This window comes from Notothenia rossii, assembly GCF_949606895.1.
Source record: "Notothenia rossii genome assembly, chromosome: 5".
Lineage (NCBI taxonomy): Eukaryota > Metazoa > Chordata > Actinopteri > Perciformes > Nototheniidae > Notothenia > Notothenia rossii.
The window spans coordinates 92,483,403-92,546,365 of record NC_136903.1 but is presented as its reverse complement, the minus strand read 5'-3'; the positions used below and the strand labels follow the sequence as shown (position 1 = coordinate 92,546,365).

The 62,963-nt window shown below is 46.0% G+C and overlaps 4 protein-coding genes across 6 annotated transcripts in view; all 4 read left to right on the top strand.

The window, feature by feature from the left end:
* The window catches only part of LOC307039816 (RNA-binding protein 39-like), a 15,447-nt gene extending 14,585 nt beyond the window's left edge, over nucleotides 1-862 (top strand). For both annotated transcript variants that reach the window (XM_079682228.1, XM_079682227.1), the window contains exon 15: nucleotides 505-862. In XM_079682228.1, coding sequence (XP_079538354.1) covers nucleotides 505-608 — 104 coding nt within the window. In that variant the 3' untranslated portion in view covers nucleotides 609-862. The remainder of the gene's footprint in view (nucleotides 1-504) is intronic.
* A 3,942-nt stretch (nucleotides 863-4,804) lies between these two features.
* On the top strand, nucleotides 4,805-14,261 carry isy1 (ISY1 splicing factor homolog). The gene is made up of 11 exons (XM_079682230.1): nucleotides 4,805-5,040; nucleotides 5,725-5,747; nucleotides 5,836-5,887; nucleotides 6,188-6,253; nucleotides 6,424-6,466; nucleotides 6,652-6,764; nucleotides 7,520-7,637; nucleotides 9,228-9,350; nucleotides 9,421-9,533; nucleotides 11,580-11,669; nucleotides 13,884-14,261. Exons 1-11 carry the CDS (start codon nucleotides 5,038-5,040, stop codon nucleotides 13,989-13,991), a joined length of 852 nt encoding a protein of 283 aa, XP_079538356.1. The 5' UTR covers nucleotides 4,805-5,037; the 3' UTR covers nucleotides 13,992-14,261.
* Nucleotides 14,262-18,263: 4,002 nt separating this feature from the next.
* Nucleotides 18,264-29,605, top strand: LOC307039182 (haloacid dehalogenase-like hydrolase domain-containing 5). Its single transcript, XM_079681029.1, has 9 exons — nucleotides 18,264-20,378; nucleotides 23,294-23,485; nucleotides 23,841-23,953; nucleotides 24,136-24,229; nucleotides 24,335-24,368; nucleotides 25,368-25,542; nucleotides 26,959-27,135; nucleotides 27,213-27,372; nucleotides 29,096-29,605. Exons 1-9 carry the CDS (start codon nucleotides 20,331-20,333, stop codon nucleotides 29,231-29,233), a joined length of 1,131 nt encoding a protein of 376 aa, XP_079537155.1. The 5' UTR covers nucleotides 18,264-20,330; the 3' UTR covers nucleotides 29,234-29,605.
* An 11,895-nt stretch (nucleotides 29,606-41,500) lies between these two features.
* pcif1 (phosphorylated CTD interacting factor 1) lies at nucleotides 41,501-61,978 on the top strand. 2 transcript variants are annotated; one of them, XM_079682225.1, is made up of 16 exons: nucleotides 41,501-41,648; nucleotides 44,492-44,640; nucleotides 46,733-46,857; nucleotides 48,221-48,346; nucleotides 49,275-49,414; nucleotides 49,961-50,115; nucleotides 53,482-53,629; nucleotides 53,721-53,804; nucleotides 54,180-54,279; nucleotides 56,644-56,803; nucleotides 57,422-57,591; nucleotides 57,676-57,762; nucleotides 57,850-58,034; nucleotides 58,118-58,211; nucleotides 58,300-58,475; nucleotides 58,724-61,978. In XM_079682225.1, the coding sequence occupies exons 2-16, from the start codon at nucleotides 44,523-44,525 to the stop codon at nucleotides 59,034-59,036; spliced, it is 2,181 nt and encodes a 726-aa protein (XP_079538351.1). In that variant the 5' UTR covers nucleotides 41,501-41,648; nucleotides 44,492-44,522; the 3' UTR covers nucleotides 59,037-61,978. The 2 variants fall into 2 exon arrangements, with proteins under 2 accessions (XP_079538351.1, XP_079538352.1); XM_079682226.1 differs by having other exon boundaries at nucleotides 41,516-41,643.
* The last annotated feature ends 985 nt before the right edge of the window (nucleotides 61,979-62,963 follow it).

Here is a 62,963-nt window from a genome sequence, read left to right as displayed (position 1 = left end):
TGGCTAACGTTGGGCTATAAAGGAACTACAGCACGGTCACATGACTTCACGTCACCACCGCTAAGCTAAAGGTGGCTAACGTTGGGCTATAAATGAACTACAGCGCGGTCACATGACTTCACGTCACCACCGCTAAGCTAAAGGTGGCTAACGTTGGGCTATAAATGAACTACAGCACGGTCACATGACTTCACGTCACCACTGCTAAGCTAAAGGTGGCTAACGTTGGGCTATAAATGAACTACAGCACGGTCACATGACTTCACGTCACCACCGCTAAGCTAAAGGAGGCTAATGTTGGGCTATAAAGGAACTACAGCACGGTCACATGACTTCACGTCACCACTGCTAAGCTAAAGGAGGCTAATGTTGGGCTATAAAGGAACTACAGCACGGTCACATGACTTCACGTCACCACTGCTAAGCTAAAGGTGGCTAACGTTGGGCTATAAAGGAACTACAGCTCTGTATTATTGTGTTTGATGCTTGTTGTGTGTGTTTCAGGTCAGCTGATCACTGCCTCCTTCATCCCGCTCTCTGCGTACCATCAGCTGTTTCCAGAGTCGGCCTACGCCACACGCCTGCTAGCCCCGCCCCCCCGCCGCTGACCCTGCTCTCTGATTGGACTGTTTTATAACCTCCTCTCCTATTGGTGGACACGGAGAAAGCTGTTTGTTTATTTCCTTCCTGTTTACTTCCTGTTACTTCTCATTAGCATATGTGGGCGTGGTCACTCAGAGTGTGGTCCAATGATTGAGCTCTGTGAGCTGCGGCTGTGATGATCAGCTGATTATTTAAATGTTTTCTAATCAACCATTTCATTTTGTAAAATCCTTTTATTAAACTTTATTTTGAAGTCACAGCTGCCGTGTCCTTCTTCCTGAGAATACTGTGTTCTGATTGGCTGTATTTTATTCTGCTCAGTGACAAGGATTAAAAAGGTTTTCATGGATAGTTTTTTTTTTCTGACTACACTTATTTAATTTGTTATACAACTGACCAAGTGCCTCGTATCAACGTAGAAACAACTGTGAAACTATTTACATTTTTTTCTGGATGGGTTTAAAACGTCTCGGGGTCTTTTTCTCGAGTGAGGGAGCGATGGAGACTGAGATGGGCGGAAAACCGGAGCGGTGCTGCAGTCGCTTTACCTCCACGACCAGACTCTGATGAGCGGTAGAAGACGCAGGGGCCCTGAACAGCTGTTTACTCAGAATCATAATAATTACATTTTTAATAATAAAAACAATGAAAAGAGTGAAAATATAAGTTATTTTATTGATATTTTAACTGCAAACAAAATAATTTAACAACATGCACAAAAACAACAATATACATTATTACTAGAAGCACGGCTGCTTGATACGTTCTCTAAAAATAGAGACTGCAGAAAATCATAATCCAGCCTCAAATCAAACAAACCATTAATATAGAGAATAATGTGACAGCTCATCTCATATTTATTAAAGACTCCTGGTATTATTTATTTTTTATCTAAAACTGGAATTTATTTATTATCATCTCAACAACAGCTCCTCCCCACTGCATCCAATGCAATTTGGATTCAGGGCTAATCACTCAACAACAAGAAACAGCGACATGCTTCTTCGTAGAGAAAGCATCAATGGACGTTGTGGGGGCCGTGTTCCTTGATTTACGGAAAGCTTTCGACACTGTCGAACATCGTATTGCAAAAAAACCTCAATTTAAATGTTTCTATAGAATTCATCAACCTCTTTAAAAAGTATCTTTCATCCCGCTCCCAATGTGTTCAAATTGAGAACACAGTCTCGTGCGTTATGTCTGTCAGCTGGCGTACCGCAGGGCTCTGTATTGGGCCCAATCCTGTTTGGCATGTGCATCAATGATCTGCCTTCTGTGTGTGGACAATGTGATGTATTCATGTATGCTGATGATACAGTTGTTTTTACTCATGGCAGAAGAGGCTGCTACCAAGGTCACTGATGTGTTGGAGAATATTACATCCTGGCTTAACAATTGTTTGCAACCAAATATTTCAAAGATGTTATTCTCCAAGGGCCACAGCATTGTTGCAGAACAAGATGTTTTCTTTTCTGGAAGGATACTACAGGTTGTCTCAGAGTATTACATTACATTACTTGTTAGTCGCTTTTATCCAAAGCGACTTACATACTCAATACTGAGGGCAATCCCCACAGGAGCACTTTGGGGTGAAGTGTCTCAGGGACACAACGACATGCTGACTGCAGTGGGGTTTGAACCTGTGACCCCCTAATCCCAACACCAATGCACAGCCCACTGCGCCACAGACCACCTTTAATATATATGTACAAGTACTTAGGAGTACACATTGACACAAACATCAGTTTCAAAACCCACATCAAAAAGGTGTTCAATAAAGTGAAGTTCAATCTGTCAAATGTCAGATACGTTAGAAACTTCCTGTCATCTGCAGCAGCTAGTAGTCCAGCAGGAAGGGCCCTCAGATTGTGAGATACCCCTACCCGAGGTAGAACAAAACACAACAATGATTTATGACTTATCTTTAGGGTCTCACATTAATGAAATTGATTGTTGTCAAATTTTATTTTGGGGGAAAAAAAGTTTTTTTGGTTGTTCTTCAGAACTACCGCTTCTTAAAAAGCACAACCTCGATCCAGAGGTTTTAGCCAACTATAAGGCGCGTTCACACTTCACACCAAGTACTTTTCCCACAAAGGTTCCTGAGAACTCTTTAGTTCTCATGAACTAAGTACAGATCGCGTTCACACCAGACATTAGTTCCTGGGGGTGGATTAGGCAAATGAAGCCGCTGACGTCACTTCTTCTTCTTCTGCTTTGGGTTTACTGGCAGGCCGCAAACAACTTCCCGGCGTATACTGCCGCCCAAAATCCCCGGCCTGAAGTCCCCGGAGTTGGGGAAGGCTTCAATCGAAGCTGCTGGCCATGCCGTGCCGTTCCAATTCTCCAGATGAAAGGAAAGGAGGTTTCAAACTTCCTTTATAACCTCCTTTAGCTTAGGAACCACTGGACCTCCCCAGCGCCGTATAGACTGATTCTATCTATATGGCGCTGGCCATAACCAACCTGTAGTCTGACAGGCTGTAGACAGTAGAGGTTTCTCAATACTCAAATTTCCCCTCCTCGACTCCTATCCTCGACTCCTCTCCTTGAGACTAGGTGCCGCCCACAGGAGATGCGAGCGGAGGACTGAGGGGGGGAACCGAGGAGAGAGGAGTGGAAGCAGCAGGCGGCTAGAGTAATGAGAACTCCTCTCCTCTGAGCGGTCATTTGAAAGAGACGTCCATTAATGATGACAGGAGGCACAGCAGCCCTCTGTCTGATGGACAGATGTGTTCATGACCACTTATATTTACTTTGATTCATTCACAGTGCGGTACAATGAGACAATAACGCTACAGATGCGGACATAAACACACACATATATATTTATATAAATATATACAATTTCAGAATCAAACAAGTATGAGAGCACTCTCACAATCAGAGACTGGATATATCCCCCCCCTCTCTCTCTGGTCGCTGAAATGGGGAATTGAAATTACGGGCCAAAAGTTGTACAAGTATTAAAAGTAAGCATAGGACACCAAACCAACTGAGACCCGTCTGTCCGCCACATCTACGCACTGTACAACACACACCTACACACTGTACCACACACACCTACACACTGTACGACACACACACACCTACTCAATGTACCACACACACCTACACACTGTACCACACACACCTACACACTGTACCACACACACCTACACAATGTACCACACACACACCTACACAATGTACCACACACACCTACACACTGTACCACACACACCTACACACTGTACCACACACACCTACACACTGTACCACACACACACCTACACAATGTACCACACACACCTACACACTGTACCACACACACCTACACACTGTACCACACACACACCTACACACTGTACCACACACACCTACACACTGTACCACACACACACCTACACACTGTACCACACACACCTACACACTGTACCACACACACCTACACACTGTACCACACACACACCTACACACTGTACCACACACACACCTACACACTGTTCCACTGCCAACCCTCCCGATTTTCGCGGGAGACTCCCGAAGATTTGACTGCCCTCTCCCGGTTTCCTCCGGGGTCGTATTTCTCCCGCATTCCCCCCCGGTTTTGAAATGCTCCCGATTTCTGAGGTCTCAAACACCTACACACTGTACCACACACACCTACTGATCCTAAAGCATAATCAGACTACAGCCGTTGTGTATTTTATTATGTGAATCACTAAATGGTCTTAGAAAAATATCGACTCTTTGTTTGAAGATATCTACTAAACTAAAGCATACAAATACAGAAAGTAATGTAGTAGGCCTGTTATACTGAGTGATATATATTGTACACACTGCTCTGCTTTCTGCACAGACCTCACAGCTGTTCTCACTGTAAACATCGCGTTGCGATGAAAGCAGTTACTAATATAATATCCAGGGGATGCATGCAGAGCTGTCATTGGCTGAGATAAGTCCGGCCGTGCGTCCAGCGTCCACCGTTCCCAGAAATGCATCCGTGGAGGAGCCGTGGAGGACCCATCAGTGTCTCCTCGGTTAGAGCTCCTCCAGAGAGGCTCCTCGATGCTCGATGCTCGGTCCTCGAAGTGCATTTAGAGAAATGAGTTGTCCTTCAAAATGGCGCGCTGAAATTCATTTCCGGGTCACTACCGGAGGATCGAGGAGTCGAGTAGGGGAAATTTGAGTATTGAGAAGCCTCTGTCTGTAGAAAGGTGTGTGCGTGACGCACACACGTATCGAAGCTTCAGTGTCAAACTGCCATCACTACCGCTAGGTGGCAGCAGTTTCAAGCCAAAAACGTATGACGTGAGGACACCGGAAGCAAAAGTGAAACTTCCTGTTTGTTTTTTGGCGTGTTTGAATCGTCTCTTCAGTGTTCTCCTCAGGAAAACTTTCTATTATACACTTTATTTCCTTCTGGTATAACCCCAAAGAGCCGCAGCAGAGATGGTGAGCAGCAGGAATACACTTTATATGTTTTAAAGAATTCATAAAGAGCATAAACACATGTAGCGGCTAGTTAGCATGCTAACCTGTTAGCTAGCATGTTAGCTTCAACAGGCGGATCATTTAAAGTTAGAAAACATTCAGGGATTAAAGTGTAACAAACTCTGCACTATGAATAATAATGAGGGATTATATTAAAGACATGATGTGACGGGAGGCTCTTTTCAGGCCCGCTAAGTAACACATACCCAGAGATTTAAATACATAGAGATACATGTGAATACAGACCGTTATTTATTTTGTAAATAGGCCTAATGTGAATTAATGTGGGTAAAAGAGTGTGCTGTCGCCTCTAGGGACTAACCCTTTGCACAACAAAGACTTTCATTTCAATGTAATCATACTTACAATGTTATGTTATTTTCCTCACTTTGTTGTGTTCTTGTGTGTCCTTCCCTCATGCTGTAATATATATAAATATATTATTATAATATGTGTGTGTGAGCTGCAGTCCACCTTTTAACTATAATAGCAAGATTTAATTGAATTTGTAATAATATTGGTGTCATTCATTTGTCATATTGCTTTAATAATATTGCTATATCTTTATTGATTTAATAATAATAATAATAATTTAATGTTTTCTTTGATGTTATTTATGTATTGATTGTATTTTTTTTTCCACAGGCAAGAAACGCGGAGAAGGCCATGTGAGTTTATTCTATATATATGTCATTTCTCTTCTGTCTATTCACATTAAATCCCTGCTGATTCTAACCTGATCTCTGTGTGTCTCAGGACGGCTCTTGCTCGGTTCAGACAGGCTCAGCTGGAGGAGGGGAAAGTGAAGGTTCGGTTCCACTTCCTGTTCTTCCTCTTCTACTTCCTGTTCCCTAACATGAGGGGTCGTACACATGCAGCGTTTAATGCAAGCTCAATTTTGAGGCGCATTTTTAAAAGCACCAATGGTGGCCAGAGTTGAAATATAAGTCTACGCAAATATGGAGACGGATTTAAGTTTAGTGCAGATCTATCGTTACGCATGTGTACGGCCGCTTGTGGTTTTTATTATTTACCTGTCTGATCATGTCTAACTGTCTCACATGTCTCTCACCTGTCTGATGGTTATACCTGTCTGCCCTGTCTGCAGGAGAGGAGGCCCTTCCTGGCGTCAGAGTGCAATGAGCTTCCTAAAGCTGAGAAATGGAGACGACAGGTAAACATTATCCACTTCCTGCTCTGTCGGCCAATCAAACAGCTTTCTATGACAAATGCACACCACATCTCCCATGAGCCTCAGCTCCTGTTGCCTTAAAGAAGAGGATTGGCTGTTTGTTTATCAGAGAAAAGCTTTGTCCCACTACCAACTGTGTGTGTGTGTTTCAGATCATCAGTGAGATCTCTAAGAAAGTGGCTCAGATCCAGAACGGTGAGTGTGTGAATCAGCCTGTTGTTACCATGACCACTAACGGTCAACATGGAAACCATGTCTGCCTGTCTGTCCATCTCTCTGACCTGTCCGTCTGACCTACCTGTCCATCTCTCTGACCTGTCTGTCTCTCTGACCTGTCCGTCTGACCTACCTGTCTCTCTCTCTGACCTGTCTGTCTGCAGCTGGTCTCGGTGAGTTTAAGATTCGGGATCTGAACGATGAGATCAACAAGCTGCTGAGAGAGAAAGGTCACTGGGAGGTCAGGATCAAAGAGCTGGGAGGCCCGGACTACGCAGTGAGTACCATCCAGAACCAGTAGAACTACTAACCATCCAGAACCAGTAGAACTACTAACCATCCAGAACCAGTAGCCATCCAGAACCACTAACCATCCAGAACCAGTAGTCATCCAGAACCAGTAAACATCCAGAACCATCCAGAACTAGTAACCATCCAGAACCAGTAACCATCCAGAACCAGTAACCATCCAGAACCATCCAGAACCAGTAACCATCCAGAACCAGTAACCATCCAGAAACCATCCAGAACCAGTAACCATCCAGAAACCATCCAGAACCAGTAACCATCCAGAAACCATCCAGAACCAGTAACCATCCAGAACCATCCAGAACTAGTAACCATCCAGAACCAGTAACCATCCAGAACCAGTCGAACCACTAACCATCCAGAACCAGTAGAACCACTAACCATCCAGAACCAGTAACCATCCAGAACCAGTAGAACCACTAACCATCCAGAACCAGTAACCATCCAGAACCAGTAACCATCCAGAACCAGTAACCATCCAGAACCAGTAGAACCACTAACCATCCAGAACCAGTAACCATCCAGAACCAGTAACCATCCAGAACCAGTAGAACCACTAACCAACTTACTAAGTTTGCACTGGGAGCTTAAGACTCCTGTAAGTTAGGGAACATGTTTGTGAAGCACTCCATACGTGTTTCTGAGGTTCTGTGTTGCTCAAGGTGGGGCGGGGTGTCTCCAGAGGTAAGATGATGAGGTTTGAGGTGCGTCTCTGTGTTCCAGCGAGTCGGGCCCAGGATGCTGGATCACGAGGGGAAGGCGGTTCCAGGAAATCGAGGATATAAATACTTCGGAGCAGCCAGAGACCTGCCCGGAGTCCGAGAGCTGTTCGAGAAGGAGCGTACGTAAACTGTCTTTACTTCCTGTTATCATCCGTCGTCATCACTGTGCTGTCGTCTGATTGGCTCTCTGTTGGGAAAATCCTGAATGTCCTCTTCCAACATGAGCTCCACATGCTAACAGAGGTATCAACTGTAACTGTGAACATGACAGGATGTGTGATTACCTAGAAGAGCATCAGGACTGTTTGAGGCATGTGATAGCTATGTGATTAACATGATGATTCAGCCTCTATGGAGATACATGTGACAAGTAGGGGTGTAACGGTACACGTGCCCGTACCGAAATTATTCGGTACGGGCCCTTCGGTTCGGTACACGTGTGTACCGAAGTGTACGGAACAAATATAACGTTAAACGTAAAAAATTGAGAACGTGAACAACTTCTTGGAAGTTATCTCAGGTGCTGCGTCGCAGCATTCAGAGTAATTTGCTCACATTGGGTTCAACGCGTCATAGAGCGAGCAAGTCATTTCATTGGACGAGAGGCATACTATGAGAGCTGGTCACAGGGATGCGTTCAAATGTAGTCAGTAATTTAAGGAACTGTCGAAATGGTGAACGCAGATAAAGTTGAGCTCGAGAATCCTCCAGCATCATTGAGGTCTCCGGTTTGGGAACATTTTGGTTTCGCAGTTACGTACAAGGATGACGGACAAAGACAGGTGGACCGAACCAAAGCTGTTTGTCGGCATTGGTCAAATAAAACTGGTTACGCTGCTGGCAATACATCAAACTTTCACACTCATTTGAAAAGGCATCACCCGAACGTGAATATCACCGGTACCAAAAGAAAAAAGACTGAAGTGCAAACCCAGCTCCTGCTAGCATTTAAGCCTCCACCACTCGCAACAAGTTCAGACCGAGCCAAAGCTATTACAAACGCCAAATATCCTTATGTTGCCTTGTTAGCAAAGAGCTACCTGGCTGTATCTGCTACCTCTGTCCCTAGAGAGGGTGTTCTCCACAGCAGGAGACATTGTTAGTGCCAGTGGATCTGCCCTTTCAGCAAGCAATGTGGACAAGTTCATCTTTCTTTAAAAAAACATGAAAATACAATGAAAAGCAAGTCCTAATGTCAGACTGGCTGCTTAGGTACGAGTACAGTACAGTTCAGATACAGATGATCTCAGTTCATCAAAATGCTGCACCTTAATGTTCATTTTATTATATTTTGTATTTATTTGAGTGAATATTCACAGTTTAATAATAATTAAAAAAATATATACATGTTTTGTGAAAAAAAATTCTGCTGTACCGAAAACGTACCGTGACCAAAAAACCGAGGTACGTACCGAACCGAAATGTTTGTGAACCGTTACACCCCTAATGACAAGCATGCTCATTTCTGACGTGGAGCTAATCTGAAGTAAACATTGAATACTGCTTTCTATTCCTCCATCTTGGGACTGTGGAACTCCCTCTCTTGGATATCAGCATGTGAAGGACACTGTTCAGGAACTAGTTGATGCTCTGTATGTGATGACTCCTTCCATTCTGGAGAGGATCACAGATACATGGATCCTGAGGTTCAAGCTCAAACCGGAGACCAGGGAGACTTCTCTAACCCTCTCTGATCATGTGACCCTCAGCCGCTCCGGCGATGAGGAAGTCGAGGGCGGAGCTGATGAAGGAGGTCGACGCAGAATATTACGGATACAGAGACGAAGACGATGGAGTCCTGCTGCCTCTGGAGGCGCAGTACGAGAAGCAAGGTCTGAATACTATCACACGGTCAATCATCGGATGTTTGGGTTGTGTGTTTATATTGTTTGTGTTGTGCAGCTGTGCAGGAGGCGGTGCTGAAGTGGAGGAAGGAGAAGGAGTCCCGTCTCTCTGGAGACAAACAGCCGGAGGAAGAGGAGGAGGAGAGCATCTACAACGCTCATAAAGAGGAGGTGAAGGCCCAGCGTTACATAAAGATTACAATCAATGAAGTGTAGATGAGCATTCACAGGGTACACACACAGGTACACACACAGGTACACACACAGTCACACACACAGGTACACACACAGGTACACACACACAGGTACACACGCAGGTACACACGCAGGTACACACACAGGTACACACACAGGTACACACGCAGGTACACACACAGGTACACACGCAGGTACACACACGCAGGTACACACACAGGTACACACGCAGGTACACACACAGGTACACACACGCAGGTACACACACAGGTACACACGCAGGTACACACACGCAGGTACACACACAGGTACACACACGCAGGTACACACACGCAGGTACACACACGCAGGTACACACGCAGGTACACACGCAGGTACACACGCAGGTACACACACAGGTACACACACGCAGGTACACACACGCAGGTACACACACGCAGGTACACACGCAGGTACACACGCAGGTACACACACACAGGTACACACACACAGGTACACACACACAGGTACACACACAGGTACACACGCAGGTACACACACGCAGGTACACACACAGGTACACACGCAGGTACACACACGCAGGTACACACACAGGTACACACACGCAGGTACACACGCAGGTACACACACGCAGGTACACACACGCAGGTACACACGCAGGTACACACGCAGGTACACACACAGGTACACACACGCAGGTACACACACGCAGGTACACACACGCAGGTACACACACGCAGGTACACACACGCAGGTACACACACGCAGGTACACACGCAGGTACACACGCAGGTACACACACACAGGTACACACACACAGGTACACACACACAGGTACACACGCAGGTACACACACAGGTACACACACGCAGGTACACACGCAGGTACACACACGCAGGTACACACGCAGGTACACACGCAGGTACACACGCAGGTACACACACGCAGGTACACACGCAGGTACACACGCAGGTACACACGCAGGTACACACACGCAGGTACACACACGCAGGTACACACACGCAGGTACACACACGCAGGTACACACACGCAGGTACACACACACGCAGGTACACACACGCAGGTACACACACGCAGGTACACACGCAGGTACACACGCAGGTACACACGCAGGTACACACACGCAGGTACACACACGCAGGTACACACGCAGGTACACACGCAGGTACACACACGCAGGTACACACACGCAGGTACACACACGCAGGTACACACACGCAGGTAGACACACGCAGGTAGACACACGCAGGTACACACGCAGGTACACACACGCAGGTAGACACACGCAGGTACACACGCAGGTACACACGCAGGTACACACACGCAGGTAGACACACGCAGGTAGACACACGCAGGTACACACGCAGGTACACACGCAGGTACACACACACGCAGGTACACACACACGCAGGTACACACACGCAGGTACACGCGCAGGTACACACACGCAGGTACACACGCAGGTACACACACGCAGGTACACACACGCAGGTACACACGCAGGTACACACGCAGGTACACACGCAGGTACACACACGCAGGTACACACACGCAGGTACACACGCAGGTACACACGCAGGTACACACGCAGGTACACACACGCAGGTACACACGCGCAGGTACACACGCAGGTACACACGCAGGTACACACGCAGGTACACACGCAGGTACACACACAGGTACACACACGCAGGTACACACGCAGGTACACACGCAGGTACACACGCAGGTACACACACAGGTACACACACGCAGGTACACACGCAGGTACACACGCAGGTACACACACAGGTACACACACGCAGGTACACACACAGGTACACACACAGGTACACACGTGGCAGGGTTTATCAAAGTAGAATGTGTAATCAATATAATACATATATTGATTACATTTATTATCTTAAATATATAAATAAGTGTGTACCTGCTGAGTGTCGGTCTGTGGATACTTGAGGTTGTTGTTGTTGTTGAGGTGACTTCCTGTTTGTTTGTTTGCAGCCTGAAGAGGAGGAGAGCCAGGAGGAGATGGAGGGGGAGGAGGGGGGGGTCTCCTTCATGGCACACGTACCTGTTCCCTCCCAGAAAGAGGTGAGACAAATATATCAAAAGAGAACCAAAGTAAATACTTAGTTACTTTACACCACTAATAATGACCTGTCTGTCTGTCCCTCTCTCTGTCCCTCTCTCACCTGTCTCTCTCTCCCTGTCTCTCTCTCTCCTGTCTGTCCCTCTCTCTGTCCCTCTCTCACCTGTCTCTCTCTCCCTGTCTCTCTCTCTCCTTTCTGTCCCTCTCTCTGTCCCTCTCTCACCTGTCTCTCTCTCCCTGTCTGTCTCTCTCCTGTCTGTCTCTCTCTCTCCTGTCTGTCCCTCTCTCTGTCCCTCTCTCACCTGTCTCTCTCTCCCTGTCTGTCTCTCTCTCTCCTGTCTGTCCCTCTCTCTGTCCCTCTCTCACCTGTCTCTCTCTCCCTGTCTCTCTCTCTCCTGTCTGTCCCTCTCTCTGTCCCTCTCTCACCTGTCTCTCTCTCCCTGTCTCTCTCTCTCCTGTCTGTCCCTCTCTCTGTCCCTCTCTCACCTGTCTCTCTCTCCCTGTCTGTCTCTCTCCTGTCTGTCTCTCTCTCTCCCTGTCCCTCTCTCATCTGTCTCTCTCTCTCCCTGTATGTCTCTCACCTGTCTGTCTCTCTCTCTCCCTGTCCCTCTCTCACCTGTCTCTCTCTCCCTGTATGTCTCTCACCTGTCTGTCTCTCTCTCTCCCTGTCCCTCTCTCACCTGTCTCTCTCTCCCTGTCTGTCTCTCTCTCTCCCTGTATGTCTCTCTCCTGTCTGTCTCTCTCTCTCCCTGTCCCTCTCTCATCTGTCTCTCTCTCCCTGTCTGTCTCTCTCCTGTCTGTCTCTCTCTCTCCCTGTCCCTCTCTCATCTGTCTCTCTCTCCCTGTATGTCTCTCTCCTGTCTGTCTCTCTCTCTCCCTGTCCCTCTCTCATCTGTCTCTCTCTCCCTGTATGTCTCTCTCCTGTCTGTCTCTCTCTCTCCCTGTCCCTTTCTCACCTGTCTCTCTCTCCCTGTCTCTCTCTCCCTGTCTCTCTCTCCCTGTCTCTCTCTCTCCTGTCTGTCTCTCTCTCTCCCTGTCCCTCTCTCATCTGTCTCTCTCTCCCTGTATGTCTCTCACCTGTCTGTCTCTCTCTCTCCCTGTCCCTCTCTCATCTGTCTCTCTCTCCCTGTATGTCTCTCACCTGTCTGTCTCTTTCTCTGTCCCTCTCTCACCTGTCTCTCTCTCTCCCTGTCTGTCTCTCTCCTGTCTGTCTCTCTCTCTCCCTGTCCCTCTCTCATCTGTCTCTCTCTCCCTGTATGTCTGTCACCTGTCTGTCTCTCTCTCTGTCCCTCTCTCACCTGTCTCTCTCTCCCTGTCTGTCTCTCTCCTGTCTGTCTCTCTCTCATCTGTCTCTCTCTCCCTGTATGTCTCTCATCTGTCTCTCTCTCCCTGTATGTCTCTCACCTGTCTGTCTCTCTCTCTCCCTGTCCCTCTCTCACCTGTCTCTCTCTCCCTGTATGTCTCTCACCTGTCTGTCTCTCTCTCTCACCTGTCTCTCTCTCCCTGTCTGTCTCTCCTGTCTGTCTCTCTCTCTCCCTGTCCCTCTCTCATCTGTCTCTCTCTCCCTGTATGTCTCTCTCTCTCCCTGTCCCTCTCTCATCTGTCTCTCTCTCCCTGTCTGTCTCTCTCCTGTCTGTCTCTCTCTCTCCCTGTCCCTCTCTCACCTGTCTCTCTCTCTCCCTGTATGTCTCTCTCCTGTCTGTCTCTCTCTCTCCCTGTCCCTTTCTCATCTGTCTCTCTCTCCCTGCATGTCTCTCTCCCTGTATGTCTCTCTCCTGTCTGTCTCTCTCTCTCCCTGTCCCTCTCTCATCTGTCTCTCTCTCCCTGTATGTCTCTCTCCTGTATGTCTCTCTCCTGTCTGTCTCTCTCTCTCCCTGTCCCTCTCTCATCTGTCTCTCTCTCCCTGTATGTCTCTCACCTGTCTGTCTCTCTCTCTGTCCCTCTCTCACCTGTCTCTCTCTCCCTGTCTGTCTCTCTCCTGTCTGTCTCTCTCTCTGTCCCTCTCTCACCTGTCTCTCTCTCCCTGTCTGTCTCTCTCCTGTCTGTCTCTCTCTCTCCCTGTCCCTCTCTCATCTGTCTCTCTCTCCCTGTATGTCTCTCACCTGTCTGTCTCTCTCTCTGTCCCTCTCTCACCTGTCTCTCTCTCCCTGTCTGTCTCTCTCCCTGTCTGTCTCTCTCCTGTCTCTCTGTCTGTCTCTCACCTGTCTGTCTCTCAGGTGGAGGAGGCTCTGGTCAGGAGGAAGAAGATGGAGTTGTTGCAGCGTTACGCCAGCGAGACTCTTCAGGCTCAGAGTCAGACAGCCAGGACGCTGCTGGGCGTGTGACCCGTCTGTCTCTCTGTGACCCGTCTGTCTCTCTGTGACCCGTCTGTCTCTCTGTGACCCGTCTGTCTCTCTGTGACCCGTCTGTCTCTCTGTGACCCGTCTGTCTCTCTGACCCGTCTGTCTCTCTGTGACCCGTCTGTCTCTCATTGACCCGTCTGTCTCTCATTGACCCGTCTGTCTCTCTTCGACCCGTCTGTCTCTCTGTAGATGTAAATACCTGTTTTTTGTTTTTTTTGGTCCTATTTCTCATTAAAAGCGTTTTTCAGATCATGTCGTCTGGTCGATTTGTTCTGTGTTCTCCAGATTAGAAACTCAATCAAAACTCCCTCATGGAGCTGAGGCTCTGTTCCTCTCCTCACGTCTCGTATAACTCCCTCATGGAGCTGAGGCTCTGTTCCTCTCCTGACGTCTCGTATAACTCCCTCATGGAGCTGAGGCTCTGTTCCTCTCCTGACGTCTCGTATAACTCCCTCATGGAGCTGAGGCTCTGTTCCTCTCCTGACGTCTCGTATAACTCCCTCATGGAGCTGAGGCTCTGTTCCTCTCCTCACGTCTCGTATAACTCCCTCATGGAGCTGAGGCTCTGTTCCTCTCCTGACGTCTCGTATAACTCCCTCATGGAGCTGAGGCTCTGTTCCTCTCCTGACGTCTCGTATAACTCCCTCATGGAGCTGAGGCTCTGTTCCTCTCCTCACGTCTCGTATAACTCCCTCATGGAGCTGAGGCTCTGTTCCTCTCCTGACGTCTCGTATAACTCCCTCATGGAGCTGAGGCTCTGTTCCTCTCCTCACGTCTCGTATAACTCCCTCATGGAGCTGAGGCTCTGTTCCTCTCCTGACGTCTCGTATAACTCCCTCATGGAGCTGAGGCTCTGTTCCTCTCCTCACGTCTCGTATAACTCCCTCATGGAGCTGAGGCTCTGTTCCTCTCCTCACGTCTCGTATAACTCCCTCATGGAGCTGAGGCTCTGTTCCTCTCCTCACGTCTCGTATAACTCCCTCATGGAGCTGAGGCTCTGTTCCTCTCCTGACGTCTCGTATAACTCCCTCATGGAGCTGAGACTCTGTTCCTCTCCTCACGTCTCGTATAACTCCCTCATGGAGCTGAGGCTCTGTTCCTCTCCTCACGTCTCGTATAACTCCCTCATGGAGCTGAGGCTCTGTTCCTCTCCTCACGTCTCGTATAACTCCCTCATGGAGCTGAGGCTCTGTTCCTCTCCTCACGTCTCGTATCACTCCCTCATGGAGCTGAGGCTCTGTTCCTCTCCTCACGTCTCGTATCACTCCCTCATGGAGCTGAGGCTCTGTTCCTCTCCTCACGTCTCGTATAACTCCCTCATGAAGCTGAGGCTCTGTTCCTCTCCTGACGTCTCGTATAACTCCCTCATGGAGCTGAGGCTCTGTTCCTCTCCTGACGTCTCGTATAACTCCCTCATGGAGCTGAGGCTCTGTTCCTCTCCTCACGTCTCGTATAACTCCCTCATGGAGCTGAGGCTCTGTTCCTCTCCTCACGTCTCGTATAACTCCCTCATGGAGCTGAGGCTCTGTTCCTCTCCTCACGTCTCGTATAACTCCCTCATGGAGCTGAGGCTCTGTTCCTCTCCTGACGTCTCGTATAACTCCCTCATGGAGCTGAGGCTCTGTTCCTCTCATCACGTCTCGTATAACTCCCTCATGGAGCTGAGGCTCTGTTCCTCTCCTCACGTCTCGTATAACTCCCTCATGGAGCTGAGGCTCTGTTCCTCTCCTCACGTCTCGTATAACTCCCTCATGGAGCTGAGGCTCTGTTCCTCTCCTGACGTCTCGTATAACTCCCTCATGGAGCTGAGGCTCTGTTCCTCTCCTCACGTCTCGTATAACTCCCTCATGGAGCTGAGACTCTGTTCCTCTCCTGACGTCTCGTATAACTCCCTCATGGAGCTGAGGCTCTGTTCCTCTCCTCACGTCTCGTATAACTCCCTCATGGAGCTGAGACTCTGTTCCTCTCCTGACGTCTCGTATAACTCCCTCATGGAGCTGAGGCTCTGTTCCTCTCCTGACGTCTCGTATAACTCCCTCATGGAGCTGAGGCTCTGTTCCTCTCCTCACGTCTCGTATCACTCCCTCATGGAGCTGAGGCTCTGTTCCTCTCCTCACGTCTCGTATAACTCCCTCATGGAGCTGGGACTCTGTTCCTCTCCTGACGTCTCGTATAACTCCCTCATGGAGCTGAGGCTCTGTTCCTCTCCTGACGTCTCCTATAACTCCCTCATGGAGCTGAGGCTCTGTTCCTCTCCTCACGTCTCGTATAACTCCCTCATGAAGCTGAGGCTCTGTTCCTCTCCTGACGTCTCGTATAACTCCCTCATGGAGCTGAGGCTCTGTTCCTCTCCTCACGTCTCGTATAACTCCCTCATGGAGCTGAGGCTCTGTTCCTCTCCTGACGTCTCGTATAACTCCCTCATGGAGCTGAGGCTCTGTTCCTCTCCTCACGTCTCGTATCACTCCCTCATGGAGCTGAGGCTCTGTTCCTCTCCTCACGTCTCGTATAACTCCCTCATGGAGCTGAGGCTCTGTTCCTCTCCTCACGTCTCGTATAACTCCCTCATGGAGCTGAGGCTCTGTTCCTCTCCTCACGTCTCCTATAACTCCCTCATGGAGCTGAGGCTCTGTTCCTCTCCTCACGTCTCGTATAACTCCCTCATGGAGCTGAGGCTCTGTTCCTCTCCTCACGTCTCGTATAACTCCCTCATGGAGCTGAGGCTCTGTTCCTCTCCTGACGTCTCGTATAACTCCCTCATGGAGCTGAGGCTCTGTTCCTCTCCTGACGTCTCGTATAACTCCCTCATGGAGCTGAGGCTCTGTTCCTCTCCTCACGTCTCGTATAACTCCCTCATGGAGCTGAGGCTCTGTTCCTCTCCTGACGTCTCGTATAACTCCCTCATGGAGCTGAGGCTCTGTTCCTCTCCTCACGTCTCGTAAAACTCCCTCATGGAGCTGAGGCTCTGTTCCTCTCCTGACGTCTCGTATAACTCCCTCATGGAGCTGAGGCTCTGTTCCTCTCCTCACGTCTCGTATAACTCCCTCATGGAGCTGAGGCTCTGTTCCTCTCCTCACGTCTCGTATCACTCCCTCATGGAGCTGAGGCTCTGTTCCTCTCCTGACGTCTCGTATAACTCCCTCATGGAGCTGAGGCTCTGTTCCTCTCCTCACGTCTCGTATAACTCCCTCATGGAGCTGAGGCTCTGTTCCTCTCCTCACGTCTCGTATCACTCCCTCATGGAGCTGAGGCTCTGTTCCTCTCCTCACGTCTCGTATAACTCCCTCATGGAGCTGAGGCTCTGTTCCTCTCCTCACGTCTCGTATCACTCCCTCATGGAGCTGAGGCTCTGTTCCTCTCCTGACGTCTCGTATAACTCCCTCATGGAGCTGAGGCTCTGTTCCTCTCCTCACGTCTCGTATAACTCCCTCATGGAGCTGAGGCTCTGTTCCTCTCCTGACGTCTCGTATAACTCCCTCATGGAGCTGAGGCTCTGTTCCTCTCCTGACGTCTCGTATAACTCCCTCATGGAGCTGAGGCTCTGTTCCTCTCCTCACGTCTCGTATCACTCCCTCATGGAGCTGAGGCTCTGTTCCTCTCCTGACGTCTCGTATAGGTTTGTGTGAAATTATCTTAAGAGGTAAAATCCCAGTTTCCTGGAAAAATGTTTTTCAGAATTCTGAATTTGACATTTTTATCAAAAAAAATTCTTAGAAATAGAAATGTTTTTAAGAATCTGACTTTTATCAGTATATACACCATAGACCAGGGGTCTTCAACGTTTTTCAGGCCAGGGACCCCCAAACTGATGGAGAGCTGGAGCAGGGACCCCCCTACTATATGTATGGCATACAATTGTGTTTTACATTAAACGGGGCCTAGTGCCGTGTATAAACATAGCTACTCTGTTATTGTACATTCAATACTAAGCTATTCAAATAATACACAGGTTAATATATTCATGTTTTCATTTTAAACATGTTCCAGGTACAGGGTGGCCGTGCCACTGCCATTTATAAACATACATCTTGAACACAACACAGAGCTATTCAAATAATTCACAGATTCAAGTTTTAACTTTAAAGAGCAACTTGCAGGTTAAAGACACCAGTGAATAAATGTGTAGGAAAATGATGAATACACTAGATTTTCCCAAAAATATACAGAAATATACACAACAGTGACATCTGGTGTCGTTTTGGTAAGACATTTTCACTTCCGCATAAAAAAGCCTCCGCGTGTGACCTCCCGCGTGTTACGTAACACGGGGGAGAGCGGCCGGTCTAACGTATGAATAAACATGGTTCACAATGCTTTGACACAGAAGAGGTTGAAAATATATATTCAAATGCATATGATTATAATTATGAGCCTGCTAGGCGTCCAAGAGACCAGGAGCAGCCAAGGATTAGAAGAAATAACGGCCATCAGAGAGAAATGGAGCTGTGGTGTGAGGAGAACCAGTGGAGAACAGAGCAGCTATCTTGGTGAGGGACCGGCGTTAGCTACAGAATGTTAGCTAACGTCACATCACAACATTGTGAAGTTAGCTATCATATATCAGGCTATAACTAAAGTAGTATTGATAATATAGTAACGTTACTGGCAGGACTGTTGATACTGATCCATAACAGAAACTAATGCGCAAGTATCAGCCGTATCTCGCGTTACCTAACGCAACTCCACACTACGGTGCTGTGTACCGGAGGAGAGAGAGATACGGCTGATACTTGACGATCTGGCGGAGAAAGGTTGTGGTTCGCTACAATATGTTAGATTCATGTTAATGTGGATTTAAAGACATTTCAATTCGTGGGAAAAAATGATTGGAAAATATATATATTTTTTTAAAGAACTTCTTTTTTTTTTCTAATCAACCAAAGATTTCGCGACCCCCCTGCAGTACCTCCGCGGACCCCCTGTTGAAGACCTCTGCCATAGACTATATATAAATGGACGTAGTGTCCGTGACGTCACCCATAGGTTTCTGCAGAGAAGCCATTACGTAACGTCCACACGGCAGCTTCGCGCTGAAGCTTGCCGGTGGGCGTGTCTGGCTTGCGACCAACAACCAATCACATTAATCTCCCGCCCCGGACACACAACCACGCGGTTTGATTGGCTTAGAGCTTATACTGGCGTATGATTTGATTGGCTGGCGCTTCAGTCGACGCTTGAGAAGTTGAAGTTTTCTCAATTTTCGAAGCGAGCAACGGAGGCGTGTCGCTTTGCCTCCGTTGCTCGCGCTGATTTTATCTCAGCATGTTGACTTTTCTCACAATTCTGACTTTTACTCCGAATATATTCCTTTCTGATAATTTTTGGATCATTATCTATTATAATTTCGAATTTTCTTAGAATTTAGACTTTCCTTAGAATACTTTTTTTTTTAAGAATCTGACTTGTTTCAGAATTTGTTTCATAATTTGTTTTATTCTTCATAATTTATTTTTCATAATTCTGTCTTCATCTCAGAATTTCAACCTGTTTCAGAATTCTCATTATTTCGACTTTTCTCACAGATTTCTGAATTCTCTTAGATTTTTGACTTTTTTCTCAAAATTTGTTTCAGAATTTTGACTTTTTCCGAATTCTGTAATTTATCTCACAATTTCTAACTTTTTCTCCGAACTTGTTATCTCATTATTTTGACTTTGACTTTATTTTTATTTTATTTTATTTTTTTAAGAATTTGACAGTTTTTCTGATTTTTTTCAGAATTCAAACTCCGTAATTCCGAATTCTGATTTATCCATATCCTTCAGAATTTATTTTTCAGAATTTTCTCTTCATCTCAGAACTTCAACTTATTTCTAGCCATTCTGACTTTATTCTCTGAATTTCAACTTATTTCTGAATTCAAAAATCTTTTCTGAATGTATTTCTTGTCATCTCTAAGCGTTTGACCCAAAGAGGCGTTACTCTCACTTTAACTCCATAGCAACGGCTCATCAGTCGGCTTCATAACACTGCTTCGCCCCCCCCCCCCCCCCCCCCCACACCTTTACACGCCTTTGCCCAAACTGTTGCTTCACCTGTGGAGATGCTGTAGTTCTGCACCATGTGACGCCGTCTGGCAGCTGATTGGTTGATTGGCAGCGTTCCGCATCATGTGATGATTAGAGGCTGAACGCTGCATGTGATGATGTCATGTGAGGAGAAAAGTGCCATCAGCCCCATCCAATCTGTGTGTTATAGTGTGTGTGTGAGTGTGTGTGTGTGTGTGTGTGTTATAGTGTGTGTTATAGTGTGTGTGTGTGTGTGTGTGTGTGTGTGTGTGTATATAAATGCCCAGCAGCAGTTCCTCTGCAGACAGCCAGCATGTGGAGTCGAGGTCTTCTGCAGACGGTCAGATCCAGCAGCAGACAGGTCAGTGTGTGTGTGTGTGTGTGTGTGTGTGTGTGTGTGTGTGTGTGTGTGTGTGTGTGTGTGTGTGTGTGTGTGTGTGTGTGTGTGTGTGTGTGTGTGTGTGTGTGTGTGTGTGTGTGTGTGTGTGTGTGTGTGTGTGTGTGTGTGTGTGTGTGTTGCAGGGACTCACTGTTCTTCCTTTAAACTTATCTGAGGTACAACGTTTAAACTTGGCACGTTTGGCTTCCTAAATGCATAGATACTCTATAAATCCCAAATTGGGAAATGAATGTTATCAAGCATTACACAAGAGTTAACATATTTAAAAGATTGAATAAGATACAGATAAAATAACAAATTAACATTTACAGCAAATACATATTCAGAGAAGACATTCATCACTATCTAAATAACACACATAAGAAATACTGAATACATTCAAGTAGGTGTCCAAACTGTTGTCCATTTGTAACTGGCCCTCAGCTTATTCCAAAATGTTACTTCACGTGGCCTCGCAAGAGCTCGCAAAGAATATAATATACAATACAATTGGTGTAATTGTTGAATATTTGCTTTAAATTATTTCCCCCAGACTTCTGCTTTCAGACGGAGTTATTACCAGAACTGATAATAATCCAATGCAGAGGCAATAATGTAAAATAACACATTATTTAATATATATTTATATATGTGTATTCATATAGTGTTAAAGTTACAACCGGCCCTTTGAGAGCAACTATAATGCTGATTTGGCCCGAGATGAAATTGAGTTTGACCCCCCTGGTTTACACGCACTAACTAACACAGTACAGGTGAGGGAGCACCACACAAGAAGAACTCTTTAAAGCTCCCTGTCATACTGTTCTTCATCAATACATCACAGCTCTCAGATATATCCAGAGCCTGTCTCTGATTGGCTGAAACACCAAACAGATCATTGCAGCATTACCCACAATCCCCTCTGTTTCAGCCCTGTTTCCAAAGTGCTGATTCTCTGTCTGTTGCTTTAGATGTAAATAAGGAGCCCCTCCCCACGCCCCTCTGAGAGACATTTGGTTACAAAGAACTCAATGGAGCTCTAGAGGAGATTCAGGTGATAAGGGGGGGGGGGGGGGTTACCTTGGTTGCTGATTGGCTAATGGTTACACAAGACAAAACATCGTTATGACATCACAAAGTGGCCAAAATCTGATCAGCTCATTTTCAGACAGGTTTTTATAGAAATGGATCAAAAAGAGAGAGAATCTTTGTTCCTGAAACTTTCAGAGTCTCTTTCCACAGAGGGGACACATGTTGATGTAGAAGAGACATGGAGAAGAGGGGACACATGTTGATGTAGAAGAGACATGAAGAAGAGGGGACACATGTTGATGTAGAAGAGACATGAGGAAGAGGGGACACATGTTGATGTAGAAGAGACATGAAGAAGAGGGGACACATGTTGATGTAGAAGAGACATGGAGAAGAGGGGACACATGTTGATGTAGAAGAGACATGAAGAAGAGGGGACACATGTTGATGTAGAAGAGACATGAGGAAGAGGGGACACATGTTGATGTAGAAGAGACATGGAGAAGAGGGGACACATGTTGATGTAGAAGAGACATGAAGAAGAGGGGACACATGTTGATGTAGAAGAGACATGAAGAAGAGGGGACACATGTTGATGTAGAAGAGACATGGAGAAGAGGGGACACATGTTGATGTAGAAGAGACATGGAGAAGAGGGGACACATGTTGATGTAGAAGAGACATGGAGAAGAGGGGACACATGTTGATGTAGAAGAGACATGGAGAAGAGGGGACACATATTGATGTAGAAGAGACATGAAGAAGAGGGGACACATGTTGATGTAGGAGAGACATGGAGAAGAGGGGACACATGTTGACGTAGAAGAGACATGAAGAAGAGGGGACACATGTTGATGTAGAAGAGACATGAAGAATAGGGGACACATGTTGATGTAGAAGAGACATGGAGAAGAGGGGACACATGTTGATGTAGAAGAGACATGGAGAAGAGGGGACACATGTTGATATAGAAGAGACATGGAGAAGAGGGGACACATGTTGATGTAGAAGAGACATGGAGAAGAGGGGACACATGTTGATGTAGAAGAGACATGGAGAAGAGGGGACACATGTTGATGTAGAAGAGACATGAAGAATAGGGGACACATGTTGATGTAGAAGAGACATGAAGAAGAGGGGACACATGTTGATGTAGAGGAGACATGAAGAATAGGGGACACATGTTGATGTAGAAGAGACATGGAGAAGAGGGGACACATGTTGATGTAGAAGAGACATGTAGAAGAGGGGACACATGTTGATGTAGAAGAGACATGGAGAAGAGGGGACACATGTTGATGTAGAGGAGACATGGAGAAGAGGGGACACATGTTGATGTAGAAGAGACATGAAGAATAGGGGACACATGTTGATGTAGAAGAGACATGAAGAAGAGGGGACACATGTTGATGTAGAAGAGACATGAAGAATAGGGGACAAGTGTTGATGTAGAAGAGACATGAAGAAGAGGGGACACATGTTGATGTAGAAGAGACATGAAGAAGAGGGGACACATGTTGATGTAGAAGAGACATGAAGAAGAGGGGACACATGTTGATGTAGAAGAGACATGAAGAAGAGGGGACACATGTTGATGTAGAAGAGACATGAAGAAGAGGGGACACATGTTGATGTAGAAGAGACATGAAGAAGAGGGGACACATGTTGATGTAGAAGAGACATGAAGAAGAGGGGACACATGTTGATGTAGAAGAGACATGAAGAAGAGGGGACACATGTTGATGTAGAAGAGACATGAAGGAGAGGGGACACATGTTGATGTAGAAGAGACATGAAGAAGAGGGGACACATGTTGATGTAGAAGAGACATGGATATCTATATAAATATAACTACCTGTATTCAGGCGGGCGTCCTCTTCGATGTGGACGGCGTTTTGCTCCGCGGTCGTTCCATTATTCCTGCGGCGAGAAGAGCCTTCCGGAAGCTTCTGGACCGAGACAACAACTTCCTGTTTCCTGTCGTCTTCGTGACCAACGCAGGAAGCTGTCAGAGACACGACAAAGCCCAGCAGTTGTCCCGCCTCCTGGAAGTCCAGGTAGGGGATCTGCTCTGTGATTGGCTCTCTGTGTGATCTGCTCTGTGATTGGCTCTCTGTGTGATCTGCTCTGTGATTGGCTCTCTGTGTGATCTGCTGAGTGATTGGCTCTCTGTGTGGTCTGCTCTGTGATTGGCTCTCTGTGTGATCTGCTCTGTGATTGGCTCTCTGTGTGATCTGCTCTGTGATTGGCTCTCTGTGTGGTCAGAATCAGAACACCTTTATTAGTAAAAGAAAAAGAGCCAAAAGACAGCTTAATGTTACCTGAGAAGCATGCATCAAAAGATTTAACAAAAATCTGCTCTGTGATTGGCTCCCTGTGTGATCTGCTCTGTGATTGGCTCCCTGTGTGCAGGTGTCTCCAGAGCAGGTGGTTCTGTCTCACAGTCCTCTGCAGACGTTGGATGAATTCCATGATAAATGTGTTCTGGTGTCGGGTCAGGGCCCGGTGACCGAAATCGCCAAAACGTATCCTTCACATGCGGCCCCATGAGGCTCATGGGTATGGTTTAGAGACAGAACTCATGAGTCATGAAGTCCTTCCGTTGAGGCTCATGGGTATTAGAGACTAATTTAGAAACAGAACATATGAACACATATATATATATACATACATCTATGTATTATGTGCTGGACCCTAACTGTCTCAGGCTGGGCTTCCAGAAGGTTCTGAGTGTGGATCAGCTCCGAGTCCAGCACCCCCTGCTGGACATGGTGGACCACAACCGCAGACCTGACCTCTCTGTGAGTGACCTCTGTCCTCTATCTTCTGGTGTCTTTGTGCTGTTTCAGTCAGAAGTTTCCCGGACAGCAGAAACTAAATTAACTTCCTGAGTCTCTGTGTTTCAGTCGTCCCCTCTGAAGACCTTTCCCAAAATAGAAGGTAACTACACAACAAACTACACCACAAACTACACAACAAACTACACAACAAACTACACCACAAACTGTTTTTGGACATACTAAAGAGACACTAATTGAATAACTCTATAAATGGGATTAAAAGTTAAAGGTCCCGTGTCATGGCCATTTCTACTGATCATAATTCCATTGTTGAGGTCTACTAGAATAGATTCACATTGTTCAATGTTCCAAACTCTCCTTGGTCTCTCATCCAGCATCTCTATGTGTATTCACTCTCTGTCCTACACGGCTTGTTGGAGCTCCTGCCCCCCCCCCCCCCCCCCCCTCCCTGTGAGCCCACTGTGCTCTGATTGGTCAGCTCGCCCACTCTGTTCTGATGAGTCCACCACCGTTACAGCTGAACATCAGTGATGATGTTTTACAATGGCGTTTGTTAGCAGCCAGAAAATGACACCAGTAATGACAAACAGGTGAGAATGCTGCGTGGGGTCTGGGGGCCGTGTTGGAGGGACGTTGCGGGGCTCGCTGCTCCGCCCTTTGAGGCTCGAGGAGCGGACAGTGTGAGCTGGGTCACTGGTGTCGTTTCCTGGTTGCTGCGTGGGGTCTGCGAGACACCGCGGAGCTCAGCCTGAGCACACACACATGAGTGTGTGGCAAACTGTGAGAGGTGATCCACGCAGCTGCGACTGAGAAAAGATACGGCTGAGTGAGTGTGTGTGAGAAGCTCCACGGATTGGTCCATTTGGATCGTCGTTACGTCACTGTGACCAGGAAGAAAAAATGGAAGGAGAAATGTCCAACGAGGCGTTCACGGGCAGCATAGACAGGTCTTTTCTGTGTTAGGGTTTTACTCGCTACAGGGTGTACTGTGAGGGTTTGTGACTGCAGACCGTTTACATGCAGAAAAAGCTTCATAACACACAAGGGGACGGGTGATAACCAGGAAAGCATGACATGGGACCTTTAAAATAAAATCTTATTTTGCTGAGTTTCTCACTGACTTGCTGTTTGGCTGTAGCGATCATCCTGTTCGGAGAGCCAATCAGGTGGGAGACTAACCTGCAGCTGCTGATTGACGTGCTCCTGACCAATGGGAGTCCAGGACGTGCGTACGAAGTCCCGCCTCCAGTCCAGCTGCCTGTGCTCGCCTGTAACGTCGACCTCACCTGGATGGCTGAGGCGCCGTCACCAAGGTAACCACACAAACAGGAAGTCAGCATAAAGAGGTGCAGGAATGAGTCAGCATTATGAGTCCTTAACCATGGCATGAGTCAGCATTTAATCTCTTCTTGTCCCCTGGTCTGGAGGTCAATGGTTTTCTCAATGTGTTTTTTGTTGTTAGCCTGAAATAAGGTCTGTGGTTAACACAAGCTAAAGAGATTTTAAAGTTCTTTCCTACGACATAAAATACGTCTGTAGGTTTGGTCCGGTTTGACCCCGTTGTGTTTCGGTAGGTTTGGTCTGGTTTGACCCCGTTGTGTTTCCGTAGGTTTGGTCCGGTTTGACCCCGTTGTGTTTCGGTAGGTTTGGTCTGGTTTGACCCCGTTGTGTTTCCGTAGGTTATGTCCGGTTTGACCCCGTTGTGTTTCGGTAGGTTTGGTCCGGTTTGACCCTGTTGTGTTTCGGTACGTTTGGTCTGGTTTGACCCTGTTTTGTTTCCGTAGGTTTGGTCTGGTTTGACCCCGTTGTGTTTCGGTACGTTTGGTCTGGTTTGACCCTGTTGTGTTTCCGTAGGTTTGGTCCGGTTTGACCCCGTTGTGTTTCGGTAGGTTTGGTCTGGTTTGACCCTGTTGTGTTTCCGTAGGTTTAGTCCGGTTTGACCCTGTTGTGTTTCCGTAGGTTTAGTCCGGTTTGACCCCGTTGTGTTTCCCTAGGTTTGGTCCGGTTTGACCCCGTTGTGTTTCCGTAGGTTTAGTCCGGTTTGACCCCGTTGTGTTTCCGTAGGTTTAGTCCGGTTTGACCCCGTTGTGTTTCCGTAGGTTTAGTCCGGTTTGACCCTGTTGTGTTTCCGTAGGTTTAGTCCGGTTTGACCCCGTTGTGTTTCCGTAGGTTTGGTCTGGTTTGACCCCGTTGTGTTTCCGTAGGTTTGGTCCGGTTTGACCCTGTTGTGTTTCCGTAGGTTTGGTCCGGTTTGACCCCGTTGTGTTTCCGTAGGTTTGGTCCGGTTTGACCCCGTTGTGTTTCCGTAGGTTTGGTCTGGTTTGACCCCGTTGTGTTTCCGTAGGTTTGGTCCGGTTTGACCCCGTTGTGTTTCCGTAGGTTTGGTCCGGTTTGACCCTGTTGTGTTTCCTTAGGTTTGGTCTGGTTTGACCCCGTTGTGTTTCCTTAGGTTTGGTCTGGTTTGACCCCGTTGTGTTTCCGTAGGTTTGGTCTGGTTTGACCCCGTTGTGTTTCCTTAGGTTTGGTCCGGTTTGACCCTGTTGTGTTTCCGTAGGTTTGGTCTGGTTTGACCCCGTTGTGTTTCCGTAGGTTTGGTCCGGTTTGACCCCGTTGTGTTTCCGTAGGTTTGGTCCGGTTTGACCCCGTTGTGTTTCCGTAGGTTTGGTCTGGTTTGACCCCGTTGTGTTTCCGTAGGTTTGGTCCGGTTTGACCCCGTTGTGTTTCCTTAGGTTCGGTCACGGGGTGTTCCTGCTGTGTCTGGAGTCCGCCTACAGGAAGCTGACGGGTCGTGAGCTGCAATATGAGGCGCTGCTGGGAAAACCCAACCTGCTGACCTACCAGTACGCAGAGAAACTGCTCCGACTGCAGAACCACAACCACAAGATCAGCACCATCTACGCCATTGGGTAACTACACCTTCAATAACACTGTAAACACAGCCTCAATAACAGTCAGTTAACCAAACCCTCTTCTTGTGCCCTAGCGACAACCTGATGACGGATATCTACGGTGCTAACCTGTACAACCGTTACCTGGGGCAGCAGCACGCCGCCATGACGATGCCCACTAAGCTTGTTGCCCAGGGAATGGGAAGTCATGTGAGGGAGGAGGCGCTGATGTCATCTGAGTGTCGCTCCATACTGGTGGGTGACCTCCTTTGTGAAACCATTACAAATACACAACGTCTGATTGGTCAACTATCATACTACTTTCAGGCATATATTATAGGTCTCATATATATACAAATATATAAAAAACATGTCTCTGAAGTGTCCTGCTCCAAACCCCAAACAGATCCTTGGAGCTCCCCCCCCCTCTCTTCCAGCTGTTACTAAGGACATGTCTCTGAAGTGTCCTGCTACAAACCCCAAACAGATCCTTGTAGCCCCCCCCCTCTCTTCCAGCTGTTACTAAGGATATGTCTCTGAAGTGTCCTGCTCCAAACCCCAAACAGATCCTTGTAGCCCCCCCCCTCTCTTCCAGCTGTTACTAAGGACATGTCTCTGAAGTGTCCTACTCCAAACCCCAAACAGATCTTTGGAGCTCCCCCCCCCCCTCTCTCTTCCAGCTGTTACTAAGGACATGTCTCTGAAGTGTCCTGCTCCAAACCCCAAACAGATCCTTGTAGCCCCCCCCCCCCCCTCTCTCTTCCAGCTGTTACTAAGGACATGTCTCTGAAGTGTCCTGCTCCAAACCCCAAACAGATCCTTGTAGCCCCCCCCCCCCCTCTCTCTTCCAGCTGTTACTAAGGACATGTCTCTGAAGTGTCCTGCTCCAAACCCCAAACAGATCCTTGGAGCTCCCCCCCCCCCTCTCTCTTCCAGCTGTTACTAAGGACATGTCTCTGAAGTGTCCTGCTCCAAACCCCAAACAGATCCTTGTAGCCCCCCCCCCCCCTCTCTTCCAGCTGTTACTAAGGACATGTCTCTGAAGTGTCCTGCTCCAAACCCCAAACAGATCCTTGTAGCCCCCCCCCTCTCTTCCAGCTGTTACTAAGGACATGTCTCTGAAGTGTCCTGCTCCAAACCCCAAACAGATCCTTGTAGCCCCCCCCCCTCTCTTCCAGCTGTTACTAAGGACATGTCTCTGAAGTGTCCTGCTCCAAACCCCAAACAAATCCTTGTAGCCCCCCCCCCTCTCTCTCTCCCAGCTGTTCCTAAAGAGCTGACTCTGGGTCAGTAGCTTCAGAGAGAGAGTAGATCTCATCAGCAGAAACTCGGCTAAATGCTGCCGTGATGAAACTCCACATCATGTTCCAAACCACATCAAGGATCCTCTCTGAAACAGGAAGGAGCTCAAACTCTTTCTCTCTCTCAGGTTTACCACAAGGTGACTTCCTTTTGATTTCCTGCTTCTTCACACACACTCTCTCCAGTACAGGTTAGCTCTGAGTGTTAGCATGCTAATGTAAACACAGACCATATTACTTCCAGAACACTCTCATTGTTTCTGACAGCAACGTTTCTGATTGGCCCGTGGGTTTAAAGCCCGCCCACATTTTAGTAATGTGGTCATGACGCAGCAAATCTGGATCAGCTCCGTTGTTACCCGTTTTTAGAGATGTGGGTACGGAAGAAAAGAGAGAGGGGTTTATTTCCTGACACTTTGAGAGTCTCCTGACACACCGGGGACACACCGGGACACACGGTGATGTAGAGAAGACATTACTTTGAGAGTCTCCTGACACACCGGAGACACACGGTGATGTAGAGAAGACATTACTTTGAGAGTCTCCTGACACACCGGGGACACACCGGGGACACACGGTGATGTAGAGAAGACATTACTTTGAGAGTCTCCTGACACACCGGGGACACACCGGGGACACATGGTGATGTTTAAAAGTTAACACAGGGGTTTCTTCAGGTGTGCACAGGTGTCTACAACCCTCGCTCCCCTCCACCTGAGGACCTGCAGCTGGACCAGGACCTGGTGGAGCCGCATCACCTTGTGGAGGACGTGGAAGCGGCCGTCGACCTGCTGCTGCAGCGCGAGAGCATCTGACCTCTGAATGACCTTCAGGACCAGGGTCACATGACCACCACCCTGCATGATGTAGACCCGGGTGCAGAGATGGCAAAAGTACACACATCCTTTACTCAAGTAGAAATACAGATACTCGTGTTTAAAAAAGGTACTGACTAAACTTCTTAAAAGTAAAGAAGTATGGGCTTCGAAATGTACTTAAGTAAAAAGTACCCATAACTTTGTTTGTGGGCGACACACTTCACCCTAATTTGCTGTATTCACTGTTCCATGTGTGATATGTGTAACATGTAATGTAAAGCGCTTTGAGCATTTGGAAAAGTGCTCTGATAAATGTAATGAAACGCAGATTAAAAATAAAGTAACAAACCTGTTTTGAAAATGTAAGAAGTAGAAAGTACAGGTATTTGTGTTCAAAATGTAAGAAGTAGAAAGTACAGGTATTTGTGTTCAACATGTAAGAAGTAGAAAGTACAGGTATTTGTGTTCAAAATGTAAGAAGTAGAAAGTACAGGTATTTGTGTTCAACATGTGAGAAGTAGAAAGTACAGGTATTTGAGTTCAACATGTAAGAAGTAGAAAGTACAGGTATTTGTGTTCAACATGTAAGAAGTAGAAAGTACAGGTATTTGAGTTCAACATGTAAGAAGTAGAAAGTACAGGTATTTGAGTTCAACATGTAAGAAGTAGAAAGTACAGGTATTTGAGTTCAACATGTAAGAAGTAGAAAGTACAGGTATTTGTGTTCAACATGTAAGAAGTAGAAAGTACAGGTATTTGAGTTCAACATGTGAGAAGTAGAAAGTACAGGTATTTGAGTTCAACATGTAAGAAGTAGAAAGTACAGGTATTTGTGTTCAAAATGTAAGAAGTAGAAAGTACAGGTATTTGTGTTCAACATGTAAGAAGTAGAAAGTACAGGTATTTGAGTTCAACATGTAAGAAGTAGAAAGTACAGGTATTTGAGTTCAACACGTAAGAAGTAGAAAGTACAGGTATTTGAGTTCAACATGTAAGAAGTAGAAAGTACAGGTATTTGAGTTCAACATGTAAGAAGTAGAAAGTACAGGTATTTGTGTTCAACATGTAAGAAGTAGAAAGTACAGGTATTTGAGTTCAACATGTAAGAAGTAGAAAGTACAGGTATTTGTGTTCAACATGTAAGAAGTAGAAAGTACAGGTATTTGAGTTCAACATGTAAGAAGTAGAAAGTACAGGTATTTGAGTTCAACATGTAAGAAGTAGAAAGTACAGGTATTTGTGTTCAACATGTAAGAAGTAGAAAGTACAGGTATTTGTGTTCAACATGTGAGAAGTAGAAAGTACAGGTATTTGAGTTCAACATGTAAGAAGTAGAAAGTACAGGTATTTGTGTTCAAAATGTAAGAAGTAGAAAGTACAGGTATTTGTGTTCAACATGTAAGAAGTAGAAAGTACAGGTATTTGAGTTCAACATGTAAGAAGTAGAAAGTACAGGTATTTGAGTTCAACATGTAAGAAGTAGAAAGTACAGGTATTTGAGTTCAACATGTGAGAAGTAGAAAGTACAGGTATTTGAGTTCAACATGTAAGAAGTAGAAAGTACAGGTATTTGTGTTCAAAATGTAAGAAGTAGAAAGTACAGGTATTTGTGTTCAACATGTAAGAAGTAGAAAGTACAGGTATTTGAGTTCAACATGTAAGAAGTAGAAAGTACAGGTATTTGTGTTCAACATGTGAGAAGTAGAAAGTACAGGTATTTGTGTTCAACATGTGAGAAGTAGAAAGTACAGGTATTTGTGTTCAACATGTAAGAAGTAGAAAGTTCAGGTATTTGGGTTCAAAATGTGAGAAGTAAAAGTAAAAAGTCGTCATAAAAATAAGTAGTGGAGTAAAGTACTGATACCAGAAACATGTACTTAAAGGTTGGGTAGGTAATTCACTTCAGAAACACTTGTTGTTATATTGCATGGAATGCTCTTAACATCCCGATAGCAATGAATACGTGAAATGCTTTGACAATAAATACATACAAAAATTCATCGAGGATTGAGGAGCCATAATCGAGGAACTACCAGACCATCCTCCGGTGAAATCCTCAGACACTCGCCCCGCCCCCTTACTGTGTATCGCTCACTGATTGGACGATGCAGCGCATGCACTGATCTGATGCTTCTTGAAATGAGAGCAGTTTGCCAGCGGAGTGAAGAAAATACATGAACCTCACGGGAGTCACTCCTCAGTTTATAAGTGTTTTGTTTCAATTCATGAATCATTTAGTTACAAACATGTGATATATCTGAACAACAAAGTGGTCAAAAATCATTTTATTCATTTATTGGAAACATTTCCACGATTGCTTTTTTCGTTTTACATTTTCATTTATTGTCATTTCCATTCAGTCAGTCATTAAGTGCTATTAAAATGTTAGTGTGCTACATATCCACACAAACAAACAAAGTGTGCAATCCAGTGAATGTTAATCTAACTGGGTTTTGATAGATAACATCTCTCTTTTACTTCTCTCAATTATTTTATTTATATTGAACAGGGCTGCCAACATTTGAGTTCAGCTTGGAGTGAGATTTTTTTTTGGTGAACCGAAAAAATAAACGTTCACGTGTACAGTCAGCGTTACAAATGTATTGAACATGCACAAACTAGGGTTTCCCATTAATGTACCGGGCGCTACAATGGAACACGCACATACACAGTGTACCCGCGACCCTTACAACGAAGGCTCGATAATCAGCCCACAGCATATAAAATGGCATATAGGTGTAAGCAGAGGTAAAGTGCTATTTTATAAGTGGTGGGGGTGGGGGGTCCTCACCTCTTCTAGGGGGGGTCCGGAGGCATGCTCCCCCGGGAAGATTTTTTTTTAAATATTGAAGTTAAATGCATCAACCTGGTGCACTTGGAGAGCAAAATGAATTTATGGTAAACAGATTTTCTTTTCTTTTGGATATTTTACAAATCACTCCCCTTTTAAACTGTATTCTTGTTTTACTGTCATATAGTATTTCATAACTGTTTTTCATTTATTCTCATAAATGGTGACCAAAACGTTTGAGAACCACTGAGATAACTAGACTAAAGTTAACTATCTAAACAGAGAGTCCCTTAGCTCACTGAGCTGTAGTTATCTCTCAGTCTGACAGGAGAGAGCTCTCCCTCTCATTGTTTGAGAAACAGCTTTTAATATCCGTTAAGCTAACCAGATGCTAACACCAACAATACAAATAGTGAGATTGGTAGAAATATACTGGATAATAGTAAAGTTATTTAAGATGATGCCATATTTATTGAAGATTTTACATTATAAATATTCCCCCAAATTATTCAGAAGCATATTCTTCCAAACTCCTTGCTGTAGTATGACACACAGGAGACTATTGATGTGTGTGGTGAGTTATAGTAATAAGCTGTATAATAGTGATTGAATATGATTGTATTCTCTTTTTTCGGAGTTGCACTTTGCAGACGGTCCCTGAGCACTCGTTTCTTCTCCGGCTGCGGATAGAGACCAATGTAATGTGTCCAGCTTGGAGGACGGCGCGTATTGGCTTTTTTTTTATCTAAATGTGATTGTAGTTCGTTGTCAACCTTACCACGGTACTTAGGAGACGTCATTTGTGTCTGAACAACGTTTTGTTCATGAGTTATTGATCCGTGAAATCAGAGTCTCCCAATATTGTTCCAACTTTACTGAACTAAGACAGAAGACCGTCTCATTTCGTAGACTGCTCGGTTTACTGTTCCTTCACTTTATTTTTATATTTATTTATTTTGGACGAAAACTTAGCGTGAGGAAAGGCATGTGTGGCGTGAGTGCGTGAGATATGGGTTAATTGCGTGACTCTCACGCTCAATGCGTGAGTGTTGGCAGCCCTGAATTGCGCTCTTATCAATATCAAACTATTGCTCGTTTATACATTTTAAGAATGGCGTTTACCTTTTTTGAGAATGAGTTCTTATTTTATTTTATTTATTTGGGTCTACAACAGATGATACCCATGTTTATGTCAGTAAATGTGTGTGGGGGGTGTTTGTGAAAATAACGGGGACAGAGCATAGGGACAGAGCTGCTGTCGATCAGCTGTGTGGCGTCATCACAAACGGACGTCGCTTCACGTGACGCTACGGAGGAAACAACGTCCCATAGCTCTTAAAACTAATTTCCCTGCTTCTTCTCCCTTCTCGTGTTTTCCTTACGTATGGACTAGCTGCATGGAAACGACGCAAGTGAGGGACGCAAGGATTCAATTTAACCGAAGTGAGAAGCACCCACGTCCGGAGCACTTCCTTGGGTCTTGGTCAGCCTTCCATCTCGTGCACATATTTATCTCGTGCCCTCATTGCGCGTGTCCCATTTAAGTCCCCGGGCATCAGTACTTCAATTAGTCGACAGCAACAGCTAGTGGACACTTTCACCATGGCAGAGTTAGGTTCAACATCCTCTATCGGTCGCAAAAGAAAAACTGTAATGGAGTTAATTAAGAAGAAAAAGAAAGCGGAAACTAGGAGAAGTCAAACCAGAGTCAATATCGGAGCTGCTTTTGAACGATGGCGACTAGTGATGGAACACAACGAGCTGAAATCTGATGCCATGGTCGCGCTTTTTCTCTTGGACAGGTAATTATCTATTTTGTATGGTTTACAATTTCCCTGAACTATATAGGCAACCTAAGTTTTTGCTGCTCATTTGTAAAACACTTTAAATTGCCAACGAGTATGAATTGTGCTATTTCAATACACTTGGCTTGCCTCGCCTTGCTTCTCCCATAGAAATAGAACGTTTGTTTGTCATACATAAAAAAGTAAGTGAACATGTAAGTAGCAGCAGGTAGTGTGTGAATGTATATGACGAAATGCTCGTCTTTATCAGCTTTGAACAGGACGTGTGGTAATGTAGGTCTTCTGTGCCTTTCTAGTTACGAGAGAGATTCATCAAGTTCCACTCCTGTGAAACCTGGATTGCCAAGACCCCCACCCCCCGCCGTCGCCACCATTTTATCGGATGAACTTTCTGGAGAGAGAGCAAGCGCATTTCATGGCATCTGCAGGCAGTGGCAGGTACTTCCGGCATCTGCCACTGATGACACTACTTACCATGAAGGTTTCTCATTTCTCAAAGCCCCCTCCTCGACTCCTACCCTCAAATCCTATCCTTGTGACTTAGTCCCGCCCACAGGAGATGCGAGCGGAGGACTCGAGGAGGAGAACCGAGGAGAGAGGAGGGGAAGCAGCAGGCGGTTAGAGAAATGAGAACTCCTCTCCTCTGAGCGGTCATTTTAAAGAGACGTCCATTAATGATGACAGGAGGCACAGCAGCCCTCTGATGGACAGATGTGTTCATGATGACTTATATACAGGGCCGTCCCTCCCTACAGGCCGATCATGCAGACTGCGTGGGGCCTCACCTTGCTGAGGGTGCCACAACTGAGCCGAAACTGCGGCCCTAGCCCCCACACACGCCTACACACTGTACCACACACACTGTACCACACACACCTACACACTGTACCACACACACTGTACCACACACACCTACACACTGTACCACACACACTGTACCACACACACCTACACACTGTACCACACACACTGTACCACACACACCTACACACTGTACCACACACACGCTGTACCACACACACTGTACCACACACACTGTACCACACACACCTACACACTGTACCACACACACCTACACACTCTACCACACACACACACTGTACAACACGCACCTACACACTGTACCACACACACACACTGTACAACACGCACCTACACACTGTACCACACACACACACACACACACACACACACACACACACACACTGTACCACACACACACACACACACACACACACAGTACCACACACACACACACTGTACCACACACACACACAGTACCACACACACACACACACACACACACACACTGTACCACACACACTGTACCACACACACACACACACTGTACCACACACACACACACACACACACACACACACACACACTGTACCACACACACACACACACACACACTGTACCACACACACACACACACTGTACCACACACACCTACACACTGTACCCTACACCCTGTACCCTACACACTACCCTACACACTGTACCACACACACACACACACACACACACACACACACACACACACACACACACACACACACTGTACCACACACACACACACACACACACACACTGTACCACACACCTACACAGCAGGGTTTCCGTTAGCCAGTAATTACCGTTTTTTAGCTGGTAAAATGTATTAAAAACCGTTAAATTCAAAATATCCGGTAGTAATTAGGGATGCTCCGATCGATTGGCCGCCGGTCATTATCGGCCGATATTCACTCTTAATAGTTTGATCTCTATAAAGGCCAAAAAGAAATGTACGCCTGTTACACTGAGTGATATATATTATACACACTGCTCTGCTTTCTGCACGACCTCACAGCTGTTCTCTCTGGAAACATTGCATGGCGATGAAAGCAGTTACTAAAATAATATCCAGGGGATGCATGCAGAGCTGTGATTGGCTGAGATAACCATCAGTGTATCCTCAATTATAGCTCCTCCAGAGAGCCTCCTTCCTTCTCTCTCTCTCTCCTCTCTCCTTAGTTAGAGCTCCTCCAGAGAGCCTCCTTCCTTCTCTCTCTCTCTCCTCTCTCCTTAGTTAGAGCTCCTCCAGAGAGCCTCCTCTCTCCTCTCTCCTTAGTTAGAGCTCCTCCAGAGAGCCTCCTCTCTCCTCTCTCTCTCCTCTCTCCTCTCTCCTTAGTTAGAGCTCCTCCAGAGAGCCTCCTCTCTCCTCTCTCCCCTCTCCTTAGTTAGAGCTCCTCCAGAGAGCCTCCTCTCTCCTCTCTCCTTAGTTAGAGCTCCTCCAGAGAGCCTCCTCTCTCCTCTCTCCTTAGTTAGAGCTCCTCCAGAGAGCCTCCTCTCTCCTCTCTCCCCTCTCCTTAGTTAGAACTCCTCCAGAGAGCCTCCTCTCTCCTCTCTCCTCTCTCCTTAGTTAGAGCTCCTCCAGAGAGCCTCCTCTCTCCTCTCTCCTCTCTCCTTAGTTAGAGCTCCTCCAGAGAGCCTCCTCGACGCTCGGTCCTCGATGTGCATTTAGAGAAATGAGATGTCCTTCAACATGGCGCGCTGAAATCCATTTCCGGGTCACTACCGGAGGACCCGGGAGTCGAGGAGGGGACATTAGAGTATTGAGAAACCGTCCGTGTCTGCAAAGAACTAGTTGATGTCCAGCATTACAAATTGTTCACCAGTTTCGAAAAAAAATAAATGGGTTGGATAAAAACATTTTTTTACCAGACTGTCGTGATTGTCTAAACGGAATAACATGGTTTGTTTAGATTCAATGATTTCAATATCAAATAAGAATCATCTGAAGCATTGAGAAATGTTGCCGTGTATTAAAATACTATTTTTGGATTTGGTTATTCTTAATGTGTTTCTCAAATAGTCAAAAACGTATGATTTAGAGACAAACCTGAGGGAAATAAATGGAAATGGTTGTTTGTGCCATAAAGTTAACACCAGATTTAAACGCACAGTTCGTATACTGCCCCTCCCAAACAAGTGTATTTGTGACGCAGATCAGGCAAACTGTGAGAGAGTATAGCCAACACAGAACGATGAGTATCCGCTATTCATGGATTTGATCATTTAAACAATTTAAATACAAATATTTAATCAGAATTAAAATATTAAACAACAAAACAGATACAATGACATTAATCTGTTTATCAACTAAAATAATACAAATGAAGTACAAATGCATACATTTAAAATAACACATTTAAACATACAATCAAATATAACTGTCCTTTGCCTCATTTATAAATATAAACCTTAGCATCTCACGTGCAGTGGCATCGGCAATCAGTTACAGCTGCCCTAAGTCTGTAGCCAAGTCTAAGAACAGATATTCATTTGTTCATTGTTTGTCTTTACGAGTAAATAAACCTGGTTTATCGTAGCAAGCCGTGGAAACTCCCCTCAAGAAGCGACCCTCACTCGCCAACATTTCTCTCTTTTATTACAATGTATTTTAGTACAATCATAAATATAGCATGTTTGTTTATTTTAACAAACCACGTTCTCCAAGTACAATTAAATAGAAATGATCATTTATAATCTTTTTGAAAAATAGAGTCCTGTGTACAGATCAGTTTGAAAAGTCATGCCTAAATAGCGACATTTCACACGATACATACGGGTTGAAACCATAGGTTTGAACGGCAGCATTTGCTACGGAAGGCGAGTGGCAGCTACCGTAAGCCTTCTCTTGCCCCGGCATCCAGTGGCAACTCCGTTCGGCAGCGGCAGATACCACCGCGAGTAGTGGCATCTGTGGCAGATGCCGGAAGTACCTGCCACAGCCTGCAGATGCCACGAAATGAGCCAGGCCCTACTCACTTTCTGACTGGTGAGTGTAACTTGATGCGTATTCTAAGGGAACATCGCTTAGGCTAACTGTTTTCATTGATGGGCAATATGTCAATATTTGCATCTGTGTCTAGCTCGTTTGTTTACGTACATGACGGTGCTCCTTGGCACAGATACATGAGGAAAAAACACATTGTCACATCTCCACATGGCATCGCTCAGACAACCGGGGTCAACAAGTAAACCAAGGTGTGAGCAACCAATTGGAGTATGGGAATGGGGATAGGCCATTAAGAACCATCTCAGGCAAAGGGTCAGAGAAACTAAGACCCCATTTACACGGGAGTACAAACGAAACATTTATTACACTACCCAAAGACTGGTATTCTATCTATTTAGCAACAGTCCTATGTTGTGTCCTTGAGAGTGAAGAACCATTGTATGTCCAGTAAACAGATTCAAATGCAATTCTGTCATTATTGTCAATCTTACATTTTTGCAGAGATGACAATTTCTCATTAGAAAGTATAGAGGAGTTGGACTACAGTGCTCAGGAGACTGCTCTTCACACATTTGATGCAAGGTATGGTAATTGTAGTGAGAGATGGTGTTCAAAATATTTCCCAGGCACAAATTGGAAATAAAGTCTTGGGCTGCGTTCCGATAATCCAAAAATCAGCTCCTAACGTCTAACCCTATCTCCTATTCCTTGACCTCTGAGTGAAAGGTCACGGGGTTAAGGGATAGTGGATAGGAGAATTCAAAAGGACTTAGGAGAAGAGACTGCGGTACTTTAGAGAATCGACTGCACTTTCACTATCCGACGTGTTTATGATGCGCCAGCGGACGTCCTGAATGTGCGTCTGCTGCTGTGGGGAAACTATGGAAACTACAGTTTTCTATACAGAGGACTACAACATGGATGTTTAATAAGAAGGAGGGACTCATCTAGAGACTCTGCACCGTGCTCTGATGCTGTTGCTTTATGCTTTATGAACAACAGAGAAACAGATTCTTCATGACCAAAGCTGGAATTGAAATAAAAAGGAAAGTGAAACTTCTGCTCGTCACCCTCTCCCTCCGGTCCACATGAATACAAATGATCCCAATACGTATGATTGATGAAAAGATCTTAAAATCAATACAAATGTATTTATTATAAACGTTAGTCCTTAACACCTATCACTGTGTACATCATTCAAACATCTTTTAAAAGTTGAACAAACCCCACACAGCTCAGTGAGATGTTGACTTTATTTGATCATTTCAGTAAAAACTAACGTTCATATTTCTCTTTTTGATTATAATACTGATGAACGTTCAAAACAAAGCACTTTGGCAACTTACCACATACGTTTTAAAATGCTTAATAAGCACCGTAACTTTCATGATATCATTTCTCCGTCATCATCGCCGACTGTTGAGTGACGGCAAATGCTGCGGCTGCAATGCATTGTGGGGCAGCATTTTCTCCTCTCCTTTCGGTGAGGGAGGTCCAGTGGTTCCTAAGCGAAAGGAGGTTATAAAGGAAGTTTGAAACTTCCTTTCATTTCATCTAGAGAATTGGAACGGCACTTATCATGGCTGCCACTGAGGGACTTCCGGGTCGTTTCACTCCGTTAGGAAGGTTCCTAAGAGAAATGGACTATTGGAACGCAGTCCTTGGTCCCTGCTTTACTTTAGTGAGATGTGGTCATGTGACATCCTGTCCATTGTATTTATTTTTTGTCTGTTTATACTTCGCATGATGACTCATGGTGTCCTGACAAGGAGTCTGTGTCATCATTAGAGGAAGATGAAACCAGGGAAGTGGACTCGAACTCTGATGACAGTGGGGATGAAGATTGCGTGCCTCGTATTTGTGTGCGGTCGGTTCAACACCCTTTGGCACAGCTTATAGTCAAGTTGTTTCTGTTTTGTTTGAATGCACTGGCAGCTATTAGCATGGAGGACTCTGTGTACGACAGTATAGATGACACCCAAGATCCAACTACAACAGACACATTTCCAGAGACGCTAAAGTCCTGGTTGACGATGACATAATCGGCCGTCCTGCATCCATTGTGTATCATGACAGTCTCCACCAACTGGTTCTGCCTGTGAACATGTGCACCTCTAAGGACCCAAAAACCAATGTTGGGTGCCGTGCTCCTAGGCCTTTCGAAATCAGTGTCAAGTCCAGGGGCACAGCAGCTATCGTTGAATGGGTGTGTATTTGTTTGGCCTCATTTGGCATTACACGTTTTGGACTGATTTCTGCATACGTGTCAAACAAGCAGTAGTGATTGTTGTTAAAGTACTGTGCTGTCTTCTCCTCCTATGTCTTTTTTTAGATGTGTCTTCATGGTCACACCGTATGGAAAATAAATGGTGTTCCCAGCCCGCTTTAAAGTATGGGATGCTGGTTGGGGATTTCATGTTGGCCAGTAACATGCGGCTCTCTGGCAACAACTATGCCAAGATTTCACTACTTTTCCAGTTCATGAAAATGGGGATGGTGGAGAGGTCCTCCTTCTCCAGAATCCAGGACTCCTACTGTGTAGACAGTACAAAGGACTTCTGGAACGAGAAGCGGCCCAAACTCATCCCCCAGCTTCACCCTAAAGGGCCTGTTGTGATCTTGGGTTGAGAAACACACTAGCACAAACTATACACCATAGTATATAACTGTATTTGTTCCCCAGAAGCAGTATTAGCAGGGCAGATGCATGGGGATTCAAAGACCAAACAACCAAAATCATTTCAAAGAAAGTTCAGTAAAGACCTCAAAAATAATTGTGTGAAAGTAGAAATATAATGCAATCAAATGTGCACAAAATGTCAGTACTTATTTTATTGGGGTTGAGCTTCATTTAGACTCTTCATGTTGAGTGTGAGCCTATACCAGGCAACTTTAGCTTTTGAATACAGTAGATGTGAGTCAACTCAAACACCCAGGGTATGTTGTTCTGGATTCGTAGTACAGGCCTCAGTTGCGATGGACAACGGGCCGCAGTTGGGACATCCCTGGTTTAAGTCATTCAACTATGAATACATACATTCAAGGTGGGGTAGGTAATTCCCTTCAGAAACACTTGTTATATTCCATTGAATGCTCTTAACATCCCGATAGCAATGAATATATTAAATGCTTTGATAATAAAAACACGTCATCTGTGTAAGCCGTAGTGCTGTAAAAAGCACGACCAATCATCTGAACCGGCCCGGCTAAAGTAACTGGATGGCCTACCTGCCTGTCAGCCTTCCATCTGTGCACAAACTTATCTCGTGCCCTCATTGGTCATGAGCGCGTTCGTGTGAGTTGGAGGAGGGGCTCTTTAAGGAAGTCTGAACGAAGGAGCAGATTTTTCCGATTGTGTACTTTCAAATTCTAGCGCACTCGAGCTGGTTTCTCCTTTCTTACCTACTCCACCTTTAATGTATACTTGTTAAAATGGACACTAAACATATTTTATAATATCTATTTATGATCTAATTCCCTCAGTTCGACATTATGAGCTGTTTACATTTAGTTACATTTCTTCTGTTTTGTTTACTCCTTTTGTTTGCATCTGGTTTTTACATTTTTCATTCCTGTTTAATGACGTCACACAGCTAACCTGTGTAATTAAAATGATTTATTTGTTGATTGTTTTCATCTGAGTTCTTTTAGACCTTTATATTTCTACTGATTTAAATAGAAAAATATCTGAAAACCTTTGAAAAATAAATGACGGTTTTATTCACAACAGAACCCACTGAAAACTCACACACGTCCTCATATTTGTATTTTATTTATTTGTTTCTCTGTGCAGCACTAACAGGCTTTATAGGGCTTTTAAATAACGCCTTGTCGTATTTTTACATGTTATGACCTGCTCAAAATGGCGCAACGGACAAGACGTTTGTAAACAGGAAGCGGGACAACCGTTGCGCATGCGCAGTGTGTCTCCCGTGCTCCCTGTAAAGATGTCTGAGCGGCGGGGAGGGAGAGAGCGAAGGAACAGAAACAAGAGGACTGAACCACAGACTCTGCGCTACTTAAACAGGCAAGGTAAGCACCGGCAGCCCCGCAGAGACCCTCTCCCGGTACCGACATGCGGCGGAAGGTGTCCTCTCTCTGAGGAGCCTGACTCCCGGTCCGTAGAGCGGCTTAAGTCTGTAGAAAAACCTTAAAAACACGGAGCGGGAGCGCTGCGCTGTGGCAGGGGCGTGTCCGCCATCTTGTGAGAGAAGTGGCGCCCAAACAGCAGCTGTCGCTCCGCGAGCGGGCCGCAGTTAATGTACTAAACGGAGAGAAATACAGGAGGCATTATCCCTAGTCCGGGTTTTTAGATTAATATAGGTCGGTTCGGCCCGCTGTGGACCGGCTGTGAGCGCGTCTGAGACCGAGTGTTGAGCCCGGAGAGCAGCCGCAGCTTTGTGTTTACTCCCCCTCCCTCTTTTACTCCCCCCTTCTTCTCCTCCGTGTTTGTTTGGAAAGCTGCTCTGCGCATGCGCGTAGTCGGAGCGCTCAATCCTGCGTATGAGAGCAAAACAAGAACCTTTATAATCAAATAAATAACACCCATAAAGCTCTGATTCAACACTTTATGCACACTGAGTGTTAACTGGGGTTTATATCGACATTTTGATTTCTGTGATCAGATCTAATCTAAATATCATTCAGTTTACCGCCACATTCACACGGTCTGACACCGTCACTACAGTACAATATATGACATACTGTAGTTCATTCATAGTGTAATGTAGTATATTCCTGTTTGCTTTAGATGTTTATTCCTCTTCTGGGTTTGATTCTGTGTGTTTACAGTTCCTGTGCAATGCCTGTTAACCTGCTGCTTAAGCACATCATTCTCAGAGCTGTAAAGTAACCATGTAGCCTAAGTTCAATTACACGTCTAATGTACTTAACTTGAGTATTTCAATGTGTTTCTACCTTGTACTTCTACTCCACTACAGTTCCGAGGTAAATGGTGTACTTTTCCTCCACTGTATTTAATACCTTTAGTTACTTTACAGATCTGGATGAATGATGTGAAATATAGTCAAGTGTTGAATCAGACTTTAGTTCCACCTGGAGTAAATTCTCAAGCTACCCTGCAGTAGGGATGGGTATCTTCTGAAATGTATCGATTCCGATTCTGCTTATCGATTCCCCGTTTCGATTCCAACATTATAAAAGAAAGAAGTCAAACGTTTAGATAACAAAAATATCTTTATTCTTTTAAGCTTTAACTGACATTTTTACAAATAAAAAAAATACATGCAATACAAAGGTATTACGGCCCGTCCACATAGCGGCGTGCGTTGAAGCTTGCCGGCGGGCGTGTCTGAAACTCGACCAACAACCAATCACATGAATCTCCCGCCCCTGACACACAAGCAGCGGTTTGATTGGCTAGAGCTTGTACTGGCATATGTTTCGATTGGCTGACGCTTCTGCCGAGGCTTAAAAAGTTGAACATTGCTCAACTTTTGCAGCGAGCCACGCCAGCAAAAATCCGCGTCGCTTCCCACAATGCAGTTCTGTGGAAAGTGACGTCACCCCATTCAAAGTGAATGGTGAAGCTTTCAACGCACGCCGCTGTGTGGAAGGGCCGTTATGGCCCCTACACACGGCGGCGTGCGTTGCCGCTTCAACGCTTCTGCCCATTCACTTTGAATGGGGTGACGTCACGATTCACCGAACTGCATTTCGGGAGCAAAGCGTAGCTTCTCTCGCGGTGCTTGCTGCAAAAGTAGAGCAATGTTCTACTTTTGCCGCCTCGTCGGAAGCGTCAGCCAATCAAATCATATGCCAGTGCAAGCTCTAGCCAATCAAACCGCGTGCTTGTGTGTCTGGGGCGGGATATTCATGTGATTGGTTGTTGGTCGAGTTTCAGCCCCCCCCGCCGGCAAGCGAGAACGCACGCCGCCGTGTGTAGGAGCCGTTACGTCCCCTACACACGGCGGCGTGCGTTCCCGCTTGGCGGTGGGCGTATCTTGAGCTTGGGGAGTTTATATGAGCAACGCGACCAACAACCAATCACACGAATCTCTCCTGTCAATTGCATAATAGGTTTTACATGTCACACTTTATATGATGAACATTTATGACATTAATGTCTATGGTGCTATTTTACGCAACATTCCATGCTGGCTAAATACTGTCTATGCCTGCTAGCTGTCCATTCAAACGAAGTACACTGGATATAAACTCCCCAAACAGGCGAAAACCTACCAGTTCCACCCACTGTCTCTGCCACCCCCCTCCATGCCTGGCTCCTCCAGTTTGTATCCCGGTAGGTGAACAGGGACGCATCATAAAGCACCGGGTGATTCCCTACCGCTATGATTATTTTCTCCTCTATTTTTTGGCATATGAGCCATTTTTCTGAAAACCGTGGATTTTTGGATCTTCAAAGAGCTCGATTACGATGGTCATTCAGGCAAACAATTACATTCGATCATTGGAAATCGAGGAACATTTTGAATGCAGGACTTTTACTGTAACAGAGTACTCCTACACTCTGGTACTTCTACTTTTACTCAAGAACAAGATCTGGGTACTTCTACTTTTACTCAAGAACAACATCTGAGTACTTCTACTTTTACTCAAGTACAAGATCAGAGTACTTCTACTTTTACTAAAGTACAAGACCTGAGTACTTCTACTTTTACTCAAGATCTGAGTACTTCATACTGATATACACCTGAACATCAGCAGGATAGGTCCCCTTTAAGAAAAGATATATCTCAAAAATATATTTTCTCTTTTCTTTTTATCAAATGTAAATGTAGGGTGCGCCCTCTACTGTTTAAAAAGATAATTGAAATTCCTTGTCTAATATTCCAAGGTAACTGACTCCTAGGCTGTGTTTCATTTTGAAAGTTAAACTGTCTTCCTCTCCGCAGGTCGATGACGTCATTCTGAAGAGGAGCTGAAATGTCCAATGACAGCCAGGGATCTGTGAAGGGGGAGGCAGCCACAGTTGCCTCTCCCTCTGACTCCGCCTCCTCTCAGGCTCCGCCCCTTTCTCCGTCCAAACCACCTGAGCTGCCAGGTAACCTGTCTCTCTCTCTCTCTGACCTGTCTCTAACTGCACCTGTCTCTCTCTCTGTACCTGTCTCTCTCTCTCTCTCTCTACCTGTCTCTCTCTCTCTGTACCTGTCTCTCTCTCTATACCTGTCTCTCTCTCTGTACCTGTCTCTCTCTCTCTCTGTACCTGTCTCTCTCTGTACCTGTCTGTCTCTCTGACCTCTCTGTACCTGTCTCTCTCTCTGACCTCTCTCTCTCTCTCTCTCTCTCTCTCTCTCTCTCTCTCTGTGCCTCACCTGTCTCTGACATGTCTGTCTCTCTCTCTCTCTCTGACCTGTCTCTCTCTCTAACCTCTCTGACCTGTCTCTGTCTCTCTCTCTCTCTTTCTCTGACCTGTCTCTCTCTCTCTAACCTCTCTGACCTGTCTCTCTCTGACCTGTCTCTCTCTCGCTCTAACCTCTCTGACCTGTCTCTCTCTCTGACCTGTCTCTCTCTCGCTCTAACCTCTCTGACCTGTCTCTCTCTAACCTCTCTGACCTGTCTCTCTCTCTCTGACCTGTCTCTCTCTCTCTCTCTCTCTCTCTCTCTCTCTCTCTCTCTCTCTGACCTGTCTCTCTCTCTCTAACCTCTCTGACCTGTCTCTCTCTCGCTCTAACCTCTCTGACCTGTCTGTCTCTCTGACCTCTCTCACCTCTCTGTCTCTCTGACCTGTCTCTCTCTCTGACCTGTCTCTCTCTCTGACCTCTCTCACCTCTCTGTCTCTCTGACCTGTCTCTCTCTCTGACCTGTCTCTCTCTCTGACCTGTCTCTCTCTCTCTGACCTGTCTCTCTCTCTGACCTGTCTCTCTCTCTCTGACCGGTCTCTCTCTCTCTCTCTCTCTCTCTCTCTCTCTCTCTCTCTCTCTCTCTCTCTCTGACCTGTCTCTCTCTCTCTAACCTCTCTGACCTGTCTCTCTCTCTGACCTGTCTGTCGCTCTAACCTCTCTCACCTCTCTGTCTCTCTCACCTCTCTGTCTCTCTCTGACCTGTCTCTCTCTCTGACCTGTCTCTCTCTCTCTGACCGGTCTCTCTCTCTCTCTCTCTCTCTCTCTCTCTCTCTCTCTGACCTGTCTCTCTCTCTCTGACCTCTCTGACCTGTCTCTCTCTCTGACCTGTCTGTCGCTCTAACCTCTCTCACCTCTCTGTCTCTCTGACCTGTCTGTCTCTCTGACCTCTCTCACCTCTCTGTCTCTCTGACCTGTCTCTCTCTCTGACCGGTCTCTCTCTCTCTCTCTCTCTCTCTCTCTCTCTCTCTCTGACCTGTCTCTCTCTCTCTAACCTCTCTGACCTGTCTCTCTCTCTGACCTGTCTCTCTCTCTGACCTGTCTGTCTCTCTGACCTCTCTCACCTCTCTGTCTCTCTGACCTGTCTCTCTCTCTGACCTGTCTCTCTCTCTAACCTCTCTGACCTGTCTCTCTCTCTGACCTGTCTCTCTCTCTGACCTCTCTGACCTGTCTCTCTCTCTGACCTGTCTGTCTCTCTGACCTCTCTCACCTCTCTGTCTCTCTGACCTGTCTCTCTCTCTGACCTGTCTCTCTCTCTCTAACCTCTCTGACCTGTCTCTCTCTCTGACCTGTCTGTCGCTCTAACCTCTCTCACCTCTCTGTCTCTCTGACCTGTCTGTCTCTCTGACCTCTCTCACCTCTCTGTCTCTCTGACCTGTCTGTCTCTCTGACCTCTCTCACCTCTGTCTCTCTGACCTGTCTCTCTCTCTGACCTGTCTCTCTCTCTGACCTGTCTCTCTCTCTCTCTCTCTCTCTCTCTCTCTCTCTCTCTCTGACCTGTCTCTCTCTCTGACCTGTCTCTCTCTCTCTCTCTCTCTCTCTCTCTCTCTGACCTGTCTCTCTCTCTGACCTCTCTGTCTCTCTGACCTGTCTCTCTCTCTGACCTGTCTCTCTCTCTGACCTGTCTCTCTCTCTCTCTCTCTCTCTCTCTGACCTGTCTCTCTCTCTGACCTGTCTGTCTCTCTGACCTGTCTCTCTCTCTGACCTCTCTGACCTGTCTGTCTCTCTGACCTGTCTGTCTCTCTGACCTCTCTCACCTGTCTCTCTCTCTGACCTGTCTCTCTCTCTCCACAGATGAACTGGTGCAGGCAGGCTGGTCTAAGTGTTGGTCTCGGAGGGAGAACCGTCCGTATTATTTTAACAGATTCACCAATCAGAGCCTGTGGGAGGTGCCGGTGCTGGGTCAGCATGACGTGATTGTGAGTCACTTTTACTTTAAGATTCAAGGCTTTTATTGTCATTTGTACATAGATACAGTTTAGATATATCAATGAACATCCAAGGTCAACACAATCAAATACTTTAAATAGTGCAAGTAAATTCAAATAAAATAGAGTCTATATAATACAAGTAATTTGAATATGATATATTCAATGAATAATTAGTAAGTTGCAAACAGATGAATGTTATGGATGTTCTTTCAAAACCTCAGGTGTTTAACAGTCTGGTTTAACAACAACAACAACAACAACAACAACAACAACAACAACAACAACAACAGGAAGTTAGTCTCAACACTCAATAGGTTTGATTATATTCTTTAGTCATCATACATCATATCATATATTAATTGAGCAATGTTCCTGATAAATAAACGTGAGTTTGAGGCTCACTGGCAGTGAATGTAGAGGATTACTTTAACCATCTATACGATAGAGAACTGTAGCGGATACAACCCGTTTCGTCTCTGTGTAAACGTGGCCTAAGAGATTTAGAAGATATTCAGAAAATGCAAAGGTGTCATCAAAGGGATATTCAATGAAAGCTCTGAATACCTCAGGAAAATGAATCGTGATGTAAAGAACTCTCTCTGTCTGTCTGCCTGTCTGTCTGCCTGTCTCTCTGTCTGTCTGCCTGCCTGTCTCTGTCTGTCTGTCTGCCTGTCTCTCTGTCTGTCTGCCTGCCTGTCTGCCTGTCTGTCTCTCTGTCTGCCTGTCTGTCTGTCTGTCTGTCTCTCTGTCTGTCTGTCTGTCTCTCTGTCTGTCTGCCTGTCTGTCTGCCTGTCTCTCTGTCTGTCTGCCTGCCTGTCTGCCTGTCTGTCTCTCTGTCTGCCTGTCTGTCTGTCTGTCTCTCTGTCTGTCTGTCTGTCTCTCTGTCTGTCTGCCTGTCTGTCTCTCTGTCTGCCTGTCTGTCTGTCTGTCTCTCTGTCTGTCTGTCTGTCTGTCTGTCTCTCTGTCTGTCTGCCTGTCTCTCTGTCTGTCTGTCTGTCTCTCTGTCTGTCTGCCTGTCTCTCTGTCTATCTGTCTGTCTGTCTGCCTGTCTCTCTGTCTGCCTGCCTGTCTGTCTCTCTGTCTGTCTGCCTGTCTCTCTGTCTGCCTGTCTGTCTGTCTGTCTGCCTGTCTCTCTGTCTGTCTGTCTGCCTGCCTGCCTGTCTGCCTATCTGTCTGTCTGTCTGTCTGTCTGTTTGCCTGTCTCTCTGCCTGTCTGCCTGCCTGCCTGTCTCTCTGCCTGCCTGCCTGCCTGTCTGTCTGTCTGTCACTCTGTCTGCCTGTCTGCCTGCCTGTCTGTCTCTCTGTCTGTCTGCGTGTCTCTCTGTCTGTCTGCCTGCCTGTCTGTCTGCAGTCTGATCCTTTAGGTCTGAATGCGGCGCCTGCAGAGGGGGGGGACAGTAACCTCGGTAACGGCCAGAGGAAGAGGAGGAACTCTGAGGAGCAGGGGGCGGGGGCTAACAGCATCAAAAGACCCAAGGTACCAACATCATGACGACATTAGATACAAAACTACAATAAAGATTGTTTTATTAAACACCTTGAATCCAGATCACAATGTCGCATAAGATTCAAGAACAATTGTGTTGATTACATAAAATACTATCAGTGTTTCCCCTAGGTTTACTGCTTTGGGGGGGGTGCTGCCTGAGCAGGGGGGGGGGGTGGGTGAAGAGAGGAGCTGTGGATTATTGTTATTGATTAGTGCATCAGTGTTTCTTGGGGTCAAAAACACTAAACTCACAACTTAAAATGAAATTGTTTAGTTTATTTAATAAAAGAGCCCAGCGCCCCTCCAGGATAATGGTAGGGGAAACACTGTATATCTAATATGTATATATGATCCAATATGTGTATATGATCCAATATGTATATATGATCCAATATGTATATGATCCAATATGTATATAGGATCCAATATGTATATGATCCAATATGTATATATGATCATTTGAATTCATTTCTTATTTTATAGTTACTTAACTGTATATCATTTAATTGTTGTCTTGATATTGAATTGTATTAATCAGTAATTTGTGTGAATCTGTCCTGTTTTTCATTCTCACCCTGTTGCTGTTCAACTACGGACTTTCCCCACGGGGATTAATAAAGGTCCATCTGATCTGATCTTTTATTCTCTGTGGACTACTATCAGCAAATTCTGAAAGTATAATGGAATACGGCGCACAAATGAAACTTGTGCTTGTCTTATATTGTACTTCTTAAATATAAATGTAAACATATATGACACAGTATTCATGTGTTGATAAGCCCTCTCTTCAAATGCATTCAGTCAATTAAAGTTGGAAGCATTTTCTAGCAAATCTTAGTTGATTAGAAAAAAGAAAGAAGTTTGGACCCCCCTGGTGTAAATTTAAAAATCACTGTTAACCCTGTGTTGTTCCCAGGTGGAGCCCACCACTCCCATCTCTCCCAGCACCCCCGGGCTGAAACCCTGGAGCGCCGTCCCCGAGGACAAACAGGCCCCGCCGGCCACGCCCACAACTGCAAGCCCCGCCCCCGCCCCTGCTCCATACAGACCAGCTGTGTGAGTCCACGCTCCTCCATTAAACATCCAATCATTTTTTTATTTGTTGTGTTTATATTTTTTGTAATTTACTTTTTATTGGCATTGAGTGTGAAACATTGTCACAGCATATTGTACATTGCATCTTTACATGAATGACAAATCTGTTCATAGTTCTTCTCAGCAACATACACATGATGACACAAATGAGAGACAAAAAAATAAAACGGTGAACAATTAGGGAGTAGACATTTCTTTACGGCAGAGTTCTGTGAAAACTAAGTCAGGCCTTTATTTCGTTGTTTTTTTTGTTTTTTTAATAAAAATTAACCAGTATTTTGGATGGTGGATGTAAAAGACATTCTTTTATATTTGTCTTGTAAAATATGACATACTACGTAAAATAATTAATTATATTTTGTATTTGATACTGCTTAGGTTTGTACAGTATCATTATTGTCATGATTAATTTCATTATAATTTTTTGTATTGTTTTACACGTTCTAAATAAATTAAATCAAAATGTTGGAGTTTTAACGTTGTTGTTGTTGTTGTTTGTTTTTCAAGGACCTACTGGGATCTGGATGTTCAGACCAATGCTGTGATCAGAGAGCACCCCCCCGCCAACCACCTGCACCCCCACCCTGAGATCGAGCTGCAGAGAGCCCAGCTGGTCACCAAACTCCGTCAACACTACCACGAGCTGTGCCACCAGAGAGAAGGTACCCCCAACACACACACACACACGCACGCACGCACGCGCAATGGTTCTGTACAGCTTCCTGCTCTGGAAGTCTTGAACTGAGACCTCTTTTATTTGTTGGTCCTGACATTGGACTAATTCTAACCCTAACAAGTCTCACGTCAATACCAGCAAGTCCCAACGTCAAGTCCCAGATGAGGACTAAGAACTCTTTAGAGCAGTTGGTCCTAACCTGGGACTTGACCTAAGACTTACCCCAGGACTTGTAGGACTTGTAGGTTGTAGGTTGAGGTGAAGTGCAATAACATTAACCTTTCTGTTGGTCGCTTGTTAGCAGAACCTTCACGCGATGGCAGAGCGAACAGGTACAGGCAGGGCCCATAATGATAGCCCTATAGTTTAAATCTGCCCACACATAAACATATGGACATGGGTTACTATTTAAAAAATATATATATATTTAGGAACCTATCCATGTGATTTTAAGTGGGGGTTGACCTCAAGTCCTCGAGGGGGGTCCGGGGGCATGCTCCCCCGGTAAGTTTTGTTTTTTAATGTTGTAGTTAAAAGCATCAATCTGGTGCACTTTGAGGGGAAAATAAAGAGACTAGATCTATGGAAACACCTTTATGAAACAGAACTGTATACATTTCAATAATCATAAAATTATGGCCATAACCAATAACTTCCCATTTCCAATATGAAAAAAACACTGAAACTTGTTTATTTATTTATTCTTGGTTCCTTTATAGTTGTGTCTGTGCTCCTGAACCAGCCTCTCCCGTCTCCCTCCTGCTCCTCTTTGAGGCAGCAGCAAAGACTAGTTTTAGCTCTCAACAAGTTTTAAAAGTGTATCTTACCTTTTTTCACCTAGTTAACTTTTTATTTATTGATTCATGCATATTTTACTAATCACATTACATTTCATTTAGCTCACGCTTTGATCCAAAGCAACTTATAATGAGCGATTACAGGGACATTCCCCCTGGAGTAACTAAGGGCCTGACTCAAGGGCTCACTAGTGGAGGTGTTCCTGGGGGGTTTGAACTCACAGCATTTCATTTAGCTCACGCTTTCATCCAGAGAGACTTACAATAAGTTCATTCGACCAGGAAGATACAACCTTGAAGAAAACAGAATCATAGAAGTTCATCAGGTTTCATAGAGCCAAACATTTCAAGTGCTACTCAACTGGCTCTAGATCAGCCAGCCCTTTATTAGTATATAAGTGCTTTGTTAGTAATTCTATCTCTGGAAGTGGAGTCCAAAGAGATGAGTTTTCAGTCTGAAGAAGATGTGTAAGCTTTCTGCTGTCCTGATTTCAATGGGGAGCTCATTCCACCATTTTGGAGCCAGGATAGCAAACCCACGTCTTTCTGCCTTCCGATCTTCAGCCCACCTCACTATCCATTAGACCAATCACTACCCACTCAAATGGAAATATGTGTTTACATAAATGGTGACCACACCGTTTGAGACCCACTGAGAACTTAGACTAAGTGAACTATCTAAACACTCAGAGAGTCCTTTACCTCACCTGAGCTGTAGTTATCCCGAGCTTGAATGACACACAGAGACCAATCAAGGGCTTTGATTTATGATCTGTATGACAGTAGCCATGTCGGCAGGCTACATCATGTAGACAGCCAGTCACCCTGTGTGAAGCAGGCCACTTAACAAGCCAGAAGGAGGCGAGATCAGATTAAGGGAGTGAGGGATCATTGTCCACAAGTTAATCGATCGCAGATGGCGTCGTGGTCACGGACGAATACAAAAAAACCAACTAAATGGGTCGCGAAATATACTTGGGCGGCCGTTAATATACCTGGGCGCCTCGCCCAAGTATAGTCTGTGTGGGAAACCCTGAGATTTGTTAGATTGTTGGCTTCCCAGAGCTGAAAATCGGACAGCTGTTGGCTCCGTTAGCAGCTAGCTCTCCTCAACCCACTCACGTAATGCCTGTCTCTTTCCCCGGTAAACTCTGTTTCTTTTCTCCGGTAAACTCTGTGTGTTTACTCCGGTAAACTGCGTGTGTTTGAGATGTCTTGCTATTGATGAACAGTACATGTGGCCTCCATTAAGAATTGAGCTGAACAAGAGTTTTGTCACTTGAAGCAGCTTTGAACATTGTATCCTGACATTGGACTAACCCTAAGAGGTCCCAGGTCAAGAATAACAAGTCCAAAGTCAATACCAGCAAGTCCCAATGTCAAGTTCCAGGTCAGGACCATCTAATCCAAGAAGTGTCGGGGTCGGAGTTTGTCCCACCTGAAGACCAACAAATCCCAGGTCAGGACCAAGAACTCTTGCAAGCCCTGCGGTTAGTCTTTCGTCAAGTCCCAGGTCAGGACAAACTGATCTAAAGAGTGAAATAATTCTTAGTCCTCATCTGGGATTTGTTCGACTCCACGTGGGACAAACTCCAACCCTGACACTTCGTAGATGAGTTGGTCCTGACATGGGACTTGATGTGAGATTAACCCCAGAACTTGTAAGCGTTCTTGGTCCTGACATTGGACGAACTCCAACCCTGACACTTCTTAGATTAGTTGGTCTTTACCTGGGTCTTGACATTGGGACTTGTTATTCTTTACCTGGAACTTGACCGAGGGACTTGTTAGTCTTGACATTGGGACTTGTTACTCTTGTGACTTGAGGTGGAAGTTGTTGGTGCTGACGTGGGACTTGAGTTTGATCTTGTCGGTGCTGACGTGGGACTTGAGGTTGAACTTGTTGGTGCTGACGTGGGACTTGAGGTGGAACTTGTTGGTGTTGACGTGAGACTTTAGGTGGAACTTGTTAGTCTTGACCTAGGGACTTGTTAGTCTTTACCTGGTTCTTGAGGTGGAGCTTGTTGGTGTTGACGTACGACTTGAGGTGGAACTTGTTGGTGTTGACGTGGGACTTGAGGTGGAGCTTGTTAGTCTTTACCTGGTTCTTGAGGTGGAGCTTGTTGGTGTTGACGTAGGACTTGAGGTGGAGCTTGTTGGTGTTGACGTAGGACTTGAGGTGGAACTTGTTGGTGTTGACGTAGGACTTGAGGTGGAACTTGTTGGTGTTGACGTAGGACTTGAGGTGGAACTTGTTGGTGTTGACGTAGGACTTGAGGTGGAGCTTGTTGGGGTTGACGTAGGACTTGAGGTGGAACTTGTTGGTGTTGACGTAGGACTTGAGGTGGAGCTTGTTGGGGTTGACGTGGGACTTGAGGTGGAACTTGTTGGTGTTGAGGTGGGACTTGAGGTGGAACTTCTTGGTGTTGACGTGGGAAAAACACTCAGCCTAACACTTCTTGTTTGTATATGAAATGGTCCTGACCTTGGACCTGACCCTAACCCCAGGACCTGATAGTGTTTCCCTGAGGTTCTAAGTCTTTCTCTGTGTTCAGGTATCGACCCGCCCAGAGAGTCGTTTAACCGCTGGCTGCTGGAGAGGAAAGTGATCGACAAAGGTCAGGACACTTTCCTGCCGAGTGACTGCGACCCGGTCATCTCGCCCTCCATGTTCAGAGAGGTCATGAACGACATTCCCATCAGGTACCGGTCTGCCCGTCTGGACCCAAAGTGTGTCTCCTTAAACCCGCCTCTCTGTTCTAACGTTGAATTGTATTTTATGTGTGTGTCTCAGATTGGCCCGTATTAAATACAAAGAGGAGGCCCGGAAGCTTCTTTTTAAATACGCTGAAGCCGCCAAGAAGATGATCGACTCCAGGTAGGTCACCATCAGAGGAGGGAGTACAAATACTCTGATACTGTACTTCAGTAGATTGTTCTGGTATCAGTACTTTTTACTTCTTACATTTTGAACACAAATACCTGAACGTTCTACTTTTTACATTTTCCAAACGAGCAGGTTACTTTAGTTTCAATCTGCATATGGTATCGTGATCATTATTATTTAGAGTCGTCGCGTGCCTATTTCGATCTTAATGTCATACACGAAACACAATCGGTGTATCCATCCTTTTCCTGGTCTTCTCTAAAGAAGATCGACCAATGACAACTCAGCTCTTTTCCCACCATCCTCGGAGCTATCATAGCTCTGTCCTGTTTATTTCTGCTTTGACCTCTGACCTCTGACCTGCAGGAATGCCAGTCCGGAGAGCAGGAAGGTGGTGAAGTGGAACGCCGAAGACACCATGAGCTGGCTGCGCCGAGATCACTCCGCCAGCAAGGAGGACTACATGGTGAGCAGTTGGTGGTCATTCACGAAGACCCCCTTTTTTTTTTTCATGAAAGACTCCTCGATGCACATTCCCCCGCTTATCACACGTCCACATACTAAACACAATAACGACTCGACTCCTCATATTAATGGAAGTGATTTCATGGACTTCAAAATTGTCGTTTTGCTTCCTTGAAGAAAGTAAACTCCGCCCCACTGCTCACCAACGGCTGGACCTCCGACAACAACAAGTGCATTTCAAATGAAGGCATCTCTGATCCATGTTTTCTGTCCAAGTCTGTTCACAGTTTCCAACAAGTCCATAAACACTACAGAGCCCATACCGTGTTCCAGTTAGTGTTCGCTTCCTGTCTGTCTGCTTCTGCTTAGCAACGGTCATTATTCTGCTTAGCAGCTGTGCGTTATTGGGTATTCAACTAAGCCCTGTAATAACCTCTAATAATTAGTCCTTTACAAAAAGAACAGCCACTAGATGGCAGACGTGTCCTATCCTGCAGATTGCAGTGTTCTTCAACCTCTTTGGAGCCATGGCACATTGTTCACATTGAAACAATATTACTAAATGAACCATTGTAGTCTATTATAGCACATGTGATAGGGATGGGAACGATTAATCGAATATTCGAAATTATTCAGTTATTCGAAAATGAGTTATGAATATTTTTACAAGTTATGTTTTAATCATGAAAGCGGTAGGCCTATAGCTGTCAACTGTTCAAAGTGTGATCACCAGTTCAATACATTTGACTTTGTTTCTATACTTATTTGAACATGTATTTATTTATTTTTCAAAAATAATTTCATTTATTTTCAACATTTTTCCCACGTCTTTTTTTTTTTTTATAGCATATATACATTTCGGTTGGGGGTCGAATATTCAAATATTCAAATATACATTTAGCTTTCAAATTGCCAATCCCTAATATGTAATGACAAGTCTCTCAATTTGGCTAGGAGTTCAGCTCCTCAGTAGCTCTTAGAGATTTCTCTGTGCAGTGTTTCTCAAAAATTTCCTGTTTTGAAGTGACGGTGTTTGGTTTGGAGATCACATTTGAGCTAGCTTGTGACCACGGCTTAGATGGCCCTGAGCCCAATAGAGATTGCCCTGAAAAATGCGCGTGGACGAAATGGCACGAAGGGTTTGGGGGGCCTCCCCCTAGAACATTTAGATTTGTGCAGGTCTTAGATGCTGTCTGGTGCATTCTATAGACTGAATTATAAGATGAACCACCACAATATTATATTGTTCAATTTCAATGTTATTCTTCATTTCACTTGTTTGTTTGTTCTTGTTTGTGTCTGCTCTCTTGGATGCCCTGCATAGCTATAAGAAATACTTCAGTTGTTGGTCAAGACACTTTCCATCTGATGAAGGCAAATGCCTTCCCAGATGTAACAAAGTAGAAAACATTACATTCAGTTGTAACTGCCAAAACAAACATTATTTACACTATTATGGCCCCTGTTCAAAATGTTTGTAATGTTATCTACTGTAAGTTGGTCGAACGAATGCCTCCTCATCCGGAAGCTGACCGAGCAGACCCGAGCAGCAGTCGAGAGGAGCCGAGCGCATCCGCGAAGCACACAACATGGCGACGTCAGAGTTCCCGTTAGCCGGCAAATCTAAATCTCTTCGGTCAAAATAATTTCCCTTTAGCGCAATACCGCTTCAGTTGCGCCACTTATGTGACAGACAAGAAGAGTATGTGACAGACAAGAAGAGTATGTGACAGACAAGAAGAGTATGTGACAGACAAGAAGAGTCCATTCTAATGTCTAACACTTAATGTGGAGAAAGAGATGTGCTGTCTGGGTCGATTGTGCGTTGATCTGTTGGTAATGCCTCGGGGTTCTGGTGGGCATGTAAACAAATGCATAATGCTGCGCTATACTTTGTGGCCTCACCCGGTTGCATAGCAACACTTATTGTTTAGGTGTCTTTTAATAAGCAGGTAGTCATATCATTAGCTAGAACTAGCTGGATCTGATCAATATGGACATAAACGAGAGTGAAGTCTAATCTGACGGGAGAGAGAGATCAGCTGCTGCTGACGAGTCCACACGCAGCTCTGCATGATCACATGCAGCGGTGAGCGGACAAAACACAAACTCCAGGTTAGAATATCACACGTAGCTATTTTAATGACCTCTCAAACTACCGTAACTAGTTATAGATATGTTTAGTTTCACTGTCGGGTCACTCATTACTGGATCCGCGAGCTGCATGAGACTGGCATAATAGATTGCCCGATTGGGCAACCAGCAGGTGAGGCTTCATTGCCCGAGCTAAATAGTAGATGGCCCCGGGCCATCGGGCAGTCCTTAATGTCGAGCCCTGGTGATGTAATGTTCTTCCTGTGTGTAGGACCGTCTGGAGCACCTGAGGAAACAATGCGGCCCTCACCTCACCGCCGTCGCCAAGGACTCAGTGGAGGGAATCTGCTCCAAGATCTACCAGCTGTCTGTGGAGTACAGCCGCAGACTGAGGAGCATTCACCTGGCTCTGCTGCCAGACCCCCCCACAGGTACTCTCACACACACACACACACACACACACACACACGGCTCTGCTGCCAGACCCCCCCACAGGTACTCACACACACACACACACACACACACACACACACACACACACACACACACACACACACACACACACACACCTGGCTCTGCTGCCAGACCCCCCCACAGGTACTCTCTCACACACACACACACACACACACACACACACACACACACACACACACACACACACACACACACACACACACACACACACACACACACCTGGCTCTGCTGCCAGACCCCCCCACAGGTACACACACACACACACACACACACACACACACACACCTGGCTCTGCTGCCAGACCCCCCCACAGGTACACACACACACACACACACACACACACACACACACACACACACACACACACACACACACACACACACACACCTGGCTCTGCTGCCAGACCCCCCCACAGGTACACACACACACACCTAAGCCTGCTCCTGGACCCCCCCACTTATAACACAGAGAGACAGAGACACTCACATACGCATATACACACACCTGAATCCCCCCCCACATGTAGCTGTTTGCTTGTGTGTGTGTTCTAAGTGTCTGTCTCTCTGTGTGTTCAGAGGCCAGTGGTTCCCCCCCCCAGCAGAGGTTGGTGTACTGCTTCCCGGTGCGTCTGGCCCCCCCCTCGCCCCCCCTCCCCCGCGTGGAGCTGCACTTTGAGAACGACGTGGCCTGCCTGCGCTTCAAAGGGGAGATGGTGAAGGTCAACAGAGGTCACTTCAGCAAACTGGTGAGTAACCACGGCAACATGTAGCGGTACTGACATCACCACGGCAACATGTAGGGGTAATGACCCCCCCTGTCTGTCTCTCAGGAGCTGTTGTACAGGTACAGCTGCATCGATGACCCTCGCTTTGAGAAGTTCCTGACCAGAGTCTGGTGCCTCCTGAAGAGATACCAGGTCAGCTGACTGTATTAACCAATCCCTGAGCTCCCCTGACAGCCTATGTTTGGTAGAGGAGGGCTTAACGAGGTGTGTGTGTTTCAGGTGTTGTTTGGCAGCGGTGCTAACGAGGGCAGCGGCCTGCAGGGGGCGCTGCCGGTTCCCGTGTTCGAGGCGCTGATGCGACAGTTTGGAGTTTCCTTTGAGTGTTTCGCCTCACCGCTCAACTGCTACTTCAAACAGTTCAGCTCCGCCTTCCCCGACACCGACGGATACTTCGGATCCAGAGGGTGAGACCTGCAGTGTGTGGTGTTACAGTAATTACTGTCCCCAATATATATTGCAGTATTTTTAACCCTCTGTGTGTTTTCAGGCCGTTCCTGTCTTTCTGTCCGGTCAGCGGCTCCTTTGAAGCCAACCCTCCCTTCTGTGAAGAGCTGATGGACGCCATGGTGACACACTTTGAGGTTCGTCCAGTTACTGTTTCATACCTGACAGGTTTAGCACAGGTGGGTGGTCTTAAACCGGGCTGTACTGGGTCTCTGGTCCCTCTAGGGTCTGCTGGAGAAGTCCTCTGAGCCGCTGTCCTTCATCGTCTTCGTCCCTGAGTGGCGCGACCCCGTGACCCCAGCTCTGACCCGGATGGAGGCCAGTCGGTTCCTCCGGCACCAGATGACCGTCACAGCGTTCGAACACGAGTACCGGTCCGGCAGCCAGCACATCTGCAAGAGGTATGGATGCTATTGCATGTAGATTCAAGACTCAAAGGTCCTCAAAGGTCCTCAAAGGTCCTCAAAGGTCCTCATATGCTCAGCAGCTACAGAGTAGAAATGGCAATGACCTGAGCTCCTCCCACAACGCAGCATAAATAATAAAATACAAACAAACAAAATATAGAATTGTGCAAGAAGTGGAAATCCATGTAAATAGATGTACACTACTCCTCCTCCTACATGACTGTGTCTCTGTGTGCTTCCAGAGACGAGATGTACTACCGGGCGGTCCATGGGACTGCAGTTATCTTCCTCCAGAACGACGCTGGTTTTTCTAAGTGGGCTCCGACCCCTGAGCGCCTGGCCGAGCTCACGGCGGCGTACCAGCCCTCCCCCTCCTGCCCCCCGCCCATGTCCTCTCCTGGCCCCGCCTCCACAGAGAAAGACTCCGCCCCTAAGCCTGCTGATAGGCCGCAGGGTGCTGTGATGTCGCCAGGTAGCCATGATGATAACAACAACAACAACGGCAACAACACGAACAGCAGCAGCAGTCCTGTAGAAAAAGTGGCCGCTGTGTAAAAGAAATGGCCTCGTCTCCATAGAGAAAGACTCCGCCCCTAAGCCTGCTGATAGGCCGCAGAGTGCTGTGATGTCACCAGCAGCAGCGGCAAGGGTCCTGTAGAAAAAATGGCCGCCGTGTAAAAAAGTGTCTCCTCTTCACCCGTGTACAGTTTTCTGTTTTTCATTGTTTGTTTTGATCGTCGTCTCTTCAGATTGTCCCTCACCAGCACCTGTAGCATTTGTCCACATACCCACAATGCCATTCTGCAGCCGCCAGCAGCTCTTCTGATTGGTCGAATATCTGACATCACGTCGCCTGGAGCGTATGTTCATGTCCAGGTGGTGGCTTAGCCAATGAGATGTCGGAGCTCCAGCAATAAAAACATTCTCACTCAGCTGTGATGTGATTGGTCCCCCCCACCGACAGACAGGGCTTGGTGATTGGTTGAAAAAAAGGCAGCTATAGTTTCTATTGGACTCTTCTTCAAGCCCTGCCTCCCTGGGAAGGCCTGGCCAATCGGTGCACATCTCTCAGAGGTGGTGCATTGTGGGACATGGAGTCACAGCAGGTTAGTTAGGTCGTTAACGGAAAGGCGGCAGAATAATGAAAGTGAGAGAACAGGCGGGACTCGAACCGGTCAGAGAGGACAGATGTCTTTTTTTAACTTGTGTTTCAGAGTCATGAGAAGTGAATTAGACAGGACTCTGTTTAACCACAACATAAACACAGCTTCCCCGTACCACTCTGAATATTCACTTTGTAGCTACTGTTGCAATGCACACAATGAAATCACATGATTGACCACAAGGGGATGATGACAAATTAAGACAATTTAAATTCATCTTTCTCAACGGTTACCTTTTTACTTTTCTGAAACCACCCTTAATTTCGTGCTTCATATTGTACAATATGAGGTCCTCTGGTTGGCAGACTCCTCACACTGTCTTCTGATTGGCCCACTGTCCCCGGGCGCTGTCCTCTGATTGGCTGACGGTCTCCGGGCTGTTTCCGAGGGACTTTCACAGCACGCTGTCCTCTGATTTGCTGACTGTGTTCAGAAACTGTCCTGATTGGCTGACTGTGTTCAGAAACTGTCCTCTGATTGGCTGACTGTGTTCAGAAACTGTCCTGATTGGCTGACTGTGTTCAGAAACTGTCCTCTGATTGGCTGACTGTGTTCAGAAACTGTCCTCTGATTGGCTGACTGTGTTCAGAAACTGTCCTCTGATTGGCTGACTGTGTTCAGAAACTGTCCTCTGATTGGCTGACTGTGTTCAGAAACTGTCCTCTGATTGGCTGACTTTGTTCAGAAACTATCCTCTGATTGGCTGCCTGACTCCGGGCTCTCTCCTCTGATTGGGTCACTGTCTCTGGGAGCTGTCCTCTGATTGGCTGACTGTAGATACTGTACAGTTAAACTGATATGAAGTCTGTTGATATTTTGCTCATCTGCTGTTAAATTGATTGAAAAAACAAATGTAATTGTTATTTTTTATTTGATTTAATTGAACATTTTTAAAAAGAGATGTAAAAGTGTTGATACAGTCTATAATAGTTTGTTTTAAACTAAACCAAAGTGTTATTAAGAAAATCTATATGACCTTGTATGTAAAAGTAGAAGTGTGTGTGTGCGTCAGTCTAACAGCATTATTTTTATAACTCTCCGCCCGTCTCTCTGTTTTTATGCTTTGTCGTTATTTGGGTTTTTGTTGTGCATGAAACCTTTTGGACAAAATCATCCTGAATGTTTCTCAGACGGGTGTTTGCCGCTGCGCCAACAACACATGAGCTGGAGACCAGATCCCCGTCGTCTCCTAACCCGCGTCATGACTCAGCAGAGCGGGTAGTAACACATGAGCTGGAGACCAGATCCCCGTCGTCTCCTAACCCGCGTCATGACTCAGCAGAGCGGGTAGTAACACATGCTGTATGTCCTAACCACTGGTGTCTTCTAGAGACCTGATTGGATCCTTCCAGTGGACTCTGATGTTTTAAATGGGTGTGTTGATGAAGACATCGTGGTTGTGTTGATGAAGACATGGTGGTTGTGTTGATGAACACATGGTGGTTGTGTTGATGAACACATCGTGGTTGTGTTGATGAAGACATCGTGGTTGTGTTGATGAACACATGGTGGTTGTGTTGATGAAGACATGGTGGTTGTGTTGATGAACACATCGTGGTTGTGTTGATGAACACATCGTGGTTGTGTTGATGAAGACATCGTGGTTGTGTTGATGAACACATGGTGGTTGTGTTGATGAACACATGGTGGTTGTGTTGATGAACACATCGTGGTTGTGTTGATGAAGACATCGTGGTTGTGTTGATGAACACATGGTGGTTGTGTTGATGAAGACATCGTGGTTGTGTTGATGAAGACATCGTGGTTGTGTTGATGAACACATCGTGGTTGTGTTGATGAACACATCGTGGTTGTGTTGATGAAGACATCGTGGTTGTGTTGATGAACACATCGTGGTTGTGTTGATGAAGACATCGTGGTTGTGTTGATGAAGACATCGTGGTTGTGTTGATGAAGACATCGTGGTTGTGTTGATGAACACATGGTGGTTGTGTTGATGAAGACATCGTGGTTGTGTTGATGAAGACATCGTGGTTGTGTTGATGAAGACATCGTGGTTGTGTTGATGAACACATCGTGGGTGTGTTGATGAAGACATCGTGGTTGTGTTGATGAACACATCGTGGGTGTGTTGATGAAGACATCGTGGTTGTGTTGATGAAGACATCGTGGTTGTTGATGAAGACATCGTGGTTGTGTTGATGAAGACATCGTGGTTGTGTTGATGAAGACATCGTGGTTGTTGATGAAGACATCGTGGTTGTGTTGATGAAGACATCGTGGTTGTGTTGATGAAGACATCGTGGGTGGTTATTACATATTGCACGTGTTATTACAATGTAATCAAATAAAATGCAACTCCCACATTTTTCATCAACGTTGTTGTTGTTGTTATTATTAGTGTTCCAAATATATTTGTTTTGTTTGTAAACATTCTTTGAGATTTTTTATTTAATTTAATTGGATTCTCTCTCTCTCCACCTGTCTCTCTCTCTCCACCTGTCTCTCTCTCATCACCTGTCTCTCTCTCCTCACCTGTCTCTCTCTCTCCACCTGTCTCTCTCCTCACCTGTCTCTCTCTCTCCACCTGTCTCTCTCTCTCCACCTGTCTCTCTCTCCACCTGTCTCTCTCTCTCCACCTGTCTCTCTCCTCACCTGTCTCTCTCTCTCCACCTGTCTCTCTCTCTCCACCTGTCTCTCTCTCGCTCTCCACTCGTCTCTCTCCTCACCTGTCTCTTCTCTCCTCACCTGTCTCTCTCTTCCTCTCCTCACATGTCTCTCTCTCTCTCCTCACCTGTCTCTCTCTCTCTCCTCACCTGTCTCTCTCTCTCTCTCTCCACCAGTCTCTCTCTCCTCACCTGTCTCTCTCTCGCTCTCCACTCGTCTCTCTCCTCACCTGTCTCTTCTCTCCTCACCTGTCTCTCTCTTCCTCTCCTCACATGTCTCTCTCTCTCTCCTCACCTGTCTCTCTCTCTCTCCTCACCTGTCTCTCTCTCTCTCTCTCCACCAGTCTCTCTCTCCTCACCTGTCTCTCTCTCGCTCTCCACTCGTCTCTCTCCACCTGTCTCTCTCTCCTCACCTGTCTCTCTCTTCCTCTCCTCACATGTCTCTCTCTCTCTCCTCACCTGTCTCTCTCTCTCTCCTCACCTGTCTCTCTCTCTCTCCTCACCTGTCTCTCTCTCCTCACCTGTCTCTCTCTCCTCATGTCTCTCTCTCTCTCCTCATCTGTCTCTCTCTCTCCTCACATGTCTCTCTCTCTCTCCTCACATGTCTCTCTCTCTCTCCTCACCTGTCTCTCTCTCTCCTCACATGTCTCTCTCTCTCTCCTCACCTGTCTCTCTCTCTCCTCCCACATGTT

Coding starts and splice junctions, on each gene's coding strand:
- isy1 (XM_079682230.1), top strand. Junction 6,765..7,519: donor TGGGAGGCCCGGACTACGCA/GTGAGTACCATC, acceptor TCTGTGTTCCAG/CGAGTCGGGCCCAGGATGCT. Junction 11,670..13,883: donor CTGTTCCCTCCCAGAAAGAG/GTGAGACAAATA, acceptor TCTGTCTCTCAG/GTGGAGGAGGCTCTGGTCAG.
- LOC307039182 (XM_079681029.1), top strand. CDS start 20,331: ATGTGGAGTCGAGGTCTTCTGCAGACGGTCAGATCCAGCAGCAGACAG. Junction 23,954..24,135: donor GTGACCGAAATCGCCAAAAC/GTATCCTTCACA, acceptor TAACTGTCTCAG/GCTGGGCTTCCAGAAGGTTC. Junction 25,543..26,958: donor GCTGAGGCGCCGTCACCAAG/GTAACCACACAA, acceptor GTGTTTCCTTAG/GTTCGGTCACGGGGTGTTCC.
- pcif1 (XM_079682225.1), top strand. CDS start 44,523: ATGTCCAATGACAGCCAGGGATCTGTGAAGGGGGAGGCAGCCACAGTT. Junction 56,804..57,421: donor GCTGCCAGACCCCCCCACAG/GTACTCTCACAC, acceptor CTGTGTGTTCAG/AGGCCAGTGGTTCCCCCCCC. Junction 57,763..57,849: donor GCCTCCTGAAGAGATACCAG/GTCAGCTGACTG, acceptor TGTGTGTTTCAG/GTGTTGTTTGGCAGCGGTGC.